Source organism: Pararge aegeria, chromosome 7, assembly GCF_905163445.1.
Source record: "Pararge aegeria chromosome 7, ilParAegt1.1, whole genome shotgun sequence".
In the NCBI taxonomy this organism is placed as follows: Eukaryota; Metazoa; Arthropoda; class Insecta; order Lepidoptera; family Nymphalidae; genus Pararge; species Pararge aegeria.
This window is the reverse complement of record NC_053186.1, coordinates 1,569,055-1,632,722: the sequence shown is the minus strand read 5'-3', so window position 1 is coordinate 1,632,722 and position 63,668 is coordinate 1,569,055. Positions and strand designations below refer to the sequence as shown.

At 34.8% G+C, this 63,668-nt stretch overlaps 3 protein-coding genes across 3 annotated transcripts; 1 reads left to right on the top strand and 2 right to left on the bottom strand.

Annotated features, from left to right (window-relative positions):
* Nucleotides 1-715: 715 nt before the first annotated feature.
* On the bottom strand, nucleotides 716-7,904 carry LOC120625463 (CTD small phosphatase-like protein 2-A). The gene is made up of 12 exons (XM_039892545.1): nucleotides 7,251-7,904; nucleotides 6,317-6,493; nucleotides 5,575-5,867; nucleotides 5,011-5,196; nucleotides 4,795-4,863; nucleotides 4,410-4,514; nucleotides 4,020-4,112; nucleotides 3,330-3,428; nucleotides 2,692-2,840; nucleotides 2,167-2,272; nucleotides 1,938-2,045; nucleotides 716-1,096 (listed from the first exon to the last, which is right to left on the bottom strand). The coding sequence occupies exons 1-12, from the start codon at nucleotides 7,894-7,896 to the stop codon at nucleotides 1,031-1,033; spliced, it is 2,097 nt and encodes a 698-aa protein (XP_039748479.1). The 5' UTR covers nucleotides 7,897-7,904; the 3' UTR covers nucleotides 716-1,030.
* Nucleotides 7,905-10,479: 2,575 nt separating this feature from the next.
* LOC120625123 (macrophage mannose receptor 1-like) lies at nucleotides 10,480-26,672 on the bottom strand. Its single transcript, XM_039892064.1, has 13 exons — nucleotides 26,577-26,672; nucleotides 24,672-24,777; nucleotides 23,263-23,348; nucleotides 22,187-22,332; nucleotides 20,062-20,194; nucleotides 18,525-18,651; nucleotides 17,589-17,656; nucleotides 15,440-15,560; nucleotides 13,306-13,421; nucleotides 12,362-12,553; nucleotides 11,919-12,064; nucleotides 11,612-11,741; nucleotides 10,480-10,757 (listed from the first exon to the last, which is right to left on the bottom strand). Exons 1-13 carry the CDS (start codon nucleotides 26,656-26,658, stop codon nucleotides 10,699-10,701), a joined length of 1,512 nt encoding a protein of 503 aa, XP_039747998.1. The 5' UTR covers nucleotides 26,659-26,672; the 3' UTR covers nucleotides 10,480-10,698.
* Nucleotides 26,673-35,141: 8,469 nt separating this feature from the next.
* Nucleotides 35,142-63,466, top strand: LOC120625218 (pro-neuropeptide Y-like). The gene is made up of 3 exons (XM_039892209.1): nucleotides 35,142-35,188; nucleotides 60,733-60,901; nucleotides 62,543-63,466. Exons 2-3 carry the CDS (start codon nucleotides 60,735-60,737, stop codon nucleotides 62,655-62,657), a joined length of 282 nt encoding a protein of 93 aa, XP_039748143.1. The 5' UTR covers nucleotides 35,142-35,188; nucleotides 60,733-60,734; the 3' UTR covers nucleotides 62,658-63,466.
* The last annotated feature ends 202 nt before the right edge of the window (nucleotides 63,467-63,668 follow it).

Sequence of the window (63,668 nt, the reverse complement as noted above, 5' to 3'; positions counted from 1 at the left end):
ACAGTAGGAAAATGATAGCACTACTAAATTTAAATTGCTATCTGAAGAGCTTCGATTAAACTAATTAATAAATTCGAAATTTAAAAACAAGAAGTCTTTTTAATAGGCTTTAAACGGTAATCGTATAACCCACCCACCACCCACTGCACAGTCAGCGTTCTTTTTACGTGACACTAACTATACTTATATATAATGTGTACACCCACTCTATAAGGTCGTGTCAAAGCCCATTCGTCCTGTCAAATATATTGTTATTATTGCGAAATTAAACTCACAGTGTTATTACAAACTCTATGCATCTTGTACATCGGCGTTACTTTGGAGTGAACGATAATTACAAATGGCATTATGACAGTTTATTCGGCATAAACACGGCCCTATACAGTGCGCGAGAAGCTTTAAAATTTTTCAATAAATTAATCTATTAGAATATAATAATAATAATGATAATAATTTTATCAATAAATTTTTCCATCTTAAACAATATAACCATAATTAATTTTCAAAAAAGTTAATACCGATTCGTAATTATTTCTTATATAATTATAAGTAATTCATCATTTTTAATAATAATTATAATAATAATATAATTATTATTAATATATATATACTTATTTAATACCAAAAAAAAAATATAACTAGCTACACGTTTTTAAAAGTTTCACAACGAAACACAATAAATAAATATAATTTATTTAAAAAAATTTATGAATATTCAAATTGCGTTAATTTTAATCGCGCTTCGTAAATGCTAGTTTCCTGAACAGATAAGACGATACTGGAGCCAATTATGCTGTACACAAATCTCTAAATTAAATTAATTAGATATTGTGTTTAAATAGTGCTGTATCTTAGTAACTATTCGGAATATTGTTATCCCTTTCACAATATTAAGCACTATTTTTACACGAGTTAACTTGAAGAGATTTATGTACAACAAAATTGACAACGGAAAAGACCCATTTTTATAAGACTTTAAAAACGTGGAGATAGCTTTCATAGTACGATATCAATGCACTACTAAGCTCATTTAGTCGGGCGGCAGGTAGCTGAACAGTTTGTATTTATCCCGGATGTAAGGCCGAACGTCGTCCTTCTGTAAATAAGAAACCAAAACCCAACTTCATTACTGCTATACAATACTATATACAAAGAGATTTTTTGCTAGAAATCATTTAAATTTTTAAAGCTAAAAAAGAATTGTTTAAATTTATTATAAACTGCACCTTTTATTTCATTTTACTACTAAAAGCTGTTTTAATTTTATTTGTATGTTTAAATGACAGTATTTATTAAAGTTTATATATTGATATATATAAATAGATATGTTTTAACTATATAAATGTAGTATTAGTATGTATTGTATATGTAATGTATATAATTAGCAAATTTTGGAATTGCTCTATCCTGTTTTATGTAATATGTTTCTTTAACCAAAGGTCGTCTGGAGGAGATCGCTTCAAGCGATAAGGCCGCCTTTGTGCATTTATTGTGTTAACCTGGCTTTCTATTTCTTTTGAAAATGTGTTTAAACCTAACTTCAATCAAAAAAGTTAGTTGAAACAGAGTTTATTAATCCGAGTGGATTTTGTGATATTCATGATAAAGAAAAGTTTTGTTTTATTACCTTTTCTCAAAATTAATACTTTTAGAGACTAAAAAAGGAAATAGATTAAGCGGTGACATCCATAACATAATATGGGTGTAAATTCGACTGTGGTCACTATGACAACAGTAAAAACATTCATGCTTCAAGATAAAAATTCTTCCCGCATTTATCTTCAACATATCAACCCATTGTCGGCCCACTAAAGGGCACGGGTGTCCTCCCACAATGAGAAAGGTTTGTTTAAGAAATTGTAGTCGTGTCGTGTAAAAACGTGCCATGTAGACCAAAGTTATCTACTTTGGTCTACATGGCACGTTTTTATACTTACAGTGGCCAGGTGTTCGAGGAAAGGCAGCAGTTTTAGCAGTTCGTTGTCGCTGCGATCCACGAACCAGCTGTCGATCGGGATACCATTCTCCAGCTGGTATCCGAAGGCCTACAAACAATAAAAGGGATATAAAAGAAAATAAATATATAAAAACAAAATTCAACTGACTTTAATATTAAACTCAAAGAAGAAGAAGATTATAGTCAAATTCTTAAAGAATTTATAATACCTGTGGACTGTTGTCAACGATGACAGTCTTGCGTAAATCCCTCCCGAGGATCGAGAGATCTTTTACATAGTTGCCGTTCACCAGGAGACAGTGTTCGCGAAACAATCTGAAATAAAAAAATAGTATGAAATATTCACTAGCATTACCTTCATCAACATTTTATATACCTTTCCAACGGATCTACCGATCTTCTGATCTAGTAAGAGTAAAGCTTTCTCATCAGGCAGGCCATAGGCATGGTCCATTAATTATTACTATAAATAAAAAATGAAAAATCAGCTCCCTTACAAGAATAAAGTCAAAGTCAAAAATATCTTCATTAAATTATGCCCTTAGATGACACTTATAATGCGTATATTATATGAAAAATGCGTACATGGTAATGAGCTGATTGCTATAACCATATTAGTATACTTTAAACTAAAGCTTCAATAACGCCCTGGTCCAATAAAAACAAACTTGGCCGTTAGTTTTTTTTGTTATCAAGACCCATAAATCGTAGGATGGCAGAAAGTTTCACGTTACCTATATTTAATCCACCTTCGCGCGGGGTCGAGTAGGTTGAGCAAACGGTCCGCATACACCCGCTTGCTCGCCGTGAACAGAATCACCTCGTACAGGCGAGACACGCGCGACAGGAACTCCGCAAAATGTGGCCGAGTGCGGACGAATACCTGAAGCAAAAAAAAAAGGTAATAATATAATAACTTAATAATGATTGCATGCTTTTACTTTGCATCGTCAGCGTATTTTGTTTTGTTAATCTGTTAGTTACCATTATGCATTTTGAAAAAAAACCTCTAAATTTGACACCCATTATGAGGGAGCTGCACGCAAACACGCAATAATGCACGCACACACGCACACACGCACGCACGCACGCACGCACGCACGCACGCACGTATGTCACCACTGTATCAACAGGTAACATGTATAGAAGTTGGTTGATAGGTACATCTACTTTCCGAGAAACGTTTTGCTTAGAACGCGTTTGCATTGTATTCGTGTTGTTCTAATAACTATTACTTTTACTCTATTTCTCTAGTTATTTTAAGATACATTTGTGTTAGAAAAGGTGGCTCCTGTACAACTGGCCTCTTACACTATGTCAACTGTGCAATAAATATATTATTGCACTGTTACTTTGACATGTATTTACATACCGTGTACCGGCAGTCCTGGAAGAGCACTGGGAAATGGAAGCTAGCATCAGGAAGCTCTTGTAGGGAGCAGTGCACTAATGTCTCGTCCAGGTCCAACACCTGCAAATAATGGTTACATACAAGTTACAGGCCTTATCATTTATCATCGTTAGCCTATTAATGCCCCACTTCTAGGCAAAGCCTGCTTCTCTCATGTGAGAGTTTTAGACCATAAACTCACTACGTTCTTCTAATGCTTTTAACAATTATTTATGAATAATATATAAGCGATTACAACCGGAACCGACAAGCTAACGTGCTCTCAGGGTTCGTAAGACCTTGTGATCCGTAGTTCAACATTGGGGCTTGGGAACTGAAAAATTTTCAAACTGGTTTCGTCCATTAACCCCGGTATTGGAATCCTTTTGTTAAGGTTTCGGTTTAGTTTTTTGAACCGGTTAAACAGATAAACCGATCACTTTCTATTTAAAAAGATCATTTATACCACTTTTCATCATCCTCATCTCCACCGTCGTCCTCTGCTAGACATAGTTCTTTGCAGCTTTATAGAAATCGCACACGCCACGAACACGCGTCTTGCGAGCGTCTCTCCGAGCCCTAGATTACATTTATTTTATATGCAACACCAAATGTTGCATATAAAACAAATGTAATCAGAATATGGGAAGAGGCCTATACATTTAAACTTACCAGACTAAAGTCGGGACTGGTCCTGGTTTTCAGCGGTAAAGCTGGATACCTTGCACGGAGAGCGCCTGTTGCCACTGTTTCCAAGGGGGGCAGCTGAGAAAATATACAGCCATTAGAATAGAATATAGATTATATTGAGGAAGATAATGAAATTAGTTACAATAAAAGTGCATACCCTTGAAGTACGACTTTAAGAGCGTGAGAAGAGATTTGGAATACCAAAATTTTTTTCAGGTTTTCTAACAATGTTTTTTTCCCTCACCACATTAAAGATATCTATATAAGTGTTTAAATTGAATTGCAAATAACTCCGTAAAGTTAGAGGTTCGTACCGGAGATAGAACTAGGTCCTCCCAAAATAGAGGTCTAAACCGTAACAATTAAACATACCTGTTTGATGAATAAATAGGGATCAAAAGCATCTGCCCATGATGAGATTTGCTCGCAGTCTGAACGGACACTGCAAGATGATATCACTGTGGCTGCCTCCTCCTCCTGAAGAAGAAAAGTAAGCATAGCTTGTGTTATGGGTACTAAGATGACTGATGAATAATTTATATGAATAATATACATAAATACTTATAGTATATAGATAAACAACCCAGACACTGAAAAACATTCATGTTCATCACACAAATATTGTCCAGTTGTGGGAATCGAACCCACGGCCTTGGACTCAGAAAGCAGGGTCGCTGCCTACTGCGCCAAACGGCCGTCAACTACATTTCTTAAATTTTAAAGTTAAGGGTTCAAAACCAGCAATGCTAATATTTACCTCTGTGTCAGGTGTTGGTTCATCGTGACAGGTCAGTGAATTCTCATCTACCACCACATCCGATGCACTCTGTAATAATAAAAAAGTAACATTGAAGCCTGTAACGTAAACATTATGTACAAGAGCATAAACAGGTCATTTTGTCTTAGGTGATTATGGTCCAAGAAGAGCAAATAAATAATATAATAAAATCTTATATAAATGTTATAAACATACCCATCCAGCTGCCTCCGCTGCCAAACTCTGACTGATCTCAGCCAAGAAACCAGTGCTAGGGCTCCGGGCAGACAGTGCTTCCAGACTCTCTATAGCTGTGCCCTGAGTATCCCCACACGTTGATGATATTTCACACTCGGGGTCTCGTACATAGCTGTCCTGTTCTAGCATTTGGACGAAATCCGGCTGTAAGCAAAAGATAAAACTCAGTTTTTTTACGGATTAACAATATATGAACTCATCCATGCCTGTTCGTAGGGGAGGTAGCCCACGATGATCGCAAAAAACCGTGATAGTCGCTATGGTGTCGCCACCTTTTGGTGGTTGTACACCTTTGGAAGTTGTATAATGGGCAATTTTGGTGAACATTTCGTTAGCGTGATGAATAACAACCAATTCCCAAACTCCGAGCTGGTATTAAGAATTTCCAGAGCCAGAAACCACTATACCAACAAGGCAGTACAAAATTTACATATATGCATAGCAGTCTTTTTGCAACTGTCATGCAGTGACCATTAGATACCACCTGTTTTTTCTCCTTAACAAAATTATTCTAATAAATACCTGGACATATTTCTCAGCTGTATTCAGAAATTCTCCACAGGAGTCCAAATCATCAGTTGTAGAAGTTGGTTGATACATCTCTAGATCATTGCTAGACTTTCTTCTTTTCTGCAATTTCGTGTCGCACTTCTTCTTTCTATCTTCTTTGTCTGTTGTCATGACTTTAGCTGCTTTGTCAGCTAAGAAGTTTATATCATCATCTTCTGCTGCCAAATCTTTGGCCAAGTTATTGGTCAATTCATTGGGCATTAATCTGTTTGGCATGTCGTTTGTGATCAACCTTGCACATTCAGCTATAATAAATAAACATCCAGTTATTGTCTATTATATTGCACCATACAAATAAATATTTTCTTTTGAACGTTAGATGCAAAAATAAACTTGTGGTGCAAAAAATTGTAAAGTTGTTTACAATTTTACAATACTACAATTTTAAAAACTACCTAGATGATATCCTGGTAATGACAATGATCAGGTTGGTCGTAACTAGTTTTGAGTAACAATATGCGATAAGATTCTTCATGTTTGTAACCCGTATAACTTTAGTTTTAAGTTGAGGAATATAGTTATTACTATTATCTAACTATTTCATACAAAACTACATGTATAAATCAAAGTCCTACAAGTACCTACTGTCTGTCTGTCACTATATATGCTTAGATCCTTAAAACTACGCAGGAGCGAAATTCTTACATACATAACACCGTTGTGAAGATCACTAGTAATAATATATTATATTTACCTATAGCCATCAAATCATTGAGACAGTCGTTTGGGAGACACAGTTCGGATGATTCGACCTCAGAATCAGACTCTGTTTTAGGCAATGGAAAATCAACAAATGTTGTTGTGTGAGGCTCGTACATTGTAATGTCATTGTCATCAGTAAATCCGTTGAGTTGCTCAGGCACAACAGGAGCTATAGGATTAAGAAAGGAAAGATGTGTGTTATATAAATCACATGAGTACATTAATTCAATTAAATTTCTACAACTCTAATATTATTATTATCAACAAACAACTAGCAAAGCAAACTGCAAGATTAAGAAATATGAGTATACAGAGGATCACCTACAACAGTATCACATCAAATGCTTTTTTTTTATGTTTATAGCACTTGACTGCAATCACACCTGATGGTAAGCGATGCAGCCTAAGGTGGAGAGCGCTTGCCTAGAAGATACCTATTCACTCTTGATAAACTACTGGAAGTAGTAATGAATAAAAATGAGAATGCATGTCCCCCTCTCACTTCTTTGGACAGATGCAGAGAGTAGACTAATTTTAAATTTCCATGTCTTGGAACGGAGGTACTTTTTCCGGAGACACAAATATTTAAAAGGACTGAAATAAGCTAATCAAAAGTAAAGGATACATCTAAATATAGAAAAGTTTTCACATGCTTAAAAAGCAAAGTTCATATTGAACAACATAATAAAAGTGTGCAATACACTTTTACTACGTTGTTAAGGGCAAATCTATCATTCTGAAACATAATTTAGTTACAGAAACATGGGTAAAAAAATAAATAAGTTATATGTAAGAAATTGTTAGCAGTTCATTGTCATGAGTTCGCTTATTACTCATATACAATGGACACAAAGATTAAGGAATATGGCTTTAAATATGGAAAATCCAAAAAACAGTTATACTTCAATCACAACATAAGTAAATACCTTTTGCTTTTAATTTCTTCTTGGGGCTCTCATTGGTTGAGCTAACAGCTATTTTGCTCAGCTTCAACATAGGAACACCCAACTGCCTCACTTTACGTATAGGGGAACTATTTAACGAAGCTGACTTATCAGGTTTATCAATCCGTCTAGTTTTGCGTGGAGAACTTAATGCTGATGAGACGGATTCCGTTTTTCTCAACTCCCTGTTTAAAGAACTTTGCCTTAGCTGCACACTCTTTGTTGTCCTCACATCTTTGAGTTTGCTCTTTGATGTGGTTGTAACCTTTTCATTTTGGGTCTTCGGTTTAATTGATGTAATATCTCTGTTAGAACTTCTTACAACAGTTTGGAATATTGGTTTTTTTGCTTCATCTTTCGGTTTTGATTTCTTGACATCAACCGGTTTCTCCATGCTTTTGGCAGTTTTAGTTCTTACTGGTCGAGTTTTTAGGTCCAAATTTTTTTGAGATCTAGTAATACAATGGAGATTCGGTCCAGAACCCAGACCATTGTCTGCCTTCAAGATCTTTTTCCAAGTTGACTTGGATTTAAGTAAAGTTTTTAAAGGTTTCTGCTTTGACTTTGTCACCCTCTGTGTGTTCCTCGTTGAGAGCGGCCGCTCCCTCTTTCTACTTCTTAACCGCATCGCAAGTTTAAGAAGATGCTTAATCTGAAAAGTATTTAATTAACACACGTTAGCCACTCCTCTGGAGAGATAAACCTTAAAAGATAGACATTGCACATTTTTTTTAAACTATAAAGGGAGACAACTTTGTCGAACATGATTTTATCGAAACTTCACATTTGGGTTTACTTGCATTTGCGCAGCGTATGCAGGGGCAGCTATCAAAAGGAGTAAAAAAACCTGATTTTGGAACATTCTTCATTGGTGCTAGGAGCATTCCTATGAGTTTCAGCGTGATAATCTTCCTCGATAAATGGGCTATCCAACATCATATGAATTTTTCTTATCGGACCTATTTTTCTCTTAGTTCCTGAGATCATCGCGAACAAGAAAACAAACAAACAAACAAACTTTTCATCTTTATATATAGCATACTAGCATACTATATATGCATATTCTTAACTTTCTGAGGCTACCGATCCTTTCCTCTCTCTTTCCAACCCTGCAATTTGTTTCCAACAATCCATATCTTTACCTGCCATTTATTTTTTAGGCCCGATCCGAGAAGCAATTCCAAGTCAGATTCGATAAAGCATAAAAGTACTTACTTCTTTATAATATAATATACTAATAAGTATACTTACATGAACTCTATAGCATTAGAAAGTTAACTCTTTATCCCATATAATTAATTCAAGTAACAGTATGTTTTTGTGCATTGCGATTTATGTTTTCTATAAGCTTGTATCACGATGGAAACGTAAGAAATATTTCTCAATTTTACAGAAATAAATTAAGTTCACGGTAAAAAAAACTCGGCGCGGCAAAGCCTTCGCGCCTTTTTATCGCGGCAATTATTACCACTTTTACACAGTGTTTCGTACCGAAATCTTTTAAAAACGCAATGGAAACGCTTAAAAAAGCAATCCTACTCAACGTTATCACTGTAAAAGTAAAATAATCACAGAATAATTGTCCCGAAAATAAAAAAAGCGGCGCTGCTATAATATTGATTTGTGCGCCGCTATAGATAAACAGTATCACTCATGCGTACGGATTTATTATAGTTACAATTCACTGACACTGTTTTGTAGAGGAAAAGTTATTGCGCTTCGCATTATTCACGTAATTAATGCATTATTTTGTGCATTGAAAAACACAAAGCCAAACAAATGTCAAAATGGCGGCGATTCTTTCCTTAGTGAAGATTTTTTTCTTCAGATGGCGTTGCGGTACTGCGCATGCGTTTTAATTTTGCTCTGAAAAGTCGATAATGCACTGCAGTCTTGCAGTTTGCAGACTGCACGCTACACACGCTACATTTTTTTTTGATGTGGAGAAAATAAGTTTACTAATAACTATTTAAATATAAATGAAGGTTTAACCATCACATGAGCTTGAATCTCACTATTTTTGAAATGAATTATCGTAAAATAGTCATTGAAACGACTGGGTAAACTAATTAAATTATAATAAACCCAAGACGATATAAACACTAAGGCATAACAGGCATACCGTCTGTCTACGAGGCAAACCGAATTACAAGAACTGAATAAAATATAGTTCCGTTTCTTTTCTGCTTTATCTAAAAAGATTATTTATTTTTTCAAACCAACTTCAAAAAAAGACTATATTCTCGATTATATTTGATTGTATGATTTTTGAACTATTATTTCTTTCACATTTTTATGTGTTTCACTTACTACTTTGTCTTTGTATGTCAAAGTCAGTTGTAAATTGGTGCCAAAAAAAACTAATGTCAAATGTCAATATACAAACAAATACCGTTGGTGGTAGTTGTGTGCAGAAAAGTTTAAATTTACTTAGGTCTAAAAGTTAAAAATATTGTTTAGCGTTAAATTTTAAGTCAAATACTTCTCAAAAGATAAACTGCAAGGTGTTAAGTTTATAGTGCTCAAAATAAGAAATGTCGAGTGTGTCGGTAACTTCGTCTAAACGTGAGGTAATCTCTTACTAATATTTGAAGAATGATTGAAAGTCGCAGTTCGATATAATACTTATATTGGATTATCTGGTTGTTTATAAGAGACTCATAAAAGCGCCATTGCTTTCTGGCTAACCCCTGCATTCACTTAGTATGGTATACCCTCATTCCAGACCCTACCGTAGGTTTGTCTTGTCATTTTATGAACATGATCCCTGTAACATAGTATCATATACAGCTGCTGTACATAACGATAATGTTTTTTTCCATTCCAGAAAACAATATCAGACTTAAAACAAGAAATAGAAGCAATTGGTGCTCTAAATGCAAGCCTCCGAGTTTACTTGGGAAACCTGCGGACGATGAAAAAGGATATGCGTACGGTCAACGAGAATTGCAAACAGCTTGTAAAAGTCAATAGTCAATGGGTGGATACATTAAATTTTATGAAATGACATGATGCTTTGATTTTTATTTATATATTATTTAATTAGTATTTATTTTTATTTATATATCATTTCATTAGTATATACTTAATATAATTTCTGTTAAGTTAAAACATCTCACTTTGAACTGACATCCCCTATTCCAAGATATTTTATAAAAGAATTTTTAACAACTATTTCATCATCTTTCTGCTGATTTTACCATCCTTAAAATGAAATTACTAAATTCCTATGTATTTGAATTATTAAATAAACAGCATTTTATGAGTCCATTTCTATAGGGGCCTATGCAGTACAAAACTAAGTAGGCCTACAATAAGAAATGAAATAAACTGAACTACTGATAAATATAAATGATCAACAGTAGGTAAGCCAGACACTGTATATTCAAAGCACATTGAATTCCATTGAGATATGGTGCTACATTGTGTATCAAGAAGATTCATATCCCTCCGTATTATTTTCAACTGCCAGTTTTGTTGTAGATTTCTCTGTAACAAAATTTTCTGGTTAATCTCATCCTATTGGTGTCCCACTTCCAGGGAAATGCTTTCTCTCATAGAAAAGAGGGCACGCATACTACTGGAAAGCTAAATCTTTTAGCTATAGTGTGGTACTTGTATACTAATCTTGGTCAAAACCCACAAGAGTATTGAGAATGTTACAGCAGTGTCAAACTTATGAATCTGTAATTTGTTTGCACTATTTAGGCTCGTACTCTTTGCACAGCGTTTCTAAAATCAAAATCATAAGTACTTAATTTAAGACATGTGCCCGTTTTCCCTAACAACGCCTAAGTAACACTTAATAAAAGATTCTTATGCAAACATTTACCTTTCATCAATCATGTTCACTAATCACTAGGAAACTCGTATTAGGTACCTAATTGTTTATAGTTTTTGCAACAAGGTATGGTGTTTAGTTTTTGTATTATCAGATTTTTAATTATTTGTATGAATTTAGATTTAGTCAGTTTACGAGTCCCCTAAACTTAATCGATGTTGTAACTTTAGACGACGCCTAACATTACTAGACGTCAAATAAGTTTGTGAAACGTATTCATCGGATTAAGGCGATTCCTAGGTTTTGTGTAGACTATGGAGGGTAGAGGTACCTCTACCCTCCATAGTTTTGTGAAAAAGGGGCATAAAACAACAAGTGTTGTAGTCCGATTCAAACTTTACGTCGTCGCCCGTCGGAAGTTAGCAAAGGTTAAAGAAAGGTTAGATTTATCACATTACGTCTCTTCCGAATATTGAATTCCGCTCATCGGAACACACGAAGTACCTACGAAAAGTTGTAACATTTGAATTGGACGCGAGTGTCCGTAAATAAATGTAAGTACCTATCATACAAACGGAGTACTGCGGTGTGTCGCAGGGCAGTCCGTATATTAAGCCATTCAGATGATCCTGCCTATCCAGGTTGAGGCAGGAGCTGTCCATGGAGAACTCTTCGTCTAGCCACGGCGGCATCTATTGGTGAGAAGCGGAACTATAAACCCTGACAGACATCAAAATTTGTCTATGGCTTATAAAAATAGCCTGAATAGAACTTTGAATTTTACCAGTTTATTTTTTGATTAAATAATATTGCTACATTATATAGTTTTCTTGATGTCGATCGTTAGCTTATAACTTAACCATACTCACATACAATCCTATAGAAGTGTCACTGAAACTCTTAGGATCTGGTATTCTTTTACCATTTGCTGGATTATGCCAAAAGTATGTTATTTTGTCAGTAGGGATATCTTTTGTCATGTTCAGGCGACCAGAGATCCAAATGTGTTCGATTGCTGCAATTTTATACAAAAATCTTTAATATTTAAAATTGTAATGCACTAAATTTCTAGCCTGCAACCAAATTGGAGGTGGGTCCAGCTTTCATTGCCTATTTGAAGAGAGAGTAAGCCAGCATTGGTTGCTTATTAGGCTGAAGATGATTTAAAAATGAAGTAAAATATTGTAAGAATATTTTTCTTCTAACAAACCCCACAATATAAGATGGCTGGATTAAAATTGAAATGCACAATTCAGCAATAGATGGCGCTACAAAATCAAATCAAATTATTTTAAAAGAAATAAGTACTCACGTTGATCTTTATTTTCGCCCATCACCAAGAGAAGTTGTATAAGTACATCGCTATTGTCTATGATCGCGAGGGAACCGTTAAGTTTTTGACAGTTTTCAAAGGCGTGCTGCCAATAAAGGAGTTGTCGAACAAGCACGTAGTAATAGTTATCGTCGCTAGGTGTCGCTTGAGCAATTTGTAGAGTCGATAGCCCTGTGAGAGATTTTGTTTAAATTTATTGCAATTTATTTACACACGGCAGAAGTGTAACTTCTGAAAAGTAGCCTACGAGAGATTGAGATTGATGTAGAGTATCAGAACTATTAGGATTGTAAGGTTTATTATTTAGTTTCCATGGTAACTGGAAATGTTATAAAAATGCATAATGTTTTCTATCTCACTCTGTCCTATACATTAATGTATTTGTTTCTTTATCTAGATATTATTCGGTTTCCTTGGTAACTTAAATACGAAACAAAATGTGTAATGTATTCTATCTCATTCCCTCCCATACATGTGTCGTCTATAAATCTGTCGCTTTCTTGATCGTGAAGCTCGTTTCTAATTTCCCTACAATAATTATTATAACACAAACCAAATACAATATAACTCCGTAGTGCAGTGCGTGTGCGGTTTTTTTTTAACTTAAGTTTTTGGCATAGTTTTAAAATTAATTTATCAAGGAGATGAAAATATTGACACAAATAAAAATTCATCAACAATCAACACACTTAGCCTAAAACTTTCTAATACGCAGGCGCAAACACATGCATTAAACACATGTGTTCTATCTCATTCTCTCGCCGGCTGAATCCTACACATTTTTGTATTTGTGTCTCTCTTACCTGTCGTTTTTTCCGTTGCATCCAGTTTGAAATCGCAACAATTCTAAAGAAGTTTTACTTCAAAAATCAAAAGACAGTTCTAATTAAGTAAATTCTTATGTATCTATTAATATTATGTACCTTGATAGCATATGAACTGCATTTTCCTCTCACAACGAGCTTCCAAGAACACAGGCGCGAGGTTTTCATGTCTGTCAATTTGCAGGCAGCCATTTTGTTTAATTCCTGATCTGTCCCTTTAATAAACACAATTCTTTATTATCTTCCCAATTGATAAGACTGTTGAATTTTATTAAATTTCATGAAACCTGGAATTTGCTTTTTATTTCCTTTATTCATCCACAAGTTAGCATTTGGATGCAATCTCACCCGTTAGAAGTTTTATAATTGTAATCTATAAACCTTATGGTTTCTACACGGCACCGTACCCTAACGCTAAATCGTATAGCAGTTCGTTATTGCCAGTAGGCGCAGCCGAAGTCTGCCACCAGACCACACCAGAGAAAATGATGAAATTATTATTATTATCGATTTTCATATATAAGGCGCCCGGTATGAGAAAAATGTTAGGAGTAAAATCTACTAATGAATGACTTCGTTACGTTTTCGCTTTGCGACGTTGCATGCCCGGAAACCGTGATGTGCAAACATGCAACGTCGCTTTCGTATAATTAGCTTATTTTAAGTTACCAAGGAAACCGAATAATATCTAGATAAAGAAACAAACACATAAATGTATAGGACAGTCATAATATTTTTTTTTTACCTATTCTAGTTACCATGGAAACTAAATAATAAACATTACATTTATCCTAATAGTTCAGATACTCTACATCTACCTCAATCTCTCGTAGGCTACTTTTAAGAATTTACACTTCCGCCGTGTGTGAATAAATTGCACAGGATTTTTAATTTACCCTTTCATATGATAATCTTTATTCAGTTAAATAAACTCTTTTTGTGTATGTTTTGACAATCGTACTTAAGGAGTAAACTCCAGTCGTGCGTCGGAGCTGACACACACTTATTTTTATTCCACTACAAGTTAGCCCTTGACTGTGTGATGTGATGATGCAGTTTAACGGGCTAACGTGTTAGGGAGTATGGTAGTCATACCCCAAAACGGTTTCTACGCGACATTGCACCGGGAGACTAAATCGCTTAGCGGCACATGTTTGAAAAAAATTTGAAAAAGGCCCCCTGCCGGGAATCAACTCCGGGGCCACCTGCTTAAATTTACAGCGCTCACCGTTGCGCCAGGGAGGTCTTCAAAACTTGGCATTCGATAGGTCAAAGATATGCCCTGAGGTTTGTCCCGCGTAAATTGTGAGACGCAGTGTAATGTTGTACATAGTTTTCAACATATAGTAGTAAAGATATTGATAGACTAAGCTTGGCCAGCGAGAGGTTTCTTTAAATAATTAAATAGTTCAAACAAACTAAAAAAACATGCTTGGTATAAAAAACTAAACTAATTTCTTTCTTTTAGTTTATTCATAATAGCGATTTTTTTTTTAGTTTTTCTTGATCTATTATTGTTATTAGAGCAAAATTAATCGGTAACCCATCCACCATTAAAGAGATAAAATATAGATGAAATATTTTTTTTTCAGTGTGCCCGTCTCTCGAAATGCAAGTTCTAATTATTATTTAAAACAGGCCATTAAAAAGTAACAGCTAACGCCCTCTACCATCTAGTAGCTTAATGTTTTCTGTGGAATTTGTTAGGTACACGAACGCCATAGGTTTTTTACATTTGGGTCTAGATGGCGCTGTAGTAATTAGTAAAAAATCTTATTTTTTATAGTGAAAATTGGAATAATCTTTTCAGATGAGTGTATTGTCATCGGTCCTCGATATGTCTACAAAGTTTGAAAGAAATCTGACCGTTTAAAGTGGGTCAAAATCGCGCCCAAAGAAGTCGGTTACAAACAAACATGAAAACATATAGGTGAAGCTAATAAAAAGCGTGTAAAAACGAAACTTATTTAGTAGCATTTCGACGGCCTAATCGCGCAGTCGGCAGCGATCCTGTTTCTGAGTCCAAGGCCGTGGTTTAGATTCGCACAGCTGGAAAATGTCTGATGAATAATAATGTTTTTTTAGTGTCTCAGTGTTTATCTGTATATTATAAGTATTTGTGTATACTATTCATTAAAATATTCATCGGTCATCTTAGTACCCATAACACAAGCTACGCTTACTTTGGGGGTAGATGGCGATGTGTGTATTGTCGTCATTTTTATTTATTTACCTCATAGGTGGCCACGCCCGCACATCGGCAAATGGTGAAGCACCGAAGATACTCAACCCGGTATCTGCCCACGTCCATTGACCGAGGGACCCGCGAGCTCCTATCCACGCACTTTCAATACCTAAAACAAGATCATCATTTTCATCACCATTTTCATCACCATTTTCATCACCATTTTCATCATCATTTTCATCATCATTTTCATCACCATTTTATCATCATTTTCATCATCATTTTCATCATCATTTTCATGATCATTTTCATCATCATTATCATTGTCATCAGCGCCCTGATCATTCACATCAGTGTCACAAACACAGTGACAAAAACAAAGCCTTCTCATTTGTATTAAGATCCAATTGAATTCATTACATCAACCCGTTATCGGCCCACTACAGAGCACGGGTCTCCTCCTACAATGAGAAGGGGTTAAGGCGGTAGTCCACCACGCTGGCCCAGTGCGGAATGGTGGACTTCACACACCTTCGAGAACATTATGTAGAACTCTCAGGCATGCAGGTTTTCACACAATGTTTTTCATTCACCGTTGAAGCAAGTGATTAGCACATAACTTAGAAAAGTTAGAGGATCGAGAAATTCTTAGTTTCTTAGAGAAGTTCTGGGAGGGTCTGGGATTCGAACTCGGCCCCCCGAAAGTCAATTGGAGCCTCTACCCAATGCACTATCACCGCTTCACCGGTGTGGTTTATATTGATGGATAATTATCATTAATTAGATGTACTATTCACGTTAAGTACGAGTACCATTGAAAACTTTGATTTCACAACTCTAAGTTCACAACTTTTTCTCCCGGATCAATACTTGTTACAAATGAACTGCACAAAGTGGCATCAATAATACGCGGTGGCAACTAAACAATCTGCTGTGATGGGATTTCTAAATAAAAGAAATTCACACACTCGTGTTACTGTTGAAATGTGATTTCAAAGTCAAAGTCAAATATTTGTTTATTCAAATAGGCACATAGATGGCACTTTTGATGCGTTATTATATACAAAATGTGTACATAGCAGTGAGTAGTGATGGCGATAAGTACAATCGTAAACTTAAAACTAAAGCTACGAGGGTTCCAATCGCGCCCTGGTCTAAGAAGAAGCCCACAACAAACTTAGCCGGGTGTTCTTTTTGTTATCACCATCTCACATTGTCATTAGGAAATATTTAAGAAGCAACCTGGTTAGAGCAATTGTTTACACCCAAACTTTTTTATCGTTTACGTAATCCTTTATACTATAATAGGACTTTTCTATAAGCTTTCGCTTAATACAAACTTTGAACTTCTTTAGTGACATCCCCAAGATATCAACCGGTAATTTATTGTAAAATTGTATACAATTTCCTTTAAATGAATTGCTTATTTTGTGTAGTCTAGTGTACTGCACTGCAAGTTTATTTTTGCTTCTAACGTTCAAATTATTGCAGTCACATTTTCTTTTAAATTTTGATATATTTTTGTGAACATACATTAAATTTTCAAATATGTATTGGCTATAGAGTGTCATTATTTTAACATCTTTAAATTTATCTTTCAATGACTCTCTTGGATCCATTTTATAGATCGCACGAACAGCCTTCTTCTGCAGCACGAAAATAGTGCCAATATCAGCAGCATTACCCCATAGTAAAATTCCATATGACATAATGCTGTGAAAGTAACTAAAATAGACTAGCCTAGCAGTTCAGGTCTGGGGGCACTACTATTCTATTTCATTTGACTAGCAGAGTAAGTAAAATAAATTAAAAGTCAAAAAACTAAAAAACACGATTGGTATAAAAACCGCACAAAATTTTACCTTTAGTTTAGTTTATTTATAAAAGCGTGATTTTTAAACTATTATTTTTATAAGGTAGATTAAAATTATTTGGTAACCCATTCGCCATCAAATTTGTTAATATTAGAGAAATCGGCTATAGATAATTGTTGGAAATGAAAATTAACGTAATTCCTGCCTTATAGAATATATATAAATTAACATGGTTTTATGTTGCAATTGAAAAATGAAATAATCTTATAAAATTCAAACTTCGATATATATAAACCAGACCTTATGAAAAGTGTCAGAATAAAGTTCAAAAATGACCTATCTATATACAATCAGGTATCGTGACAGACGCAGGTAGTACTTACTTGGTCTTGACTTCAACATCGTTAATCCTAATTTCCTCAGGCATTTCATTGTCGCTATGTTGGCCAACCTGTAAAATTTTGAACTGAATGTACCCATTCTTTATTCATTAATATATTATTATCAATTAATTTGTATTTAGTTACAACTTACAAGTATTGTTTGATAGTTGTCGTTGTGAATAGTTAGACGACTTATATTTATTGTTAATATTAGTATTACTTACAACTTAAAGTCTGTTTTTCAACAAAGAAACTAACTAGATAAAACAAAAATATTGTTTCATGATGATGATGATGATATCTTTATATATATTGTTTTTCAATAAAGAAACTAACTAGATAAAACAAAAATATTGTTTCATGATGATGATGATGATATCTTTATATATATTGTTTTTCAATAAAGAAACTAACTAGATAAAACAAAAATATTGTTTCATGATGATGATGATGATATCTTTATATATATTGTTTTTCAATAAAGAAACTAACTAGATAAAACAAAAATATTGTTTCATGATGATGATGATGATATCTTTATATATATTGTTTTTCAATAAAGAAACTAACTAGATAAAACAAAAATATTGTTTCATGATGATGATGATGATATCTTTATATATATATATATTTCTTGTGTGCGTCTGTATGTCACTGAACTCTTCCTAGACGGCTGGACCGATTTGAATGAATTTGTCGGTATAAGTTTGGGTGGCACCTGGCTTCCTGAGGATGCTCCGGTTTCGGAGCGAAAGTTGCGTAGAGAATACATTGCCGAAGATCTGTTTAGTGTGGAGTATAAGAATTGGAGAAATTAAAAATTACTCCATACAGATTCTCCTGCTTTTCGCGGAGTAGGTACAGCAAATAAAGCTTAACTTTCATAATATATCATGGATTTCCGCAAAGTAAAGCCTGCTTCTATCCAATACTTACGCCATCTTCCTGAGCACACAGTACGCTGCCGCCTGATGCCAGTCCAGCCTTCCATCGTACACGTGGTACAGTCCAGTGCGACACCGAACCGTCTTCAGTTTCTGTACCCTAACTTCTACGCGAGCCTCTGTTGCGGAACGTAAAGAAAAACTCATCATTATCAATATAACCGATGCACGTCTATGAACCATCTTCTCCAGTATTAAGAAAAAAGGTAAGATTTTTCATATTAGTAGTATTTAGTACAAGTAATAGTAAAAAATCCTTGACTTAAAGAAAGGTACACCCTCGGTTGCCTGTAAGAGATCGCTATGTAGCGATGAGGCCGCCTAATTCTTAACATCGTGTAAACAATTTTTTTCTTGTATTTATGTGGTGTACAATGAAAAATTCATTCATTCATACATTTCGGCAAGTTATATAATATTTGATTGACATAATGTTTTTTTTTAGCCTGAAATGATGTTATGGTAATTCCATTTCGAATCGGAAAAATCCACACTAAAAATCTAATACTAATACATAAAGCTGAAGAGTTTGTTTGTTTACGTGAACGCGATGATCTCAGGAACTGGTCAGATTTGAAAAATTATTTCAGTGTTGGATAGCTCATTTATCGAGGAAGGCCATATATAATCACGCTAAGACCAATAAGAGCATAGCACCAATGGAGAATGTTTTAAAATCGAGGTTTTTTTTGCTGACTGATATTATTATAAATATATTGTATTATAAATATACAGTAACCATACCAGCGGCGTGCACTCCATACATGCACAAAATCACTGCATACCCTAAAATTGAAATATAGCTCGCATAGGAGGAGGATTTTTTCTTTTTTATGTATTTTTCCTGTTGTATGCATACCCTGGTAAGAAACTCAGTGCACGCAACTGAACCATACCTATTTCTTTAAACTTCTCACGGAGGGATTCGCGTGATTTAAGTTTATATATTGATCGTACAGCTCTTTTCTGCAATATAAATATAGTTTCGATATCAGCAGCTTTACCCCATAACAAGATCCCGTAGGACATAACAATATGGAAGTACGCAAAATAAACAAGAGCTATTTCAACGTCAGTAATCTGTAATTTTTTTCTGACTGCGTATGCAGCCGATCTTAGTTTACCCGCTAGTGTATCTATATGGAGTCCGAGACAGCATATTTTGTCTGTCTTTTAAGGTTGACTTATACGCGGACGAAAAGAAGAAATTGTGTTTTATTCAATTATTATTATTAGGAATAAAACAGGAAGATCGCATAAAATTTAAAAATTCTCCTTCTACACAAATTAAATGAATTTTTTTAGGGTAGGCAGTGCATTTGTGCATATATGAGGTGTACGTTACTGAGCCACTGTGAAATTGCTTAAATTAAAAAACTCCCATAACTCCCGAATGTTAGAGGTGCATGCCGGGGATCGAACCCGGTCCAATGAAAAGGAGGCCCAAGCCTTAACCATCGCCCGCCGCTATGCCCAGGACTTTAAGAACTGGCTGAGGATAGTAAACTTTAAAAGCTCTGCAATCGTACCTCTTTCACAAACAAACGGCCTCTCCAAATGGCAGGGCAGGTCCAGGAACACGGGCTTATCGTGCTGAACCCTCTCCAGCGCCACGCAGTCTGCACCACCTTCGGGCACCGGCACGTGGGTGCGGTTCAGCCACTGGACAATGTTCAAGCTTGTACGGGAGCTGGGGTGGTTTGCTCAAGCGTAGCAATAGAGAGATCTTCCTCCGAGCTGGTATTTTTTTATGTTTATAGACGAGCGCTTGACTGCAATCTTATCTGAATCGGTTAGTTATGATAATAAATAAATAAATATACTATGACAATACACACATCGCCACCTAGCCCCAAAGTAAGCGTAGCTTGCGTTATGGGTACTAAGATGACTGATGAATATTTTTATGAATTATATATAGATAAATACTTAGAAAATACATATAAACACCCAGACACTGAAAAACACTTATGCTCATCACACAAACATTTTCCAGTTGTGGGAATCGAACCCACGGCCACGGACTCAGAAAGCAGGGTCGCTGCCCACTGCGCCATTCGGCCGCCAATAATGATGCATGATGCAGCCTAAGGTGGAGCGCGCTTGCTTAGAAGATGCCTATTCACTCTTGATTTGAAGGTACTCATATTGTAGGCACTGGGGAAAATGGAAGCTGGAAGAGCATTCCAGATCCTAGCGGTGCGGATCAGAAACGAATAATAAAGCGCTTAGTACGCGTCCATGGTATATCAACCACGTAGGGATGCGATCCTTACGGTGCCTCGCGGTTCGATGGTAAAAAGGTGCGACGATGCTGCAAACTCTTAAGTTTTTTATTGCCTAGGTCACCGATGAGCCTTCAAGATAATGCTGAGCTGATAATATCTTCCTTATTTGCGATAACTTCGATAGCGTGATGTAGAATCTTGTGGCATAGTTTTGGTAACGTGGATGACGCCGTATGCTAAATGCTCATTTCCGTGTCCATAATTTGCAATCCTTAAATATTGCAAACCCTTATTGTACCCCTTTAGGGGTTGTTTTTCGAAAAACCAGTACTTACTTGAACTGAATCTGAAGAAGTAAATAAATAAATAATAAATAAATAATAAATAAATATACTATACGACTCACATCGCCATCTAGCCCCTATGTGTTATGGGTAGGTACTAAGATGACTGATGCGTACTTTAATGAATAATGTATATAAATACTTGTAATATACATATAGATAAATAGATGGATAAATTCTTTATTGCACACAATTAAGCGATAAAGATAATATTGGAAACAGTAAAAGAACAAAAATAAAAATGCGCAAAGGCGTTCTTATCGCTAAAGCGATCTTCTTTAAATAACACTTAATGAAAGCAGAAAACAAATGATTATGGATAATGAAAAACGGATAATAAAAAAATAATGAAACGGGATAGTGCAATATTTTATAAATAAATCGTAACATAAACTACAACAACGACACATAGCAAAATGTTAATGACACGTTTCAGAATGCTGTTGGGCTTACCCCGTTATTGTAGTGCATCAGAAATGTTCGCGATGGCTCATACTGATGACTTTTATGACATCAGAAGAAATCGAATAGCATCCTTGTTGAAAAGAACGCGGGTAAGCAGTAACGGCATTCTGAAAGCACTAATAGATCGATACGACTCTCCAATTTACAAGTTGTATATTGAACTCCACGTAGGGCTGCCTGGACGCACAAATTTTAATTTGCAACTTTTTTTTTATTTATATTGCATATTAATATTTAATGTAAGTTTTTTATTTTTTATTTAGTTTAGTTTTTAATTATTCTATTTATGTTATAGTGTAGTGCGGGGTCATAGATACCAAATAAATAAATAACAATAACACATTAGCTCTTACAAATATAAATAATATAAAAATAAATAAACACCCGGACACTGAAAAACACTCATGTTCATTACACATACATTTTCCAGTTGTTGTTATCGAACCTACGGCCTTGGACTCGGAAAGCAGGGTCGCTGCCAACTGCGACAACTGCAATCGGCCGTCGAAACGTCGAACTTGGCCCCTCAAAATTGAAGCTAATGTCCTAACCACTGGGCTATCACCGCTCTTAAAGATATCAAATAAATACAAGTAGTAAAGAATGGAAAAAGTTACCATGGGATAGTGTCTTCCAGCGTCATCCAGCTCATTGGGCAGCACATCGGCCGCTGTTCTCCGGAGCTCCACCCCCTGGCCCCAGCGGTACCCTTCTGGATCATCCCCCGATTGCCGTCTGGCACCTACCCACACTGACTCTATAGCTGGAACAATAATTATACTCGTCTTGCCGCTCAGTGTCTCGTCCCGATTTCCTTTAATATTAATGATTGACGGACCAAGCGTATGACCCACCTGGTGGAAAGTGGAGTCTTAGAGCTTTTTAAGACTGAGCCCGTCTGGGGAAGTACAACCACCATCGGTTGAGAAGGGCGCGGTCGGCGGTGTTGGTACACAAAACAGGTAATAACCTTTTTTTTTCCACTACAAGCTAGCCCTTGACTGCAATCTCACCGGATAGTAAGTGTTGATTCAGTCTAAGATGGTAGCGGGCTAACCTGTTAGAGAGTTTCTGCGCGACATCGCACCGGAACAATAAATCGCTTAGCTCGTCTTTATTGGTAGGGCGGTAACTGGCCACGGCCAAAGCCTCCCACCAGACGAAACTATAGATAGATCTAAATATAAAAAATAACAAATTTTGTTCTAAGCTAAAACCCCAAGTATTAAGTACACAACTTGGAATTAAATTAAACTAAAAGTAAAAATAAAATAAAATAAATACTTGATTTAGCTATAAAATATTTATCTTTTTGTTAAAAATTTCGATATAACGATTACTTGATACTAAATCATTATAAAGCCGGCACATGCAAATTTGCAGGCGGATTGTAAAACGAAGTATTGTTCTCGTAGACAAAGGCCGCGAGTATTTATAGTAATGAGCGAGAGTAAGACGGAAGAATCAATTTCGATAATTAAAAGTACAGAGGCTCAACAATTTTATTTAAGCTTGTTAAGAGTATAAGGATTGAAGAAATTATAAATTACACCATACAGATGCTGCTTTTCGCGGAGTATGGCAAATTAAGCTTAATTTTCATAATAAGTAAATCATGGATTTCCGCAAAGTAACGCCTGCTTCTTTCCAATAGCTTGATACTCGTACTTGTAAAATATTCTATTCTACTCACAAAATTGTAGTTCTGACAGTGCTTCAGCCAGAAATTCAGCCTTATCTCGTGTATCCAAGGTCGCTAGCGACCCGTTATGGTGTCCTCTGAAACATATACGCAAGATACCATTGGGTGCGCGGACTCAAAATTTCTTGGTTATGATATGCCCACTTCAAGACCCGGGTCGCATCTCTGCACGGCTAGCATGGGCAGGAGACAATTATATCCCTGGGGAAAGGATAAAAATGTATCTTCTCCCACAGCTTTATCAACTTTCAGAGCACGAGTGAAAATAATATCGAAATAATACCTATATGTGTAACGGTAGCCCGGATTTTTTTACAAAAGAGTACCTTGTAATCCGACCACAATAGTGATGGTGCGTACAAGTTGTAACTTGTTCAATCATGCTTAGCGAATACGTATTCAATAATAAATAATAGACCATCGGTCACGGATTACAGGGGGCGCCGGATTAGACAGGGGCCGGACTACCAGGGGTCCACTGTATTAATAAACGGGAGTAAACTTCTTGTATTCCACGTCCCAGTGATGAAGCAGGTGGTCACGTCAATTATATCTCCTGACAAGGGATTCCCCACGATGTTTTCTTTCACCGTTAAAGCATATTTCATTGTAGGAGTTTTGAGAAACGCATATAATCTGAAAAGTTTAATGTGCGTCTCGGAAATCAAACTCGGCCCCACTGAAAGGAATTGTTTTTAGTTTGACATGCATACGAGTATGTTGTGTGTGTGTGTGTGTGAGCGCGCGTGTGCGTGTGCGTGTGTGTGTGTGGTCTCTATGTAATACTTCCGTAGATGCCGTGTTACAACAATTAGTCAACGGTCATTGGAAACCATTAGGTTATTTTTCGCGTAAACTCTCTGGCACACAAATAAGGTATAGTACTTATGATCGCGAATTATTGGCTTATATACGTTCACACTTGATTATTTAGAAACTTAAAAAGTAGGATACAAAAGGCGGCCTTACCGCTTAGTAGCGATCTCTTCCAGGCAACCATAGGATTATGAGAACCAAGAGAAACAGATTGGTAGGGCAATTAAAAAAAAAAAAATTGTGATGTGTATTTATTATTACATACACACTTACGAACAATAAGTGTAATACTTGTCCTAAACACTAATACTTATCCAGATTAAAGACATGAAATAATAATAATATTAAATATAAAAAAATAATAAACTAATATATACTATAACATGCGATACATACTTAAATATGAGTAAGAATAAATCACCTAATGTCGTCTTTATTGCTAAAGATAATGGGCTTTAACAGAATGTTTGAACATGTCAACCACATTTGAGAACATTATGGAGAACTCTTAGGCATGCAAGGTGAAGGAAATGTCGTCACGATGTTTTCCTTCACCGGTAAAGCTTGAGAATGGGTAAACATACCGGCATAGTATCTTGGCGTTTTCCCAAGTGACTGGCAGGTTCTGTATCAGATACTCCTGGTCGTTGAAGATGTAGGCTTCCCAGCGTTCTGATGATATACGGGGTACTGGAATGGAAATCAACAATCGATACACACGGATGCACTAAGAGTTTCTCAGCTGAGGATGGAGAGGGCTATGCTCAAGAATATCTTTCTCTTTTTTTTTATCCCACTACATGCTATGATGATGATGAAAAATATAGAAAACAAGTTTTATTACGAAGAAGTTTTGACGACCTCCATGGCGCAACGGTGAGCGCTGTGAATTTAAGTAGGAGGTTCCATTCCTGGCAATTGGCAGTTTGGGAATTCAAAATTTCTGAATTTTCTGTGCTCTGGTCTGGTTCGGCAGGCTGTGGGAATTCGCGCACAAATGGCACAAGAGGCGGAGCAGCATGGAGCGCTGAAATTGGGTTTCGCTAATCGGGCAGCGTCGGTCCGCGGCGGAGCGCGGTAAGTCCGTATAGTATTGTCCAGCCCCAGAATGGGGAGAATGGCAAATGGGGACAAGGACTAGAGAAAAGAACTTGTAGGGAGTCAAACAGGTGACCCGGGAACACGCCACGAGCAAGTACCGGGCACCCTCCCGCAGTTTCGGCCCATATAACCGCGAGGTTGGTGGGGCCATACGTATCACGTTACATCGATGGTGGTGGGTTGCTCTGGTCTGGTTTTAAAGGGATATAGATATATTAGACTTTAAGGAGGAAGTTAAACAAATGATTAAGAGCTTACAGATGGACTTGGATGAAAAACTTGACATAATAAGGCAAGACACAACTGAAAGTAACAAAAAGATTCTCTCTGAAATAATGGAGCGTCTTTCAGTAGCTGAAAAACTTAACAAAACATGTACAGAAGTTATGAAGAAATTAGATGAAAGAGTCACGAAACTTGAAGATGGACAGAATACCACCATCCAGCGTGGTAATAGTAAGCAGTTACCACCCTACCGACAAAGACGTACCGCGAAGCGATTTAGTGTTCCGGTGCGATTTCGGGTAGAAACCGTGCCCTGGAGTGGGCCGGCAATAGATTGATATGATGATGATGATGAGGCGATGGCGACAATTCTGTTGTAAGATTTTATATAAAATACAAATGTCTAAACTTAACTAAATGAACTAAATGTGAGAATTTTCGTCTGTCTGGATTAGCATAGCTCCCAAAAGTATGAACCGGTTTAAATAAAATTTTAAATTTTTCGTCAGCAGATCATTTCTTTCTAGGGTTCCGTAAACCTTTTGTTAAGACCCTAGTACTCTTAGTCCCTATTATGGTCCCACTTAGGAGTCCGCTGTCCTGTCGGTCCGTCTGTCACCAGGCTGTGTCTTACGAACCGTTTTAGTCGGACAGTTAATAGATGATGTATTTCTGTTGCCGCTATAACAACAAATACAAAAAAAACTGAATAAAATAAATATTTAAAGGGGCTCATACAACAGACATAATTTTATGCTGTTTTTATAAATAACTAGTTGTACCCTGCCACGCTTCGCTGTGGCATATTTTTATGGAATGGGTTAGAACTGAGAAACAAAACAAAGAATACATTACATATTTAAAGTTTAATTTTGCAATATTTGTGGATATACAATATTTTTTGTTTTTCCAGTCTGCGTAGATATAAAGACTCGCGGATATGTGACTGATGCAAAAAATAGATAAAAACAATCCTTGATGCGGATATTCTATCATGCTAAAATTCGGTGCAGAACTTTTTGAGTTTTTGAAGCGTACACAAACCAACATAACATTTTTATATATATAGATGGTACGGAACCCTATGCGCAAGTTCGACCCGCACTTGGCCAATCTTTTCTAGCTTACGTATTAGGATACTCTTCCATATTTCTGTAAATTACCTCTATACTGTTCATTGAAACTGCCTCCACAGTAATAGGATGTTGAAATAAACACAAAGTTTAACAAAACTAGAAAAATCATCACGTCTTTACTATACACAGATTTTTTTATAACTGAAGACAGTTAACATTTATCCATCGCTTTAATAGTACTGCAAAAATATCGATAAATAGTTATACCCGACAAAGCGATTAGATTTTCAGGGTTCCTCATTCACAAGTCATGAAAGATGTCAAAAAATACACTTAGCCTTATTGCTGAACTTTGCCACATGAAAATCTTTACTTATATTATGATTTAGTTTTTGATTATGACTGTTTTTAATTATTCTGTTATATAATAGTGTAGATGGGTCATAGTTACCAAATAAAGATTTATTATTATTATTATTATAAATGCGAAATTGTTTGTTTATTTGTTGGTCCTTCCTTTACGCACTAATTATAAATAAATAAATATACTACGACAAAATATACATCGCTCTCTAGCCCCAAAGTAAGAGTAGCTTGTGTTATAGGTACTAAGATAGCTGATGAATAATTTATTTATTAATTTATTTATTTAATTTTTATGAATATAATACACATAAATACTTATAATAATATACAGATACACACTCCGACGCTGATAAAAAGGCTATGCTCATCACACAAAGATTTTTCTAGTTATGGGAATCGAACCCACGGCCTTGGAATCAGAAAACAGGGTATCTGCCTACTGCGCTAACCGGCTGTTATAAATAAGTAACCTGAACTATATAAGTAACTGAACTAGATTTTTGGCATACAGTTAGTTTAAAGGACGAAGAGTAAATACGTTTGATGCTAAGAAAAAGCCGTAATAAACGAAGAAGAAGAAATAAAAATGTTTAATAGAGATTTATACTTAACACATAAATTAATCTTTTTTGCCATATTCACATAATTTTGAACAGTAAACACACATGCTCTGTTTTAAAAAAAAACGGCAATAACAAATACAAATTATAAAGTAATAAATGCCCACCTCTAGGCTACATAGGTAATGTGTGTCAGATTTCATTAAAATAAGTGTAATGGTGCAGTCCAAAGAATTTCGCATTCTTATTATTAGTCGGTATAAGTAGTTTTTTTTTATAAAATCGATTACTGCACCATTAATCCCAAATGAAGCTATTGTATTGAAAGACAATTATCGATAAACTCGATAGTCAATCACTAATGAGCTGACAAAACAAAATGGCTGATGTTATAATAATAACGCTGCGTCAGAACTCACAGGTGTCATATCCACCTATTGCATTATCCATTATTCTAAATGCATTGTAGTTTTAATATTTTCATAACATTCATGAGGTTTAAGACCAAGGGAAAAGTTTTCTATTGACCGTACAACGCGGTCTCGGAGTTGACAGATATTTTTGAAGTTATACTTCTTTTGGAGCATTAGGGAAAAATGGTGAGAGTAAATTTTTACGATGCGCGCCCACACCGTCACAAAAGACCGACACCATGAAGTTGCCTATAGTCTACATTTTAGTTTCTCTAAAAAACATTTCATATTGTTAGTGTAGTTTTTTCTACAAACGTAGAATAAGGCGAAAGAGAAAATTTTTGAAAAAAAAATTATCTTGCTACGCCAAAGTAGTATAACTTGTAACGCGTTTCACACACACGTTTTTTTATGCCTGTGTAAAACGAAAAAAAAATTATCAAGGTATGTATCTTTGCATCTCACACGATGCAAAGATGACACATACATTTTTATGTAAATTCAAAATTAGATTTCAATTTAACATTAAGTATATCAATTAGCCCGTTAGTATATTCCTATTATTATTAAGTAATTATAACTGCATGTTTAATATTTAAGCTAAAAATAATCAAAAACCCTAGGGGGTGAAGGCACTGAAGCTGAAATACAAGGTTTCTTAGTTTAGCTTCAGAAGCTTGTACTAATATAATTTTTTAAGATTTCATGAATGTCCTATAATCCCGTCCTATAAAATAAGAAATGTTTTTACTATATTGTTTAGTCTTAAGATTTTGGGAAGTAAACATTATTATATTATTATTATATTATATCAATTAAAATTTAAAAAACAAGTAATAAACTGAGACGAAGTAGTGTCCTTTATTATTCTACTAGGTGTGGAAAAAAGTCGGCATTTTATGGTGGCGGCCATCTTGGATTTGAAATTTGTCATAGTGTAAAAATACCGGCATTATATCTTTATTACAAACGTTCCGCTGAAGGCAAACCCACGGCCGCTATTGTAGCACACCGCACAATCAGCCCGTGAGCTTTACAGCTCGACTACGTTGTATAGAACTCACCGCGCATAGCAATGCGAGAAGATTACATTTTTATTTATACTGTATCGAGTATCAAGGCGTATCGTAGGCGAGCTTTATTATAAGTGCACACGCTTGTAGAAGGTTTAGGTGACATAATTTATTTTTTGATTTCTAACTAGCTGTCATAAATGAACATAAGGCTGTTGTAAACAGCTGAAAAAAAATTAAAAATACTAAAAAAAGAAAAAGAAACATGTGTGTACTTACAAGCGTTAGATGTTATACTTCTTTCGTGTAGATAAAAATCTTTACAAAAAATTTATCGTTCGGCTTATTCCGCGTTTGTAGAAAATACGACACTAACAATAGAAAATGGTATTTAACACATTGAAAGTTTTATTATAACGCATAATCTAGTTAGGCTCATTATCGGACAACCAAGTTTCAGTGAACCTTTAAATTTGAGATTTTTGTGCAATTGAATCAATTAAATCACCGGAATGAGCCCGCAGACTTTGACAATTGAAAGTGTACACTGTCAAACCTTATTAAAGTCAAACTAAAATGTTGACTATAGCTAACTTCAGGGTGTCGTTTTTTTGTGACGGTGTGCGTGCGCATCGTAAAAATTTACTCTCATAATTTTATCCTAATGCGCCAAAAGAAGTATTACTTCAAAAACAATTAAAATCGTTAGTTCATGTATCAATAAGTACACTAATCGTCTCAAGTATTTAAAACAGAAGACTTTTCCCTTTTACTGCATATAATTTGGACAAATGGTTAGAGATAATACGAGACAGATATGGAACCGCGACCATGCCGTAATTTTATGAGTGATATTATTAATTCTATTAGAATGTTTTAATATGTTTAAAATGTCAATCTATTCAGAAATAATGAATTTTGGCTTATATCGCTAAGGACCGTATAATATTTTTGTACCAAATAATAATATTACTATATATTGGATAGAATATTTTGCTAAATTCCAAGATAAATCATGAAATCATACTTAACAATTGTTTATTGTAAAGTCAACATCACAACATTGCCGAAGATCTGATTGGTGTGAAGAATATAGATTATAGTAATTATAAATCACACTTCACACTTTAGCTCAGCTCACTTCGGTTCGGTTCACTTCACTTCTCTTCACTTAGGTTCGGTTCACTTCACTTCTCTTCACTTAGGTTCTGTTTACTTCGTTTCGGTTCTCTTCACTTCAGTTCGGTTCACTTAACTTCGGTTCGGTTTGCTTCGGTTCGGTTTGATTTGGTTCGGTTCACTTCACTTCACTTAAATTCACTAAAAAAAAAATTAATTGAATAAGAATTATCAGCACATTTGTTAAAATGCTAATCAATTGAATAAAATATCTAGCATTAATGAAATTATCGTTATCCAAAATTTCATTATTTACCCACTTAAGATAACTGTAACACACTCGTATTTTTTTAACAAAAATCAAACTCCTAAAGACTTTAGAGACTTTGGGACCGTGGGGTCCGGAGGCAAGAGCCCTTTTCAAAGAATTATCGAAAAGGGTTATCGAGTCTACCGGTGATCCTAGAGCCGGCAGTTACCTTGGCCAACGAATTAGTTTGGCCATCCAAAGGGGCAATGCTGCCAGCATCTTAGGAACTGTGCCTCGCTGCGGTGGTTTCGAGGACGTTTTAGATTTTATTTAGTTTTTAAATAGTTTATTTTAGGTTATAGTTATGTATTAATAAAAATTATATTTTAGAGTTAAAAGTAATACAAATAAAACTCCTAAATATTTATTATTAAACGTGTCTAACGTCTATTTTTGTATCACTGTGTGGTAGGCATCACAGCACAATAAAAGTATTAATGGTTTTATACAATGGCAGTTTTGTATACCTGTCTCGTCGATATTCCTACTCCAAATTTTCTAACCTTTCTTTCTTAGTGTAAATTGTGTTTATTTAGGTGTTCATATCATTATCATCATCTTCATCATTCTCTGCAGTCTATCAGGTAATGTACTACTCCTGGTACTAAGACTCTTACCTCATACGAGAGACGCAGTGGCGTGCACTTCATACATGCACAAAAGCATTGCATACCCTAAAATTGAAATATAGCCCGTAGTAGAGGAGGATTTTTTCCATTTTATGCAATTTTCCTGCTATGTGCATACCCTGGTAAGAAACCCAGTGCACGCCACTGGAGAGACGGCTTAAGAGCATAGGTCCCAACACGCTGCTTGATGCGGATTGGTGGGCTTTAACGTGTTATTATTATTATTACAATTTATTTGTCCACCACATGAAGTAAACGAATTATACAAGAAAAAAGAAACATAAAAATAGAAGCAGAATACAAAAGGCGGCCTTATCGCCTAGTAGCGATCTGTGCCAGGCAACCTTAGAATTAGGAAAAAAAGAGGAGAATAAACTGCAGGTGGTACAAAACATGAAATAAATACATACGAATAACTAAATACTAAACTAATATACGCAAATGCATCTAACATTTAATAAATATTAAAAAAAGTAATCAATATTTTAAAAATATATATATATTTACCATATAATAAATACTTAGATAAGAGTAAATAAAGAAATAAATATACTACGACAATCATACACTGCCATCTAGTCCCAAAGTAAGCGTAGCTTGCGTTATGGGTACTATGATAACTGATGAATATTTCTATGAGTAACATACTTAAATACTTATAATATACATATAAACTCCCAGACACTAAAAAACATTCATGTTCTTCACACAAACATTTTCCAGTTGTGGGAATCGAACCCACGGCCTTGGACTCAGAAAGCAGGGTCGCTGCCCACTGCGCCAATCGGCCGTCTAATACTATTAAACATCGCCTTCAGTTGGACAAATAATAACATACACCCATGTTAACGTGCTCTCCGAGGCAAAAGCATATTTCCTAACTCTGATCTGATTCTAAAAACTCATGTATATATTTTTTTTATCTTTACTTAAAGAGCTTCGTCGTCAATGCCACTTAATTATACTTAACTTAGCGTTACATTATATAAATATTTATTTATTCTTTAAAATAATTGTTTTATAAATATAACCTAAAATAAACTATTTAAAACTAAATAAAATCTAAAACGTCCTCGAGACCACCGTAGTGAGGCACAGTTCCTAAGATGCTGGCAGCATTGCCCCTTATATAGATCAATTAAATTTTTTGATGATTTTGGGGGAAACACCTGAGGGGTTGCTACGGCGTCACCGGGAGAGTGGGGCGAGCGCGAGAGCTCGCCATGAGAAGAGCCCCAGGTCTCGACGACATCGGGGGGAGAATTTTGATGATATGTTTCCTAAAGCTATATTTATACCGCAAGTAGATTGGTTGGTTATAGGACTTTTGGCTAAGAGCAAAGTGTAGTATATCTTCATATCAGCTTCTTGGAAATTTATGCAAGGACGAATGGCTATTAGACCGTATTTTTTTTATACCTTTTGAATATCTAACCCGACATGAACACAACCTGCTATATCCTAACGGGAGTTGAACTCTTGTTAAGCACGTTTTAATTGAATCACAAGTAAAATCCACGTGCTCATTAAACTGAATCCCGAGGCACGCATGGTTTAATTACAAAAATCCACTTCTCAAAGACGCCAAGACGTTAAGATGCTACTGACGCCCGAACAGGGTGGAGTGGAGTCGTCTTATGCCCATTTCCATTAAATCTAGGAAACAAAATTTTTTTTTTTTCTTATTATTTATTTTAAGAAAAATATGCCTTTTTTAAATGAACATAATAATAAATCTATTAAAGCGTAACAAAAACCCAATCGGGTTTATCCGTGCACCGGTGCGCATCGTCCAGCGCTCGGAAATATTAGTAGGTAAGTAATTCTTTTTTTTTTAAAGGTGCATACATTTTAATAACCTTAAATCCATCCGAAAATGAAAATATGATAATACAAACTCGAAATACTAAACCTTGTGGCAAGAACCATAGACAAGTGCGAATGAGTGCAAGACCAAATGGTGCTTTTTGATAGCAAATGTTCAAGTTACTTTATTTATTTATTTAAATATTACTACAATTTTTGGAGAACTCCCTCTATTTCACCAGGATACCTTCAACAAACTGACTTGATGAAAATCAAACGTGGGAAGTATATCGTCTCAAACAAAAAAATATATATATAAAGGACAGAGTTCTGAGCTAACATAAAAAAAAATGCAACAGAATCGAGCACCTCCTCCTTTTTGTACGTCGGTAAAAAGTATGGTTTATTTAAAGTTATTTTAAAGTCTTAATCTTTTAATTGTACCTAATAAATTAGGTACAATTAAAAGATTAAGACTTTTTTTAAAAGATAAGCTTTGTTCTAAAATCGTAACGCGATTTAGCGCCCACTTTGCATCGTTACTCCATCAACTGAGCCAACTTATTATAAGATGTGTTACATCAAACAAGATACTTATGTATCCTATTAAAAACAAAACTGTCATAATATCTCCCCTTAGAATAAATAGTCGTGTACACGGTATGTTCTTAATTCTGTTCTTTTAAACAAGGTGACACGGCCCTAGATTTATGACCAAGTACTACAGATTATTCAAGCTAATCACTCTTTATGATAGATATAAATAAAGTTGAGAGCATTTTCCAATTGTTTATAAAAATTAAGAGCTTAAAACCATAAATAGTAAGTATTTTATGCAAACTGATTTACAATATCAGATAAATGAATGCACTTTTATTGTACACCAAAGAAAAAAAGTAGTTACAGAGATATAAATATATAGCAAGAGATTACACTTTGGTACAGATGATATGACTAATATTTTCCTCAGCTTCAGAGATAACACCATTTAAGCTTCCTCAATGCAGATTGGCTGGCTTATTTATTTATTTATTTATTTATTAGCTTTTCAAGGGAAACAAACAGTATTATTACACATAAAAGTAATGCCTTATTTTTGTATCACATAAACCAATGAACCATTACACGGTTATTATCACGTGTTAGTTAGACTAACCGAAATTAAGGGCTAAATGCGTTCGCAGAGGCACTGAGATAAAACAACCCTAATTTTTTTAACTCTGGGTGGGTACTGAGAATAATTTCTTAGTATGTAACAGTAGATTGTGCTACAAGGACATAAAATAACACACTTTACCGACATTATGAACGAGCTATACAGTCAAGCTCAATTTTGTATTAGTTTAAGGTAAAATACATTTCATCCCAAAAAAAACTGAGAACATAATAAAACGAAGGTGATGTGTTTTTTTTATTCTTTTTTCACCAAGCAATTTTTGCATTTTTAATATAGGATAGAAGGCAAAGTGTGCATGCGGGCGAAGTCACAGGTATACCATGGCAAAATTTTATAGATTTAGCTTGGACTCTAGAGACAATTACTTTTGATTCCGGGTAAGCAATGGGTTCCCGCGGGAATTTTTAATTTCAAAAAAAGTAACTAAAAAAAAAAGTGAGACTTCATTAAAAGTGAATTTAAATAAAAATAAAAAGATCAGTAGATCAGTAACAACAGGTAGGTCTATATAAGTCCCCACTTCCCTACTAATATTATAAATGTCAATGTAAGTTTGTTTGTTACGCTCTCACGCAAAAACTACTTAACCGATCCTTAAGAAACTTTGTACACATATTCTTGGAAGTGTTAGAAGTAATATAGGACTTTTTATCCCGACATTAAGCTCGGTTCCTTTGGGAGAGGGCATGAAAGTGCTGACGATTTTAAACCATAACTCCGACAAATTATAACCGATTTAAATAATTATTTTTTACTATATAGGTTATATGTGTTTAATTTTGCCTGGTTGGAGATAGAGAACAGAGCTCATCAGCGGACAGCAGCAAACCCCTCATTTAAGGCTTAGCGATACTTAATACTTAAATTTTTTTTAGTACTGCAACTAAATTTAATGCCACATGAAAAACAAAATCAAACGCAGACGATGTCGCGGGCAACTGCTAGTAAGTAATAGTTTCGTAGTTGATACAGACATAAACCAAATAATAAATTCAAATGCGGAACGTAGCGTTTTTAACAATCACAACCATTTTGAGTCCGAAGATGATGAAGATTTGAGTCTGTGGTCTAGATTTTTAAAACTGCGTGGAGAGAAAGAGACGACTTCATGATTACAATTTATTACAAAGTCGTCTCTACGCCAACTCTGCGCCGCTCCGCCCACCTGTAACACGGCAGTTTTCAAAACCTCATGCAGCAATAAAAGCGCCCGCTTTGCCATCGCCCGCCTCACTGTTAGCGCGTTGGCACACACAGAGCCGCGGAAACCTTCCCAAGTTAATTAACGGGACGTCTTTGAGACCAGGTGAGTTTGAAACTTAGCCTTTCAACTTTTTTAAATGTTTTCCAAATGGGTGCTTTGTCATGTCGACTGGATATTTTTTTGAATACATCATTGTTAAATAGGTCTTTTGTGGTGCACGTTTTCTAAATTAGTGGTTTGTTATCCTTTTTATTTCTTTGCAACAAAATATGTGATAAATGGGTGATTTAACCGTTTTTTTCCAATATTTCAAACGGATTAATTGTGAATAGGAAAGTGAATAAAAATTCAACAGTTTAAAAAAAAATTTAAATTGCAAAGTTTTTTGAAAATCTCTAAATTGTTTGTTTATTTATTACTTTTGTAATAAATATTTTTTTCTTATAACTGTCTCATTTAAGTGATTTATTTTTGAAATTTTTAGAAAAACTCTACAAATAATTTTACAATTACAAATGATTTATCAACTCATCCCATCATTAAAATATCATAAATAACAATAATAGTTATGCATTACTTCCCTCAGGTTTTCTTTGTCTAAAATATAATTAATATTTTTATAAATTGTATTTTAGTAATTATTTATAATTTTAAAACAACTAAGGCTAGTAACTAATAACTACTCAGTACCAATAAATACAAAAAATAAAATTAATATAAAATAACATTTTCTAGAGCAAGATTTCTAAATGGGGGATTTTATTTATAACTTTTATAGTAATACAATCTATTTTAAATTTCCAACAGGTTTATGTATTTTAAGTTAAATGGATATTTATATTATTTTTAAACTTCGTAAGTTACAGCCATAGTAATATAAACTACGTTTTTATTTAATAAATAGATTTGTTTTTGTGCGTTCATATTTCATACCAATATATGGATTACTCTTTATTTTAATAAAAAAATAATAATTATTACAGAAAAATAAAACTATTTGCAAACAAATCTACTTACATTAATATTTGCAAAAAATATAAGCCGTCTATTAAGCCCATATATATTATTATTTTAGTTGAATCCTTTGTCTTAGCTCGTTTATCGTGGTCGTTTTCGAAATGAGTGAGTGTTTATATTTTTTTTGCGTTATTTTGTATTTTTACAAATATCTCATAAGTAGTTAGATACCTAGTTGATTTTCAAATTAGTGGTTTGTTAAGTGAACTGTATATTTTTATAACGTTACTAGCTGTTGCCCGCGACTTGGTATGCGTTTGATTTTGTTTTTTGATGTGGCATTCAATTTAGTTGTAGATCTAAAAAAAAATAAACTATGTAGTATCGCTAAGCCTCAAATGAGGGGTTTGCTGCTGTCCGCTAAGGAGTTCTGTCCTCTATCTCCAACCACAGTTATGGCAAAATTAAACACATATTATAACCTCTAATATGATTATTTAAATCGGTTATAATTTGTCGGAGTTATCGTGTAAAATCGTCAAACACTCATCCCCTCTCCCAAAGGAACCGAGCTTAATGTCGGGATAGATATAGTATCCTAGGTATATTACTTCTAACACTTCCAAGAATATGTGTACAAAGTTTCATGAGGATCGGTTAAGTAGTTTTTGCGTGAAAGCGACAAACAAACTTACATTGACATTTATAATATTAGTAGGGATTTTTAAACATTTCCTATCTGAAACAGTTAATATGATTTATTTCAATTGTGTTTTTTTATTGCTTTGTATATGGTGTACAATAAAGTTTATTTGATTTCATTTGATTTTACATGGTAAATATTTTATTATCAGTTCCATAAATAAAAACCGCAATATTAAATTAATTTATATTTAAAAAAAATATTGATTTATGAAAGCTTTGTAGGTACTTACTGTTTTTAAAGTATTTCTCCCAGAAAATTAGTTGCTGAATCTTTTCCGTGATAAGAACTGGTGAAGTTCTCCCTAGATTTAACAAAATAGCCTGTTTTACGCTACGCTTCTTATTCTTATTTGGCATAGATATAGCTCGTATCCAGGACACGACCAAAGGATAATTTGTGGCCAGGGTAAAAAAGCGGTGCTCCGGGAATTTTGAAAGACAGAAACAATCGCGAGCAAAGACGCGGGCAACAGATAAAATATAATATTTAAGAAGAAATATTGTAGAGAAAATAGAGACCTGACTTTCTAATCACATGTAGATCGCGTGAAATTATAGCAGCTTCACATTATCTCACGTCTCATTGCGTTATTATTTCCAAGCATAATGAGTAGCAAAACTTCAACTGTAGTTAGTAACCTCATAGTTTTCAAAGCAAATCATACCTATGTCGATAAAACGTTTTCAACTCAACTGCGAACAAAAGAGCTTTATGTTGTTCGAGTGTATGTATGTATGTATGTATGTATATATCTTTAGCACGCCCTAGAGTCGTGAGAGTGACGACTCAGGTGAACTGGGGACATCAAATAAAAAAAAATCCGAAAAAATAACAATAATCTACTGCGTCAATATCTGCCACTGACACAACAAGATTTTGTTTTGGTTTTTGACCAACCAAATTATTATAAGAAGTGAGCATGTTATGCTTCCGGCAGGGTTTGTGAACACTGGCAACTAAGTTTATTTAGAACCTAAATAAAATGTTCATATTAAAATGTTGTTTCTATCTTCTCAGTTCTCCACTTAATTTAATAAAGATGGCAGATATTAACGCAGTCGTCAGCTCTATATATGGGGGGAAGTTTTAGACTTGACATAAAATAAATAAATCATTAAATAAATATAAATATACTACGGCAGTACACACATCGCCATACAGCCCCAAAGTAAGTGTAGCTTGTGTTATGGTTACTGAGATAGCTGATGAATATGTTTATGAATATAATACACATATATACTTATACAGAAAAACACTCAGGCACTGAAAAACATTTACGCGTACTCGTATGTTCATCGCACAGACATTTCTCCAGTTGTGGGAATAGAGACCGCGGCCTTGGACGAGTGAATGATTAAATGAATGTATGTCTGCATGATTACACTATAATATTGTTTTTCAAAGAAATAAAAGAAAATATTAACCAAGTTAGAAATTTCATATTCAAATATCCAATATTCATTTATTTCTCGCAGGTCTACTGCAGCGTTAAAACGTCCAAAATTATCTTACATGTTTATTTAGCATGATTCCTCTAAGTTTATTTATATAACTTTATAAATCAACTTAGAGGAATCATGCTAAATAAACCGCCCTATTTCTGCAAAACGATCTCTTGAAGGCAGCAAAAGCTCAGTGCAATTGCGTAAGTTATAATAAGGACTTAAGTTAAAAATAGCGTGTGAAGCTTTTGAATCAAAAGTATAGAGGTGTAAAGTACTTCATACATACTAATAAATAATATTTCTCCTAAAGAACACACCTTTGTAAACCTTTACTAGGTCGGCCTTTATAGTAGGGGAGCCCACGAGGCTAAATGGGGATTTACTCGAGCGTCGTAGAGACCTATTGGGATGCAAAGCTTAGATGATAAGAAGAAAAAAATGTTATATGATATATACCTTTACATCGGTGGGGGAAGCGGCTATAGATTTTTAAATATGTAAAAAAAACTGTTGCATAGACATCCTCGAGCGCATCAGATATTGATAGCATCAATGCCCTACGTATTTTTAATAATGTACGTATGTTAAACTGATCGTTTGCATGATGCGGGTGGTTGTATTTAAGGGTTGAAAATGAAAAAAAAAAAAATTTAATCGAGCGCGTCAGATTTTCTAAGGGAATGTTAAGTACACCAAAAAAAAGCTCTCATTCACTAATCTGACGATTTCGATGGGACGCAAACTCGCGGCCATTTTCATAATGTGCAAAAAAAAAAATCGCCATTTTGAAATACTCAAGCGCGTCAGATTAAGATATATGTGGTTCATCTTTATGTTCTTAACGTACTGTCTCATAATCTGACGATTATCTAGAGGGATTCGCCTGATCTGACAAAAAAAAATTAGAAAAACGGTTCACTCTAAAGGCCATCCCTGCAACATCCCGCTAATTCCATTCCTGGGCGCTTGAAATTGTACTTATGACATTGAGCTCAAAATATAATTTATGTGATATTTTGAGTTCGCTGAGTTCAAAGAAATAATATTTCTATGCATTTGAGCTCTCCCAGCTCGAAAGATTGTTTTTTTACTAATCTGATCCTGTATCCTTCACGGGCGGCCTTATATATGGGCCTCATGTTTTGTGGAGGTACTTAACCGGGTACAAGGTATCCCCCTGTATATTAATCTGCCGCGCTTTAGTAAATCCCGAAATCCCCGCTTGGGCTCCCCTACTATTATAAGGCAAATAAAAAGTCTAATAATAGGTGGGTATTCTTGAGTTCCCTTTATCAAATAAGAGCGCTCTCAAGAGTTTTGCGACATCAAGAAGACAGTGTTATTATTTTAAATGCCTCAATTAGTGTAAAATAAATTTATTTACTTAGAAATAAATATAAATATACCACGACAATTAAGACATTGCCATGTAGCCGTAAAGTAAGCGTAGCTTATGTTATGGGTACTAAGATGACTGTTGAATATTTTTGTGAATAATATCTATACTTATAATAAAACTGTAACTGGAAGATTTCTATACATTTAATATATTTTGAAAATTTTGATCGGGGGATGCTTTATAATCGATACAGAGTCAAAAATAGATTTTTATTGAATTTTTCTCTGTCTCTCTGTTCTGTTTGTCCGGGCATCACGTGATAGCTACCGAACGGATTTAAATAAATTTTGGTATAGTTGTAGCTTGTAATCCGGGTAAACATATAGCATACTTTTTATCCCGATAAACAATTAGTTTCCTTCGGGAAACGGGATGAAAATTTTATCAATTTTACTTCATAGCTCCTACTAGTTAAATTAGTACCGATTTTAATAATTCTTTTTTTAAACTTTAAGACTTTAAGATATTAACACCTCTAATAACCGATTCCGTGCAGACGAAGTTGCGCGGGTCAGCTACTACATAAATACTTTTACTATACAGATAAACACCCAGTCACTGAAAAACATTCATGTTCATCGCACAAACATTTTCCAGTTGTGGGAATCGAAACCACAGCCCGGAAATCAGGGTCGCTGCCCACTGCGCCAATTAAAAATAAAACTGAGTAGGTACCTAGGGACAGTCCTCTATACTACTACTGCAATTTTCTTCGATCAACCCGTCTGCCCAGCGTGGTGGATATGGGAACCCCTCCCGTTGGGAGGTTGGATTGTTACAGGCTATTGATGAATGATGAAACTTGTTTATCTCAAACAATGTAAACCTACATTACATGCTCTTTTGAAACGTCAAGTCGGTCTGACAAGAAGAAGCTGGTAGTAGCTATTCTATAAGTACAATTTTACATATTAAGTGTTCAATTCTCAGCTCACGCCAGTCATCTTCCCGGAGGTAGACTATACACGCTTTTGATAGTCACGGAGAATTCCCAAGTTGTCTTTAACCGATTAAAAACGTAATTGGATGGCTTAAGATGCAAGTTAATCCGCCTAACCCAGTGGCGTGCACTTCATACATGCACAAAAGCACTGCATACCCTAAAAATTTTGTATTACTCATAAAGGGGAAGGATTTTTCCATTTTATGCCATTTTCCTTCCTTATGCATACCCTGGTCAAAAACCCTGTGCACGCCACTGGCCAAACCGTAATAAACGCGGACGCAGAACGCGATTAAAGTTAACAATAATATTAACAAAAATATAAACCGTTACCATCTTTAGACTACCACAAAAAATGGCCTTTTTTGTGGTAACCTCACGGCTAAAGTCTCCAATCAGACCAGATTATAATTAAAAAATAATAAATTCACAAATACCCCTTGACCACAACTCACCACTGCGCTTGGGGGGGCGTCAAACCTTAAATGTGAACTTATGGTTGCCACGGCATCAAATATATTAAACTTTATGTTCGTTTATTCGCAAAGCAGTGTACCTCCTTTCCAATATTATACGACTTGTTATGATCTCTAAACAAAAGTCATTAATATCACAACTTCTAAGCCTGTGAAGGATAAAAGCCATTTTGACGACATGCATGAGTCTTTGAGTAATAATTATTAGATTTGCGTCATGAGAATACGTCGAATAACTTCATCTTTTTCGAACCAAATTCCGGTTTTTGTTTTGCTAACATTGACTTAATCAATGAATGAATGAATGAATACACTTTTATTGTACACCAAAGTAAAAAGTAGTTACAGAGATAAAAATACATAGCAAGAGAGTACAATTTGGTGGCTTTATCGCTACATAGCGATTTCTTCCAGGCAACCAATGGCGTAAAGTGAAAAGACCTAGAAAAGAGGTAATAGGTGCTAATGAAGCTTATATGCTTTGACTAATTTAGATTATTTATTATGTATTTTTTTCAATGTAATACAGATAATAAAACTGGCTGAAAACCCGTCCTGTGCCGTTTTGTGTGCAGCGTTTTACTGAGTATTTATACGTGTGACAAAGGCTGTATATATATATATATTCAGACTGACTTAGAAAAAGGTTCTCTCAGGAGGAGGTTACCTCAGAACTCTGTCATTTGTAAAACGTTTTGAAAAATTATTATTTTGTATGAGACGGTGTTATATTAATATGTAGACTTAACAATTATTCATTGTAAAGTCAACATCTCCTGAACATGCTCCGATTTCGGAGCGTAACGTGCGTAGAGGGTACAATACTGAAAATCTGTTTGGTGTGGAGTATAAAGATTGACGAAATTATAAATAACAACAAACAGATGTTCCTGCTTTTCTCGGCGTATAGCAAATTAAGCTTAATTTTTATAATATTACTAGCTGTTGCCCGCGACTTCGTCTGCGTTTGATTTTGTTTTTAAAGTATTCAGTATCGTTAAGCCTTAAATGAGTATAGTAGTATATATATGTATAACATGTGACTGTCAATTAATTAAAGACAAATAATTTGCAATAAAATAAAATTGCGACTATAAATAAAGATCTAAGCTATCCTATCTCTTAAGTTGGAGCAGACTGCACACGGTGTGCCAATTTAATTTAAAATCGGTTAAGTAGTTTAGGAGTCCATCGCGGACAAACATCGTGACAGGAGATTTATATATATTAAGATTTACATACCTAATGATTTTAGTTTTAAAGTTGGAAATTATAACTTTAGTTTCATAAAAGTCGTCTTTCGTGTAGGTATTCCGTATTAGTATGTAAACTTCCAGAGTTTAACAAAAAATCTGACCATACCACATTTTCATAGATTTCGACTGTGAGTCTACAAAAAAGTAAGTGACAGCCTGTGTTTGACTATTTATAGATAGATAGATAGAAAGTCTTTTGCACATACAGAAAAAAAACACAAATTAAACCAAACAAAAGGGTAGTAAATATATAGGCGCAAAGGCGGCCTTATCGCTTTAAGGGATTTCCTCCAGACAACCTTTGTTTGATCAAGCATCTTTGGTACAGAAAACGGGATAGTACAACATTCAATTTAAAAATAAATAATTGATATACATTACATCCACTTTATATACGAATACTACATAATATAAAGATACATCAAATATCTCATATATATATGATTCCATATTTTACGGAATAAATCATTACATATTTTACTACATATTAGAAAGGAAATAGTATTTTACACGTGATCCAAAGATTTATATTTATTTGTTTATACTTAAAATTGTAAAAAACAGTCCGCGACAACATATGACCTTTTAAGGTTGACTCATACGCGGACGAAGTTGCGTGGGACCGCTAGTGTTATCATATTATGTAAATTGTCAAGAGTCACAGACAGACGCTCCTATTATAATTATTCTATAGATATATATATTTGGTACTCAAAGCGTTACGAATCCATTGTTATTGTCAATCATTAAAATGGACCTACGCTTTTCCCGACGCATTAACGACGGGTGTTATAAGTTTCACGTGTCTGTTAGTGTGTGTCTATGTCGTGTATACGTGTGTTCTAGTGCGTAGGTGTGTGTATGTGTGTGTGAGACATCGTATTTCCCGATATTGATGTTGTTTTTTCTGTTGAAAGGTGTAGTCTAGAGAAAATAGATCAAAGATGGCCGCCGCTACAAAAAAGCGGATTACATATATATTTTAAAATCCGCTGGATATGGGTCAAATAAAAGCTAAAAAAGTAGCCAGTAAAAAAGCCTTCATTACTAAAACGTATTCAGTTATATGAAATTTTTACTTACACGGTAATTTTTTTATTAAACATTTATGTTTAAGTCGCCTCTACGAACGTAGGCCTGGGATCAAGAGAGAGCCTTTCGCATCTTTTTTTTTTATTTTTTTTTTTTATTTACAATTAGCCACACAATTGCATGCAATGGTTTACATTAATATCCACCATAACAAACAATATTTTTTGTCAAATTTATTACATGTTGTCAACAATTCAATCTATTACATCACATAATGTCTAGGAATATACATAATCATAATATTTTCAATTTTAATCACTGGCAGTTGTAAATAATGCCTTATGCTTTTGCACAAAGCACCCAGTTTCAAAGATGTATAAGCAAGGTAGAGGGAGCAGCTTTAATTGCTTAAATATTGGTCTGCAACTGTCCAGCGGTGAAGCACCGCACATTGCTCGAATACACTTTTTTTGGGCAATGAATTACTTACATCAGCCTCATTGCCCCAGAACACCAAGCTATATGTAAGTACTGACACTACATACGCATGATACACCGACATAACTACTTTAAAGTCTACGACATTTCTGAGACGTCTTAGAACATAACAAAACCTATTTAATTTTTCACATACTGTATCGATGTGAGTCCTCCATGTTAGTCTGAAATCTACGTTTAATCCTAAGAATTTTATGTGAGACGTTGGACGAATCTTTTGATTATTGTGACTGATACTAAGGGTAGCGGGGGATTTATTGTAGAATTGTAAGTATTGTGTTTTAGTTAAGTTTATTTGTAAATTATTCATGTCAAGCCAGTTTATTAAATTATTTAAAGCGTTATTTATGTCAGATTCATGTAAAAAGAGATTATTATTATTTGATGACAGAATTATGTAAATATCATCCGCAAACAAGACGCATTTGTTGTTAGTTACTTCTGTAATGTCATTTATGTACAAAAGAAAGAGTACCGGCCCAAGAATACTTCCTTGAGGGACTCTATATCGATTAATCATAAAATCATCCAATCCGGTCCACACTTCTGATGAGAAATATCTCGAATACACTGACAAATTTCAAATCCAAGATGGCAGCCACCACAAACACAGGTATGTACATTTTTTTCACAACTCCCTAGGTAGATAGCTCGGAAAACCGTTGGATGTCGGGCTTAAAAGGTGCTGAAAGGCGACCCCGAATAAACGTACAAATTGTAACTCACGCCAAAGTAACCTCTGAAATTAAATATTCCGATTAAAATACAAACAAAAATTATTCACATCCAAAAATGAGTCATATTATTTTAAAAGGGTCCCTCACGCTATCCGAAAATAATTTTGAAATGATTTTCATAAATCATAATACATATCATATAGGTATACTAATATATAAAGCTGAAGAGTTTGTTTTTTGTTTGCTTGAACGCGATGATCTCAGGAACTACTGGTCCAATAAGAAAATATATTTCAGTGTTGCATAGCCCATTTATCGAGGAAGGCCTTATATCATCACGCTAAGACCAATAGGAGCAGAGCACCAAAGATGAATGTTTCAAACTCGGGGTTTCAGTTCTTTTGAGAGTTACCGCTGCGTGCGCTTGTTAAAGTTTCGATAAAATCATGAGTTCTTCAAAAGTACACGGACTAGACCTTTCTTATTCTGAGAGGGGACCAGTGGCCTGTAATAATAATAATAAATCTTTTATTTGAGAGAAAAACAACACATAGGAATCAACATATAGAGTACACGCTAAATAAACACATATCAATGAGAACAAAAACAATAAAAAAAGAAAAGATCTTATAAGTAGGTAACCAAATAAAATTAAATAAACTAAAACAAGCAAATATAGTTCTACTAGCTGTTGCCCGCGACTTCATCTGCGTTTGATTTTGTTTTTTCATTTCAAAAAAATTAAAGTATTCAGTATCGCTAAGCCTTAAATGAGGGGTTTGCTGCTGTCCACTGAGGAGTTCTGTTCTCTATCTCCAACCACAGTTTGGGCAAAATTAAACACAAACTATAACCTCTATAGTACAAAAATAATTATTTAAATCGGTTATAATTTGTCGTAGTTATGGTGAAAAATCGTCAAACACTTTCATCCCCTCTCCCAAAGGAACCGAGCTTAATTTTGAGATAAAAAGTATCCTATATTACTTCTAACACTTCCAAGATGACTATGTGTACAAAGTTACATGAGGATCGGTTTAGTAGTTTTTGTGTGAAAGCGTAACAAACAAACTTGACATTTATAGTATTAGTAAGGATGTTGGCAGTGACATAATACTGTGTAACGTTAACATTATATCTGTGGCGTTACAATCTATCCCAAGGAAAGAGCTACCAACGCTGTTACAACTTTAAACTAGTATGCTGTCACAACACGGCAGTTTTGCAATAATGGAGTCCTGTCAAAGAAAGGGCGGGTACTATTGCACGCGCGTGCCACTGTACAGAAACAATAAAGCTTCAATAAATAATTTTAATAATTTATATACTACGACAACGCACACATCGCCATCTACCGCAATGTAATCGTAGCTTGTGTTATGGGAACTGAAATGACTGATGAATATTTTTATTGATAATATACTTATAATATCAGATAAACACCCAGATAGTGAAAAACATTCATGCACATCACACAATCATTTTTCAGATGTGGGAATCGAACCCACGGCCTTGGGTTTCTCCCAAATAGAGCATCGCCAGCGTTATGCTGTAGCAGTGGTTTAGTGATCACTGCTACAGCGCTGATTTTCAGGCGAATTCTCTCGCTGAAGTCGCTCAGTTCAGTAAGTAACACTTACTCACTTAGTAGTTCGCAACTTGAAAACTACCGAACCGATTTTGATGAAACTTAGTAAAAGCCGATAAAAAGCGGCAAAGGCACAATCCGAGTAGTTGCATTGAATGATTTATTTATTTATTGATTTATTCCTATCTTACATTTTTGTCATTACAGGAAAAAGTTATCCTAATACGACAATGCAGCATGTTATGTAAATTTTAATAATATATATAACTATAGTGTATATGATAAAATCCAAATCGCTATATTTGTGAGTTCATTCAGAGTGCAACAAAATAAATCCGTCTTCTCGGCTATCACATTGAGGGTACGGATGATGTAGCCAAACATGCATAAAAACACCTATGTATAAAAACCTATTCTTAGGAAGTTCGAATAGATTATTTACCATGTTATACGTGAATAAAATTAAATTCATTGGGATAAGTGTTAAATTGATGACCCACTTTTTGGACTCGGTTTAATAATGAATGTGAACGAGTTATGAAAACCTATTTTGGGTTACTAAAATGCGCATAAACACACTATTGTTACAGCAAAGAATGAGCGAAGTAAAGTCTTAAAAGGTTTAAAATTAATCTATTGTTGAATAAAGAGGTATTTTTCGCTGCAATGAGTTAACCTAATCGGTAATCATATCTAATGCTTATAAGTGTTTACATTAGCTATTCACTGAAGCTATTAAGGCCGCTCTCTCAAAAAAACTGTGTAAAAACAACCTTATGGCGTAATAACTTTGCAATATATAATTATAAATCTACAAGATATGATATAAGTTACAAGCTACAAGATATGATAAGTTATTTAATTTCGTTAAATCTTTTCTAATAATATATTTTTTTAAACTAGCTGTTTCGCCCGAGTTCTACGTCCGTGGTTTTTTACAAGTCCCATGGGAACCGTTTGTTTTCCCGGGATAAAAAGCTAATGGTACTCTTCGTCCTTTCAACTAACTCTATGCCAAAAATCAAGCTGATTGATTGAATAGGGCGTGTAGGAAGGCCAACCGAACACCGTACCTGCAAAAAAAAATATCAATTCACCTTTAACTTTGCAGTAGTAACTATGCGAATTCTTTATTTTTTTTTCATACGCAATTATCTTTATTTGCCTTCTCTTAAAGCTTTTAACAGACATTTATTGTTTTGGAAATATGACCTAAAATAAACTATTTAAAACTAAATAAAATTACAATATACGCAATTCAACATTTAAAATTTTCAATCCGCCTTCTAACCCTTTGAGCTTTGAGCGTTGAGCTTATGTATATTATTGAGGGTAAATTTAAATTTCTATCAAATAATACATTCCTAATAAATATTCCAAATACAAAATCAACAGAGAATAACATCACCCCAATTTGTAGGCCTCAATCAACGGTAATTCAAAATGGCTGTGCTAATTCGAAGTTTAAATTTTAAATCCCAGTGTTGCAAGTCAAAGGGATTCAAACCGCGTCGGATATTATTTTTACGCCTGGCAACATTCTAATAAGATACGTGAGAAGCAAGATGGCGTTCGCCTCGAAAAGCTGGATGTCTTTTGCACGTACAAAGTTTTATAATTCCCTTTTGCAACGCTTTAGTTATGTAAATAGGGAATTTGTGATACATTAAACATGTATGGGAGTTTTAAAATGAATATTTCTCGGTTGGAATAAGGTTTTACTTTGTTGTACTACTACCCACATATCTAAATTCTTTGGGGTATTTTAGTGTTAACAAGCAGTTTAAAATAAACTTCAATCGATTCGATCGCGTTTACGCGATCGTGCGGTTTGTGGGAGGTGTTGGGTTGATGAGGTTAAATCTAAGAGTTTTTTTGCTATCATCATCATAATAACTCCGACTGATGGACATCCACTTCAGAGCTCTTTAACCCCTGACGCAAAAACGATGGGGTGCAATAATTTTAACGTGCCTGCGTGTGTGGGTGGGTGTGTGTATGTGTGTCTGTCTATGGCATCGTAGCTCACATACGGATCAACCGATTTTGATTTTGTTTTTTGTTTGAACGATAAATTAGTGTGTGGACTCCGGCCTAACCCCTTCTCGATTTTGAAAGGATATCCGTGCCTTGTACCCGGTAATTGGTCAATAATGACGGTGATAAGAGATACAGATAAAAAAAAACGTTTTGTGCGAATCCATTTAATCAACCTCATAAGAATGCTATCGCTAGCAACATTAACATCTCAGCTTAGCGGCACATCTTTGTCGGTAGGGTGGTAACTAGCCACGGCCGAAGCCTCCCACCGGACCAGACTAGAGAAAAATCTGTAATCGTAAATGTAGCAGTCTCCACATTATAGAACTAGATGGCGCCACAAAAATCCTGCATCGCGCTAGCGAAGTGTTCACGAAGAATGCCTATATATACAACTTCCAAATATGAATGTTCGGACCTCGGTGCCCGAGCACGATCACCCACTCGGAGGAAGATCTTCCTATTGTTATGGTCGAGCGTATCACAATAGCTCCCGTAACCCTACAGTAAATTTCTGAAGTGCTACTTAAAAGAGCAGCGCTCAACGCTTCGCCAAGGAGGTCGTCCAAATTTCCTGGGAATTATCTTGGATTTATCCTGTTAAAATTGATAGACAGGCAACAATGCTATACATTATATCAACCCATTATACCGGCCCACTACATGGCACGAGTATCCTCCCACATTGAGAAGGGGTAAAGGCCGTATTCCACCACGCTGGCCCAGTGCGGAATAGTGGACTCCACACACCTTTGAGAACATTATGTAGAACTCTCAGACATGCAGGTTTCCTCACGATGTTTTCTTTCATCGTTGAAGCTAGTGATGTTTTAATTACTTAAAACGCACATAACTTAGAAAAGTTAGTGGTGCGTGCATACGTTTTTCACTAATCCCCCCATTAACTTTACTCAATTTAAATCACCCTAAAATTACTCAAAGTTAACTACTCTATTAACGTTAAGTTAATTACCAAAGGTTTTACTTCCATTTATTTTTCTTAATGGTCTTGACTCTCTTGGTTAGCACATTCAACGCTACGGTATATATGAGATCCTGGTACTTTTCCGGGTCGGGCTAAGAATTTCGGATAGAAAAAAGCAGGCGTTACTTTGCAGAATTCCATGATATTGGCATTGGTGGTTTATTTTTAAAATCAGAGAGCCCCTTAGTTATTTCGTCATGTGATAAGCCCACCATCTTGCTTTGAAGAAGCGTAGTGGGTCCACACTCTAAATCCTACGAGCAAATAAGCCCAATAGTGAGACGTTAATAGACCGATGATAATAATGATCGAATCTAAAACTAAAAATTTTGTTTTTAAGTTTGTATTTTTAAATATGCTAATCTCAGGAACTATCGCTTTTTTTTTTTAAAGATAAGCACGTTGCCATCTTACACTGCATCATCACTTGCCTCCTAGTTGTATAGATAGCAGTCAAGTGCTAACTTTTAGTATAATTAAAAAGTAAAATTGTTTAGTATACTAAGATCGGACGTTTAATCGGTAGCCACGATCGCTTGTGTGTTATGAAATCGAAGGGGTTACCCTAAATCATTGATCTTTCTATTATTTCTATTATTTAGCATTGATCTAAACATAGCAACAATCAGCCCATTGTTCTAAAAGCGCGTTGAATCACCTGCAACTAGTGTTGTGCTTATATTTGTATCGTTAGGATATCCTAATAACTCTTTTTGATATTTTTCTAGACTGCGAATTCGCTTATAACAAATTATTAACCGATACTGTCTAAAACGGTCATAGACTCAGTGTAAACCTGTTCTTAAAATCCATGCACACTAATGAAAATTGAATTGCACACCTCTGCATCAAATATAGAAATAACAATAGAAAGGATATACATGTAAAATAACAGACACACACACACACGCACATACATACAAACACGCACACACCTTACTTTGCACAAGGAATAAATTGTAATGTCATTTTTTAATTTTTATTTTTAGTTAACTTATTTTCTTCTATGTAACATTACTATTATTTAGAAGATAATTTCAATTTATGTTCTGTTTGTATGCCTACCCACCTTTTATATTTATTTGATAAGAGATATATATATATATATATATATATATATAGATAAGATGTCCTGGGGCTCTTCGGCATTCTTGGTTATCGGCAAGTGTCCATTTGAAAAATGTTTAAAGTAATTTAAACTTTTTTAACTTTATTATCGATATTTAATTTACGTGGCAACTGATAGCACATCACTAAACTAACCATAGAGGGCTTGTAATTTTCCCGTCATGGATTCAATGAAATGAGAAAATCGTAAAAACGCTGTTACGTATAAACGAGGGGCCATTTTCTATTTTCATACGATGAGAAGAAAATAAGCCGTTTTTAATATTCAATAGAAGGATTTTTTCTATACAGCATACGAGAACGGAGTACCTAATTGGTCGCGAAAGTTAGCATATTTTATAGAAAATATATTTTTAACATATTGGTGGATACTTATAAAAATAAAGCCATTTATTACTGGAAAAAATACTTTATTGTTAAAAAACTTAAATATTAAAACCATTATTTAAAACAAAATGTTTCTTATAACTATTCAAATTCTTTTATTTGCATAAAACATTGTAGGTAGGAATACATGTTTAGTCATAATCTATGACATCCAAATCTTAATTTATATAATAGCTAAAAAAAACAAATTCATTTATGTAATAACTAAAAAGTACATCAGAATAAACAAAATCAAAATAATCAAATTGTCGGCTGAATATAATAAAAATGTCATTATTTTTACTGTATGGAATTATAAATTTATAAACATGGAATGTCAATTAAAAAATAACATGTAAATTACATAGTACCTAAATAAATTAAATTTTATTATTTAAGAACTCCCTTACCGAGTAATAGCATGTATCAACCGACCAGTCACGTAATTTTGCCTTGAATTTCCAAAGTGGCAAATCTTTAATAGCTATAGGCAGTTTGTTGTAAATCAATATCTTATTATGACAACAACTTTTAGAACCGAGTGCTGATTTACATGGTGGGTAGAATATTAACTTAACCTATTATTTATTTTTAACAGTTTCGCAGTTAAGTGCGAAGGCTTCTAAATTCCTTTCCATGCATCTCTATCACGCACCAGTCTTTGCCATGTTGCTCCCATCATTTTGACAGAATCATGGCTCCACCTTATTTTCTGCCGTTCTCTAGATCGCTTCCCTTGGAAGGGAAGCATATTGTTATTTACCTTACAATAAATCTAGAAATTATTCATTGTGTATTCAACGTCTCCTGAGGATGCTCCGTTGACAGTAAACTTGCGTAGAGAGAGCCGAATTGCCGAAGATCTTTTTTTTTGGTGTGGAGTGTTTACATTGAGGAAATTATAATCTACATCGTATGGATTCCTGCTGTTCGTGTATAATTGGAAATTATGCTTAAGTATTTATTTGAATTGAACATTGCATATCATGGAATTCTATCCAATACTTTGTTCAGACTATATCTCAAAAAAATGTCTTCAGGGTTCATTTGCATGTATCTTTATAGAAATAGTTGTTTGAGCAAACAAATGATCCGATTGCCCGTACACAGAGCAATACTTCGCGGGCATGCATGGTACATGTCCTACAAAGAGTCGCTCTGTGTCCATCAACACAGCGTAGGTGTTAGGACTCACGTGCCTGTAATTATACCAGTAACCATGCCCTTCAGACTGGAACGCAATAGGTGGCAGAAATAAGCATGGCGGTAGGGTAGTACTTTCCTGGACGGTCCTAAAAGAGTGCCAACGCACCATATTCGACGTCTGGTCTATCTATCTGTCTTTATCCGCCTGTCTGTAACAGGTATGTATATATTACAAACTATACATTTGACGGCCGACTGGCGCAGTGGGCAGCGACCCTGCTTTCTGAGTCCAAGGCCGTGGGTTCGATTCCCACAGCTGGAAAATGTTTGTGTGTTGAGCAATAAGTGTTTTTCAGTGTCTGGGTGTTTATATTTATTTTCTAAGTATTTATGTATATATAATTTATTAAAAATAAAAAATATTCATCAGTCATTTTAGTACCCATTACACAAGCTACGCTTACTTTGGGGCTAGGTGGCGATGTGTGTATTGTCGTAGTATATTTATTTATTTATTTATAAACCGTAATAGTGAACAGTATAATTTTCATCTTATTAACCGTACGCTAGGTAAAGATATAATTTTTTCAGATTGTGTATTTTTAATAATTGCTCTGACGTCCGATTGGCGCAGTTTGCAGCGACCCTGCTTTCTGAGTCCAATGCCGTGGGTTCGATTCCCACTACTGGAAAATATTTGTGTGATGAGCATACATTTTTATCATGTTTGCGGTTTATATCTTAATATATATAAATCTCCTGTCACGATGTTTGTCCGCGATAGACTCCTAAACTACTTAACAGATTTAGAATTAAATTGGCACACCGTGAGCAGTCTGGTCCAACTTAAGAGATAGGATAGCTTAAATCTTTAATTATAGTCGCAATTTTATTTTATTGCAAATTATTTGTCTATAATTAATTGACAGTCACATGTTATACATATATATACTACTATACTCATTTAAGGCTTAGCGATACTGAATACTTTAAAAACAAAATTTAAACGCAGACGAAGTCGCGGGCAACAGCTAGTTAATTTATATATTGTTATCATTCATGTTTACATGTATATTATAAGTATTTATGTGTATTATTCATAAAAATATTCATCAGTCATCTTAGTACCCATTACACAAGCTACGATTACTTTGGAGTTAGATGGCGATGTGTGTATTGTCGTAGTATTATTATTTATTGCGGCTGTAATATCAAATAAAAAAACTCAAAAAAGTTAAAAGTTAAAGGGGATAGTTTATGTATAACCACACAAATATTACATTTTCCGATGAGAAACTAATTTGATAGGGCGATAGGAGCTAATAATTTCAAACAAAGTGCAGGTATTGCAAACAATATTTCATTATTTCGCCATCTAATATTGTAAGGCCATTATTGCATCGTAAATCTCACCCAGTAAATTATGTGGGATAGTGTACACCGAGCGTTCAACTTTTTCTTTTGAAAACTGAGCCCATAGACAATTTTATTATCATTTAAGTTTAAACGTGTACAGGTCTTATAATTATACAGCCTAAAATATTTCTAGTTATTTCATTATTATTTATTACCCACTTACATAACAAATAGGGAGTAACATTGACTTACAATCAATGCAATCAGAACTAATCCACCGGTCGTAACTTAACGGGAGTCGGTCTAATGTATATTTTCTAAAGCCAATTGTATTGTAATTATCAAAGAGGATATAAACGCAAAGATAAAGTGATTAGGTACGTTAGCAATAAAAAGAATAAATATCATTGAGTTATTGATATATATGTAAGTATTATAATAACAATATTTCCACTGTAACTATACCGATTTAATCAAAAATATAAATAAATTTTACATACTTTCATAAAAAAACAAGCAGTTTTTTTACGAATCCCTTGGGAACCGTTTTTTATCTGCAATAAAAAGTAGCCTATGTTATTCTCCGTCTTTTCAACAAACTCTATGCCAAAAATCAAGTTCATTGGTTTGCTTGGTTGCTTCGTTAGGGCGTGAAGGAAGGACAAACACTCTTTCGTATTTATATTTCTTTGGATTAACTATTCCTCACAGTTTAAAGGTCGTGAAATGAAATGAAATGAAATGTAATGAAATGACGTGTGTATGCGTGAGGCTGTTTATTACTTAAGTAATAAACCTTATTGTTTAATTAATGTAATGACTCTTATTTTAGCAGTTGCAATAGGAGTTCAGTTTTTTCATATGTCGTAACGTTATGTTATATTGGCCACGCGGACACTTTACGCATAGATACCGTATGTCCCGTAACATAAACTGGTCACTATCTCCTAACCTATGCGACCAAATCACATGTTTTAAACGGCAAGGTTTATCTCCATAAGATTGTCTAAATAATTTTATTAATTAACTAACTTTCTGTGCGGAATAATATTTTATGCCAAAAAATCACGATTGAAAATAAAAATTCAATTACTTTTGAAGTAAAACTTCTTTAGGCGCGACTAGGGCGTACTTTCTGACGGAAGTAACGCTTACATCAGATATCTGTGTAGTTTCCGCTATTTAAAAATAATAAGTTGGATTGGTCGCAAGTACTTATATATCATATACTCCACGCTTCTTGACTTATACGCCAGCTAGAGGCGAATATCATAATCAATTAGGATTATTTATTTCCAATATTTTCAAACGGATTGAAAATAAATTGTAAATAGCAAAGTGAATAAAAATACAGTAGTTTAAAAAAAATATCAAATCTCATATAGAGCTAAGGCGTAGGACTCAACGCGCCCTTGCTCTACGAGGCCTAACTTCACTAACTCTACACCTTAGTCAAAATATGCAGCTTAACCATGGCGCTACATTCACACTATCATTACTATTCTGCTATACAATAGTTCTTATAGCAACAAAACAGCAAACGGTCGCTTCGCCTGTATATAGAGCACATAATAAAAATAAATAGTAAACACAATTTGTTTGTTTCCATTTGCATTAAGTAGGTATGAACTGTAAACTGTATTCCACAATTTAAATTATCTACGAGTGGTGTACAGTTTTAAATTAAAGTTATAAAACTATCTCGGCACTTAAAACAGATATTATGAACCATTGAGTGCATTACGTTTATACTAGAGCAGGCAATTTAATCATAATTTATCTTGTTCGACCGTCGCTAGTAAGCATCTAAGCGACAAAGACATGTTTGTTTGTTACGCTTTCACGCAAAAACTACTCAACCGATCCTCATGAAACTTTGTACACATATTCTTGGAAGTGTTAGAAGTAATATAGGATACTTTTTATCCCGAAATTAAGCTCGGTTCCTTTGGGAGAGGGGATTTAAGTGTTTGACGGTTTTACACCATAACTCCGAGTCTCCGACAAATTATAACCGATTTAAATAATTATTTTTGTACATAGAGGTTATAATATGTGCTTAATTTTGCCTAAACTTTGTGTAAATCTAATGAATGTGGTTGGAGATAGAGGACAGAACTCCTCAGCGGACAGCAGCAAACCCCTCATCAATCTTATCATCAAGGCTTAGCGATACTGATTTTTATTTTAAGAACTACAACTAAATTGAATGCCACGTCAAAAAACAAAATCAAACGCAGACGAAGTCGCGGGCACCAGCTTGTATTAAATAATACAAAGTAGAAGAAGCAGAGTTTTTTGTGACATAGGTCGTCCGGAGAAGTCTACTCCATGCTTATTAGGTAAAAGAATGAGGTAGAAGGCCTATAGCCCAGAATTTGGTTCCAAATAGGCTACGACGAAGCTATGTCGTCTCTAGTACATATAGTAAGTTATTAGTCAGAGGTGTAAACCTTATAAGTGCCCACCATAAAAGCATTATACAAATTAGTTTGCCTTTGTCGGCTACGTTATAATATCGCTGAAAAGCGCGGGAAAGAGCTTTCCAAACATGGCGGCCTCTAATGTCAAACGTTTTGAAAATGCATCATTTTAATTGTTAGCTTAATAATATGACTTAAGATCAGACCAGAGAAAATTAAGAAATTATCAACTTGTTTTGAAGTTTATAATTCCTCGATCGAACCCCTAAAACTGCTGTGCCAGAAAGGTCCTCAAAAGCATTCATTTGAGGACGTCCCGGGAATCGAAACCTCGTGGTCCGTAGTTGAACATGCTTACTATACCAACGTTTAACGAGGCAGTACAATGTATAACCTGGTTAAACTGGAACATAAGGACGTAGATTAATTATTATATCGATACTTTATCGAAATGATAAAAGAAATCCCTGAATCGAGCATTAATTACATAATCTATATTAAAAAGGAAGCGGCTCTTTTGTAATTTAAACGAGTTATCCGAACACAGAATTTGATTATGGGTCCGCCATCTTGATTATTATCTGTTTAATTCTAGACGAATACATTTTATACCTGACAATCTAAACTAGGGTATTTATATAACACTGCGTAATAATTTGACAATAGTATATTGTGCAACAAGTGCGACAACGTCGCACTAGTCGCACATACTATTTTGTATTACTCATGCGGGGAAAGTTTTTAAACTAATTTTAATTTAATTACAATTTTATTTATTAAATTAAACTGTCAGACGCGTCAACCTCAATTCAATTTTAATATGTCGATTGTGTTTTTTTGTTGTTATTTTTTTTTTTTATTTTAGCAATTTTATCTAAATTTGCGTGTGCCAAGAATAATTTACGTGCGACAAATAAACTTGTCGCACTCAAATTTTAAAATGGGCAAACGGTTCTTTTTCAACCGCAACAGCGAGCGTCAAGATACTACTTTCCTCGCATGAGTAATACAAAAAATATAATAATTACAAATTCACATTAATATTTACAAATAATATAAGCCGTCTATATATTGTTCACTTTTTTAGTCGGCCGAGTGGCGCAGTGGGCAGCGACCCCGCTTTCTGAGTCCAAGGTCGTGGGTTCGATGTTTGTGTGATGAACAGGAATGTTTTTCAGTGTCTGGGTGTTTATCTGTATATTATAAGTATTTATGTGTATTATATTTATTAAAAAATAATATTCATCAGCTATCTTAGTACCCATAACACAAGTATGTACGGTAAAAAGTTGTGCAAAAAATTGTTTACACAATGAGAGTAAAAATAGATCGACTGCTTAAAATGAGGACTCTTTTGTAAAGAGTTTAGCTGTCGATTCTATCTCGGATTCAGACGCGTTCAGATTGCTTTGTAACATGTTGGTTATTGACTGACGACTTCCTGGCGCTGTGAGCGCTGTAGTTTGAAGTGGGAGGTCCCAGGTTCAATTCCCGGCAGAGTTAATAAGGAATTGAAAATTTCTTAAAATTCTCCAATCTGGTCTGGTGGTTCTGCCGTGGCTAGTTACATTTAGTATTCCAGTACGATGATACGCAGAAATCAATTAGGGTTGTGTGTTTAATAAAACTGCTATGCCCCTAACAGGTTAGCCTTCATTAGATTGCAGCATCATTTACCAGCTGGTGAGATTTCAGTCAAGGGCTAACTTGTAGTAGAATAAAAAAAATTAAAAATCTTATCGTCCAAGAACCATTAGTACTGAAGTCTTTGAACATTGAATGTTTGTAAATTCATTTATTTCTAGTAGACCTGGAGCCTGTCAGTTTGTAGTGAATCTACCACTGGTTAGCAAGGTAGACTCTACCGAGAAGAAGCCGGCAAGAGTTTCAGCAGTTGCTCTTCTCCAAAATTAAGAACTTACAATTTGCAATTGGATCTATGGATCGATTTAAGTAGGGTAGGGAAGGCAATGTTGGTAGACAGCCTACTAGGAGTACAGATAACATCAAGCGAATCACCGAGATTATGTGGTCTGGAAGCCATAATGAATGAATGAATGAATGAATGAATGAATGAATAAATGAATGAATGAATGAATAAATGAATGAATGTATGTATGAATGAATACACTTTTATTGTACACCTCATAAACATATAGTAAAATTATAAGTAAAAATGTAACAAAAAGTATACAATTAACTAGGTCTTTCTGATATTGTGGTTATTTATTTATTCATTCATCCTTAACTTATTTCGTCCCACTGCTGGGCAAACGCCACTAATCTCATACGAGAAAGCGTTTTAGATGTAGACCCACCACGCTGATACATTGCGGATTGGCGGGCTTTGATTACTTATATCACATGTTATAGTCGTAAGAAAGTAAAAGGCCCGTTTTGACATTTGTCATCACAACGTAACTAGTTATGTAACCATACGAATCGGTACTCGATACTCACGATGTAATTATGTAATGTAAACAGCACTGGATTAAAGTTCTGATTAGGAAAATTGGACTTAAACTATAATAATGTGAGTATTTGAGTATAAATAATACAATGGTACGAAAGTTACAAAAAAATAATGATTTTTATTTAATCATTCTCTTCGGATGGTGAGCCAAAATCGCTACATTATTTTTGAATGGTGAGAATGGTGGCGTGCTGCGTATCCCTTAACTTGAGCCCAAATCAAACCAATAGCATTGTACTGACAATGGTACGGCGGCGTTCTTATCTGAAGCAGTCTCTGACCAAAGACTTCAACTCAGACTCATTATTTAGAACTCAGTGTCGTCAATTTAAAATTTTATTTCCGGCTTTGAGAACCAAGCTGATTCTTTTCAGTAAAGATTACTAAACAATATTTAATTCCTATTAAAATCGTGTGAAGCTGTCGATATTCAGTAATTAAATGGTCACAACACTGCTATTAAAAAAAGACTGAGAACGTAACGGTTTTCGAAACGTTTCGTAACAATTATAAATTGCATGTTACTATAACATAAGCGCAAAAAGAATAGTCGCGATATATTCTTTCATATTATTTAACGTGCCAAAAAAAATTACGTAGTTTTTAAAATACTGTATGTCATTAATTTTTATTTCATTGTTTCTTTCAGTTTCGTTCCAAGATACATTCTATGGTCTTGCACAAATTTCAAAACGAGCATATTACATTTACGACTATAGTGGTTTTAATTACCTGGACTGACGGATTATCGTACTCTCCGAGGTACAGGGTTTGGCAACGCCTATTTCACTGGCCAAATTGGCGTCGTCAAACTGAGAACTCTTTAACAGAAAACCTCAATACTCAGTGTACGACGTAGCAAGAGTAGCAATTGCTACGTGCCCCGCGCGAAAGGATCCCCGCTCATCTCTGCCTGACTGACTGACTGACAGACACGTTTTTTGTGTACTTTTTATGGTGTATATATTAAAAGTATATTCATTCATATACTCTAGAGCAGTATTTACATCTTACATCCAATCAAACGCTAGTTTAGTTTATTCTTACAGTACTTAAATGATAAATTAATTCAAAAACCGAACACTTGGACAAAACTTTAGACGAAATCCTTCAAGGAACCTGTCGACGTACCCATCTATTTAGTGACTTATAACTACACAAGTAGACCTAAATTGCTTTATAATTGCTTTATAATTTACAACAGTTTACAAAGTCTCTACTTTTCCTATCTTAAGTGGGAAACCATCGCTTATAACAGAGCAACACTTCGCAGGGCGTGCATGGAACACGTCCTACCGTAAGTCCTTCAAAGTGCCGCCCTGTGACTCTGTCCATCAACCTGAGTCGTAGGTTACAGGCCTATGTGTGTGTAACAACACCGACAACAATACCCTACACATACAACAACAGCATGGGCAGGAGACAATTATCTCCCCGGGGAAAGGATAAAAATGTTTCTTCTCTCACAGCTTTATCAACTCTCAGAGCACTAGCTCAGATATGGAAATAATATCCTAATAATATATGTGTAATAGACGAGGTATGAAATAAATAAAAATAAAAAAGCCATTTATTTCTCATCACAAATATATAAAATTTACATTGATTTCAAATTCTATTTTATGCAAAATATACAGATAGGTCTAAGACCAGAGTTAATTTTTATTACCGTGCATTTACTCAGCATAAGTTTCATGTTTTCATGTCAATATATATATATATTTTTTTTAATAAACGGGGTTAACTTCTCCTATTCCATGCCCCAGTGGTTTAGCAGGTGGACACGTTAATTTAGTATTATTATATCCTGCATGTGCTAGCCTTGCAGAGTGCAGACCATAACACAGCAATGCTGCGTTGCAGGAGAAACAAGCCTGGTGGCATTACTTCCCCGGACGAACTCTATCAAAAAAAGCTCTACAACTACTAAAAGATTACAAAAGTTTTCATATAAAGAACGGAATGACAACCATTTGTTAGCCAAATCTGCCTTTGTTTAAACATTTGGTTAAAGATAAAAAGGTATCTTCGTTCAGACTGGTCAAAATTATGCATAATCTGTGGTCGGCAAAAGTTGGAGTAGGAATTCGAAATGTCTGGAACCCAGATCAAAAACGAAGGTCATATAAGATGGCGGGAAAAATAGATGTACAGAGGAGTACAGACAGAAGTGTCAAGGGAAGATTTAAGAAGTTACTCGTATCTCTTTGTAGTCAATTAAAAGTGTGCTGTAAGTTCAGATAGATTGATATTTGATTTTATAATGTGCTTTGTTGTATTTACAGCTACTAAAACGATTACCTACGTTGTAAGATATGAATATGGGGTTTCTTTTACATTTAAGCTGTGTTAATAGTTAAGGTCAAATCTGGTCACGGATTACGTACTATGGATAACATGAAAATGTTTAAATCAAAACTTTCTTCTAAAAGTTATCTTCTTACATAGTGTCATACTCCTTCTTAATCCAGTTAAGTTCACATTGCTATAGTTTATGCTACGAGTACAGGTTCTACATCCACCTTTATATGATGAGCAGCGCTGTCTTCAGTATCCCTGAGACCCTACTCCTCCGTCATATGGTAAAACTGTAAACTTGTATTATTTCCTACTTGTCACCTTCCCACTTGTCTAATCACTACATATTTTAAGCAAGTTTTATTCTGTAAATTAAGGCTTAGGATAAGAAGTTAACAGTTTGGGGTTGTTATAATAATGTTTATTTAATTATTATCCTGGTCGTTTGTTACAGCCATGCGCGCCTTGCTGTCCGCCATCTTGTTGATGTCCGCCATTTTGTCGTGCGCGGCGCAGGCACAGTATCCGCGCCCGCGCCGCCCCGAACGCTTTGACACCGCGGAACAAATCTCCAACTACTTGAAGGAACTGCAGGAATATTATTCCGTGCATGGTAGAGGACGGTGCGTATTCTCTTAGCTACTTAACAAAATTTTATTATACAAATACCTTTAAACTTAGTGATTATCCGCAGTGGTGAGTGCTGTGTCGTCCTGGGACCTACCTTCAATTCATAATTATTTCTGATTTTTTTCTGGTCAGGTCTAACAGAGGGCTATGGCCGTTTCTAGTTACTACTCTAATCCGGCTAATATTATAAACTATTTATAAGGAATGGTTTAAATACCTTTAACAGGTTAGCTCGCTACCATGTTACTGCATTATCACTTACTACCAGGTGAAATTGCAGACTAGGACTTGTATTGAAATAAAAATAATAATCATAGGTAATGCCTACAGCTTGGCCATTGCCTTTCGAGGGAGTCTTCCATGTTGCTGCATGCGGGGTAACATTTAAACATAATGTAACACGATTTGAATTAAAATCCTCATTCCTTGAGTTAGCGTAAACTATATATGCGATGGAAACATGAACTAACACAATGGGTACAGTTCCTGGAGGTTCGAATTGTAATTTTCTAGAACCTTGTTGTTTATAAAAACGTCGTTAGATGGCGTTGTTTTGCATTTTATCCTTGGTTTTTCTTCTCGCCGCAAGATGGTGCCAGCAAATGAATTTGTATATCCGATGGTATATATTCGAAATTGAAACTGAATAGTTTCTGAAGGGGTAAATACAGAATACAGAACAAAGTGAATTCTTCGGGGGTAAATTGCAATTTTCTAGAACCTTGTTGTTAAAAAAATCCCCATTAGTTGGCGTTGAAATTTTGACTATAATGCTATTTTCTCGTTCCAAGATGGCTGAAAAACGTTTAACCTCTTTAACCTCATGAAATAAGAAACATAACCTTGTCATTAATTTATAAAATTTATACGTTGGGTGTATAATAACTATGGCAGATAGATGGCGCCCAACGTGGGCCCTGGTTAAAATACTTTGCAAGCCCACGAAGTAGCTTTCGCTTAATTCCTTATTCTTTTTTATATTTTTTTTTTTTATTTATTTATTTATTCATTGTGTGTTTGTGTATGTGTGTGTGTGTGTGCGTACGTGTGTGCGTGTATGTACGTGTGAGTGTTGCGTGTTTTTGAGTATGCCTTGCAAGCAAGATCTGCAAAGTGCCTTTAATTTGATGTGGCTATATTTTCCGTATCAGTATAGGACAGTGTCTTAAAATAAACGAAAGTGACGTTTGACAGCAGTGATTGCAAGATTTACGCCTGTCGCAAGCCCGTCGCGAGATACGTAATCAACCTGCCGAACAAAGCAATGCTGCTTTGCGACAGTAATTACCATGTTGGTAGTACCTCCCGAGCGAGCTCTGTCATGAAAAGCTTTACCCTCTACTGCACGGCTGGCATGGGTAGGAGACAATTATATCCCCGGGGAAACGATAAAAATGTTTCTTCTCCCACAGCGTTATCAACTCTCCGAGAACTGGCGGACATGTTGTAATAATATCCAAATAATAAATTTGTAATTATAAACGGAGGTAAACTTCACGTTCCCGTGCTTTAGAAAGTCGACACGTTAGTTATATCCCCTGTCAGTGGATATAATCGGGGGATATAATTTTGTGTCTCCTGCCCGTGCTAGCCCTACTGCTAATTATTTAATACATGCAATTATTTCATTGCAGATATGGGAAACGGCAAATGCACATAGCCGATTCGTCGATTGTCTTCAGAGAAATGCCATTCTTTGACGAAATGCACAACGAAGACCCCATGTTTAAAAACCTCGGATACAAGTAAAACAAATGGAACCCAAACTCCTGCAGATGCCATAAACAATACAAAAAAATAGAAATAACGACCCCATATTTTTTATTTCAGATTGAAAACAATTGCAAAATGTTGTCAATATTTGTTTTAGGCAATCTTAATTATGTTTTCAGGTCAGGGATGGTCAACCATTTTATATTAAAAACATTTCATAGTGTATTTGATATTTTAAATCAGGATTCCTATATTTTAAAACATTCTAATTTAACAACAGCGTGTCGAAACTTATACAACGTGCCATTTACTAATCTAGCTCTGATGTGCTAACAGACTAACTTTTTTTTTGTTTTATAAATGTGAGCAGCAAATATTTTATCTATCACAAAGTATGTGAAAGGATAAGTAATTTACCAACAACTGCTGGGCAAAAATTTATCTCCGTTAGCTAGCCTTGTATCAGCGACCATATTCCGAACGTAATATCAGGCAAGTATTTCGAAAACGCAGACAGTCAATTATTTTGTCAGAATGCTGGGCCGCAGAAGTTCTCAAATTAATAAACTGATAGTGCCAAAGATTTTCATTAGCGTGCCAAAGGTTTCCATCCCTGATCTAAGAGCCATTAGATATAAATGCTTCATATATTTTGATATAGTTTTATTCAGTGAGATATTGTTGATGAATTATTTATTGAAATTAAATGATTTATACTACGTACTTAATTATTTTCTTGGAATGCATTTTAGTGCCAAAATGAACTTCTAGTCGATTGACATACTTACTTTAGAAAAAAAATCCCATAATTAAATTTCAGGCTGGGTGAAAATTATTTTTGGGATTTTTAGGCCATTTACTGTTCGATTAATTAATTTTGTTATTGTTACAATAATATTATTATGTTATATTTTAAGTAAAGTAAATGTAGTGTTAGTGTTTAATAAATAGTATTTCTGAATTGCAATACCGACCGTGATTTGATTGTTTTATTAATACCTATAGATCTGTTTGTCGTAATTACTCTACCTCGTTGGCCTTCGGATC

Coding starts and splice junctions, on each gene's coding strand:
- LOC120625218 (XM_039892209.1), top strand. CDS start 60,735: ATGCGCGCCTTGCTGTCCGCCATCTTGTTGATGTCCGCCATTTTGTCG. Junction 60,902..62,542: donor TCCGTGCATGGTAGAGGACG/GTGCGTATTCTC, acceptor ATTTCATTGCAG/ATATGGGAAACGGCAAATGC.
- LOC120625123 (XM_039892064.1), bottom strand. CDS start 26,658: ATGATTTTTCTAGTTTTGTTAAACTTTGTGTTTATTTCAACATCCTAT. Junction 13,422..15,439: donor CGGGCGTGGCCACCTATGAG/GTAAATAAATAA, acceptor TGTTTATTAAAG/GGACAGATCAGGAATTAAAC. Junction 11,742..11,918: donor ACACTTCTATAGGATTGTAT/GTGAGTATGGTT, acceptor TCTCACCAATAG/ATGCCGCCGTGGCTAGACGA.
- LOC120625463 (XM_039892545.1), bottom strand. CDS start 7,896: ATGCGGTTAAGAAGTAGAAAGAGGGAGCGGCCGCTCTCAACGAGGAAC. Junction 5,868..6,316: donor CAATGATTTGATGGCTATAG/GTAAATATAATA, acceptor TATTTATTATAG/CTGAATGTGCAAGGTTGATC. Junction 4,515..4,794: donor AACCAACACCTGACACAGAG/GTAAATATTAGC, acceptor TTTCTTCTTCAG/GAGGAGGAGGCAGCCACAGT.